Below are 64,570 nucleotides of genomic sequence, written 5' to 3' on the forward strand. Positions count from 1 at the left end.
TGTGACTTTGTTCCTCTAATTTGTGACTATAATCTACCAGTTCTGTGAGCATCCTGATAAATAGTGTCCTGAATTGTGCTTCTGAGAGGCTGGCAATTTCTTGGTCGCTGAGAGTTATTGGCTCTTGGACTTTGAGTTCTTCTTGTGCCATCTTTCGGGTTGTTCGTGCCTGTTCCATAGCAGGATCAGAGCCCTAAAATGTTCACTAGAACAGGGCAACTAAGTCGCTGGGTTGTTTGAACATTTTCTTTGAATTTAACAAAGTATACTTAACATTTTACTTATTCCTTACAACATCTGGTTGAAGTAAGGCTTATTTTTTAATGATATGATAATCATTTTATTTTTAAATACTTTTGATTCTTATTGTTTTTCAAGTAGAGTTTTCTGCCTTTCCCCTGACCCTTCACAACCCCTGCCCCAGCCTTCCCCACCTCCCTCCCCTGTTTCCACTCCCTCTTGTTTCTGTCCATGTGTCCTTTAGAGTCATTCCTGTAAACCCTTCACTTATTTCTCCCATAATCCCTTCCCACCCCCCTTCTGGTTACCGACAGTTTGTTCTTAATTTGAATGTCTTTGGTTATATTTTGCTTGCTGAAAATATATCTGAATTCATGCTCAGATCATAAGTACAGGTAGCTGAGTCACACCAGATGGTGGTGGGAATTATATCTTATAACTAAGAAGAAAGCAAGGTTTCATATATAAACATAGGAACTGTGATGTTAAACTAAGACAATTCATATTCATAAACTATTTTAAATAAACTGTAAGATCAATACACACATATATAAATAGAGTAAACATCATATATTTGTTGAAGAAATAAGTGCAGTACAAATAAACAACACATCATGAAAAAGCTTTAGAAACACAATGTAGTGACTCACATTTAAATGTAGACTCAGGTGAGCCCAGAGATATCAGAAAAACTCCCCACAATACAATCCCATTTGATTATAAAAGTGTTATATTAAAGTATGTGCTTTTAGGATGGCTTGTTATGGAGCTAACTGATACAGTAATAAAAGAAAATACAACTGAGATCAATTATTATATAATAATATGCTCTTTCCCATTATAGACATTTGTACAGACATTTGGAGATAAGTGATTGGAGATAACATGATTATTCTGTTATTGAAGTTTATTTCAGGTAACTGTATTAATATATTGGTTTTTTCTCTGTATTAAAAAGTAACTCCATTGAGGTTCACTTCCAGGTACCCAGGGGAAGCTGAAAGAACATGCCCCTTTTCACAAAAGTTGTTACCTGAATCACTGGAATGAATAGGAATTCAAACTCTAGTAATCCTTTGATGATGAGGATATATATATATACACATACATATATGAATATACATATACTATTCATATATAATATATATTATTCAATATATATCATTCATATATAATATATATTATTCATATATGTTACTCATATAGGTGAACAGTATCAATATTGTTATTCATTGTTCATTTTATACTTATGACAAAATTTAGAAAAGAGGAAACATTTCATTTAGAGCATTGGAATCATATCTATATGCACCACTGTAAGTTTTAAAGCAGAAACATGAAGATAATTCAATGAAGAAACTATAAGCATGCTAACCAATTCTTCGCCCCAGTAGAAAAAAATAACCCTTGTCTTTCTCGGTCTCACATATTTCACTTAGCATTATAATACCCATGTTGTCACAAATTTCATTCTTTTTAAAGCTGAGTAATAATATTTCACTGTAAATATGTACCACCTCTTTATCCCTTCATCTATCAATGGATATATAGGCTGCTTCCATATCTTGGTTGTTGTAAACAATGCTACAAATAACATAAAGATGCACATATCTTTTAGAATAGATGTCTTTTTATTTATTCAGATAAATGCCCAGAAGTGGGATTGGGGAAGTCATATAAATGTCTAGTCATGATATTATATACCTGAAACTAATATTATACTGTATATTGACTATAACTTTTTTTAATATGGTGGGGGCCTTTGTACATGGATACCAGTCTTCCATACTTCAGTGAATACATGTACAGAATAGAAAAGAAAAATCTTCATAGTAATCAAATGTGCAATTAAAAATTTTGCTTCCTCATTTTTGGAGTCCTCTCTGACATGAAGACCATATTAGGTAAATCTTATTATTCAAATCTGCCTTTCATTGTACACTCTACTTGCAATATATGTGTGATAATCAATTTTTGTTAGTGCTCATAGTAGATAGTGAGGACATCAGGCTGAAAAAAATACACTAGCAGACTAGTTATAAAACTCAATAGCATATTAGAGTTGACATTATCAGGAAAAACAGCTAAGGACAGTGATGATGATGGAGGAAAAAATGACAGAATCAAAGTGACAGTTTCATTTTCAAATTTTCTTCTGCGATAAAATTACATAAGTGCCCATAATTGCCAACTGTAGTTTTTTTCCATGTCAGTAATATAACTCATGACCATTCTTTCAGGAATACTATAAAAAATTTACCTGGGAAGTTAACTATTATTTTAGAGAAAAATAGTTTTAATATATCCAATTCATCTTCTAAAATAAATGGAAATGTCCAAATATTTCTTTTTTAAATATATTTTATTGATTATGCCATTACAGTTGTTCTATTCCCCACCCTTCACTCCCCTCCACCCTGCACACCCACCCCTACCATTCCCCCCTTCCTTTAGTTTATGACCACATGTCTCAAGTTCTTTAGATTCTATATTTCCCCTACTATTCTTGCCCTTCCCCCTATCTATTTTCCACCTACCATCGATGCCACTTATTCTCTGTACCTTCTCCCCCCTTCTCCTCCTCCCAGATTCTCTGTTGCTAACCCTCCATGTGATCTTCATTTCTATGGTTCCACTCCTAATCTAGCTGTCCTCATAGTTTGCTTTTGTTTTAGGTGTGGTTGTTGATAACTGTGAGTTTGCTGTCCTTTCACTGTTCATATTTTTCATCTTCTTTTTCTTATATAAGTCCCTTTAACATTTCCTATAATAAGGGCTTGGTGATGATGAACTCCTTGAATTTCATCTCATCTGAGAAGCACTTTATCTGTCCTTCCATTCTGAATGAAAGCTTTGCTGGATAGAGCAATCTTGGCTGTAGGTCTTTGAATTTCCTGACTTGGAATACTTCCTTCCATCCCCTTCTTGCCTGTAAGGTCTCTTTTGAGAAATCCACTGACAGTCTGATGGGAAGTCTTTTGTAGGTGACTGTCCTCTTATCTCTTGCTGCTTCTAGGATTCTCTCCTTCATTTTAATCTTGGCTCATGTAATTATGATGTGCCTTGGTGTGTTCCTTCTTGGGTCCAACTTCTTTGGCACTCTCTGAGCTTACTGGATTTCCTGAAAGTCTATTTCCTCTGCCAGACTGGGGAAGTTCTCCTTTATTATTTGTTCAAATAAGTTTTCCACTCGTGGCTGTTCCTCTTCCCCTTCTGGTACTCCTATAATTTGGATGTTAGAACATTAAAGATGTCCTGGAGGTTCCTAAGCCTCTCCTCATTTTTTTGAATTCCTGTTTCTTATTCTTTTCTGGTTGTTTCTTTCTTCCTTCTGGTCCACTCCATTGATTTGAGTCTTAGTTTCCTTTCCATCACTATTGATTTCCTGTGCATTTCCCTTCATCTCAATTAGTTTAGCCTTCATTTGTGCCTCTAATTTGTGACTAAAATCAACCAGCTCTGTGAGCATCCTGATCACCAGTATTTTGAACTGTGCATCTGAGAGGCTGGGTGTCTCTTGGTCGCTTAGAGTTATTGGCTCTGGGGCTTTGAGTTCTTGAGCCATATTTTGGTCTGTTCCTGCCTGTTACATATGGTCCCCTCTGCTGCTTCCCACTGCTGGGGCCTGCTCAGTCAGTCTCATTGCTCACTCCTTCGCTGGTTTATCTGTGTGCAAATGTGGACCGCGGTCAGCCTGCTGCCTTGCCCCCTCACTGGATCCGTCCGTTGCTACCCCACACCTGGGATCTGTCCACGGCTGCCTATGCACCTAGGTCAGGGGATCTTTCATGACCGACCCAGCTCCACTGCTGGCTTTGCCCCTCTTACTGGTCCAGGTGAACGGTTCATTGTTGTCGGATTTCCATATAGTTCAATTTTCTGTGTTTTGGCTGCTTTTTGTTACTAGAACTTTGTTGTCTTTAAACTTGGTTGTGGGAGAAGGCACAGTGTTTCCACCTACACCTCCATCTTGGCAAAAGTCCCCAAATATTTCTCATCTAACTTTGAGAAAAACTTGGGGAGAGTAGGAAAATTTAAAAATTAAAAACTGTTGATATATCAGAGAGAGCAGAAAGCTCAATCAAGTGAGTTTTTAACGGTATAGGGAATTTCAAATCAAAGAAATGAAAGTTCCAAGCCTTAAATAGGAAGTCTGCTTTTTCCAATCTAATCAAACAATAGCAATTTCTGGCTCTGATGTTTTCAACAATCTGTCCAATCATGGGCACTTTTTCAGCCCCAGGATAATTGGTCTTTTCATAGCTGCCATCCCAAAGAATCTTTTTAGAGCCCCCTTTATGTCTTGGTTTCTGAGGCTGTAGATGAAGGGGTTCAGCATGGATGTCACCACAGTGTACATGACTGAGGCTGTTGCACTTGAGAGTGATCTGTGGGTAGGAGCAGAGCTAAAGTACACTCCTGCACTTGTGCAATAAAATAAAGAGACAACCAAGAGGTGAGACACAAAAATAGAAAATGCTTTATACTTTACGTGAATTGATGACATTCCATGTATGGAGAACAGTATCTTAGAGTAAGAATAAAGGGTCCCAACCAGGGGGCCACCGCCCAGCAGACCATCTCCAATATGCATCACCATGTCATTAAGAAAGGTGTCAGAACATGCAAGTTGGACAACCTGTTTGAGTTCACAAAAAAAGTGGGGGATTTCCACATCTGAACAGAAGGACAGCTGCAACATCATTAAGCTTTCTAACAAGGAATTGAGGATACACATGATCCAGGACATCAGAACCAGCAGTCCACAGAACTGGGGGTTCATGATGACTGTGTAGTGCAGGGGGTGACAGATGGCCACAAATCGGTCATAGGCTATCACAGTCAAGAGACAGACATCCAACCCTGCAAAGAGTAGAAAAAAATACATCTGAGTGATGCAGCCTGCATAGGTGATGGCTTTGCTCTGTGTCTGGATGTTCACCAGCATCTTTGGGACAGTGGTGGAGGTGAAACAGATGTCTACCAAGGACAGGTTGGAGAGGAAGAAGTACATGGGTGTGTGGAGCTGGGAGTCTGAGCTGACATCCAGGATGATGAGCAGGTTTCCCAAGACAGTGATCAGGTATATGGAGAGGAATAGCCCAAATAGGAGGGGCTGCAGTTCTGGTTGCTCTTATAGTCCCAGTAGAAGAAACTTTGAAATTTGTTAATCATTGTCTTGTACCATGTGGTTATACTCACAACTAGGAAGAAAAATAAAATGATTAATTTTTACACATGTAGGTACTACCATAGTGAAATGCTAGAATTTATGTTTTTTAATTAAGAAATTACACATTTATATTTGACAAAGGGGGCAGTAACATAAAATGGAGTTAAAAATAGCCTTTTCAACAAATGGTGTTGTCGATTTCACTCTAAGAATGCAACTAACCCAATTAAAAAATGGGGAGAGGACTTGAACAGAGACTTCTCCAAGGAGGACATTCAGAGGATCCAGAGACACATGAAAAGATGCTCAATATCACTTGCTATCAGAGGGATGCAAAATTGGTCAGAAATTTAAACCACAATGAGATACCACTTTACACCAGTCAGAATGGCTATCATAAACAAAGAAACAAACCACAAGTGCTGGAAAGGTTGTGGGGAAAAGGGGCCCTAGTTCACTGTTGGTGGGATTGCAGACTGGTACAACCATTATGGAAAACAGTATGCAATTTTCTCAGAAAACTAAAAATGAATATGCCTTTTCACCCAGAAATTTCACCATTAGGAGTATATCCTAAGAACCCTGAAACACCAATCCAAAAGAACCTATGCACACCAATGTTCATAGCAGCACAATTTACAATAGCCAAGAGTTGGAAACAACCTAGATGCCCATCAGTAAATGAATGGATCCAAAAATTATGGTACATTTACACAATGGAATTCTATGCAGCAGAAAGAAGGAAGGAGCTCCTGCCCTTTGCAACAGCATGGATGGAACTGGAGGGCATTATGCTGAGTGAATAAGGCAGGTGTTGAAAGACAAATACCATATGATCTCACCTTTAACAGGAGCCTAAACAACAAAACAAACAAGCAAGCAAAATATAACCAAAGACACTGAAATAGAGAACAAGCTGACAGTGGCCAGAGGGGAGAGAGGAGGGAATTCCAGGAGAAAAGGGGAAGAAAGGTTTACAGGAACAAGTATAAAGGACACATGGACAAAAACTAAGGGGGAGTGGAAATGGGAGGGAGGTGGGGAGCCCTTGTGGGGGGTGGGCTGGGATGGGAGTAAAAGACAGAAGACTGTACTTGAACAATAATTACATAAAAAATGCTTAAAAATAAAATGGCAAAAAATGTATACATTTATAAATATTGAACATGTAGTCTTTAAAGAATCTGTGACTAGGAATTCTCATCCCACACTCAGTCTTATTCCTAGAGGTCATGTTATATATAGTCATAATGCAAAAGTCTTTCATGCACCTGAGGAATTTGTGTTGAGTACTGACCATCTTCTAGGGTAAGAGTATAGAATGCTGAGAAACAAAGTTTTTCTACAATCCAATGATGGAGAAAGAATATAAATTAGCAAATATAAAATAGATACTATTTCAGAGGATGATAGATGCTATGAAAGAAAGCAGGTATAAAATAGAGTGCATGGGTCTCTAGCTGATGTGTTCACTGGATTAGGGCCAGCTTGAGAAGCAAAGGGTTGCTGATTCAATTCCCAGTCAGGACACACACCTGAGTTGCAGGCCAGGTCTCCAGTAGGGGGTGCACGAGAATCAACCACACATTGATGATTTTCTCCCTCTCTTCCTCCCTTCCCCTCTGTCTAAAAATAAATAAGTAAAATCTTTTAAAAACTGAAGTTTATGAGGTGTTGTATTTTACAAAGAGTTCAGGAAGCCCTGAAAACCAGGTGACATTTGAACAAAGCCCCAAAGAAACACAGAATGGAAGTATGCAGTTGTCTAGGGGAAATGTGTGCCCTGTTTTAAGAAGGGTCAGGGAAAGACTGAGGATGGTATTTGTTTTGGATTTCCAAGCCTCATTTTTTAATTAACTTTATTGTGGTTACATAGATGAGTAAAATTATATTGACTAATGTCATCCCAATAAATTTAATTTAAAAATAAATCAAAGTATATAGGTTTCAATTATACTTTCATGTATAATTCTATGACATACCATTTGTTTATTGCATGTGAGCCCACCACCCAAAGCCATATCTTCTTCTGTCACCATGTATGTGACTCCCTCTACTCTTTACTACCCCCTCACCCCTCTTCCCTCTGGTAACTGCCATTTCATTGTCTCTGTGCTTGAGTTTCTGTTCTTTTTTCTTGTTTGCTCATTTGTTGCTTCAGTTTTGTATCCCATATATGAGTGAAATCACATGGTTCTTGGGAAATCAGAGTGTGAAGAAGAATGAGCAAGAGGGAGAGTGATGATGGATGGTGTCAGAGGATGTGGAGGAACAAGGGGCCTCGGTGCTGCTGGTGCTGCTGCTGCAGTCAAGACATAGGTAGACCCTCTCCTACATGTTGTTCTTTTTTATTTTACATTATGTTAAAAAAATCCCCATGAATAGAATTGTTGTTTTCTTTATTTTTATCTTTTGGTTAAGATTATAGTGTCTGTTTTTAAAGGGCCACATTTTGGAGTACATGAGCTTAGGTAACACTGCCCACAGTGTTATCTAACACTTGTGCTTCATGAAACATGTGTGTGGGGGCACACACACAACACATGCAACGCACAGCACACTGTGACCTCTTGGGTCCCCATGACTTCCTGCTCTCCTCACTTACAGCTGAAATAATTGGGAAGGGAATGATATAACTAAGTAAGTTTTTAACATAAATTATCTTTATTATAAAGAATGTAGGAATATTTCCCAACAAGCTGGTAAGCCTCCTGAGAACATGTAATCATGGGAATCCACTTTAATGAGATCATTTTTGTGCCCTGTATTAAAAAATTTAAGAGGAATTTGGGGAAATGTGAGAGAGGAGAGAAATAGACACAGAGAAAAATGAGATCCAAGAGCTCAGAGGGCCCCTAAGCAATTGACATGAGGACAAAGCTCCCTGGTTCTGGCAGCATTCCAACCGCAGTTCTATCCCCTTGATGCCCCCAAATAACTGATCAAACAGCAAAAATCAATTTACCCAAAAGAGAAAAGAGCACTATCTTTATGGTGTCAAGACATGTTCCTGATTAAACATCCGCTAGACCAATAAGCTAAGGGAATAAACACACAATTTACAACAGAAAATATATAATGTACAATGATATGAGGAGTAAAAAGATAATTGGTGAGACAACAATATGAGGACTGAAAAGATAAATGATTTTAGATGCAAAACTTCTTGAATCATAAAACCGAATCTCAGTTTCGAATCTTGATCTACCAACCACATGTTAGCTGCTTGAACTTAGAGAGACAACAGAATGATTCTAAATTAATCATTACATGTTAATATTCTCCCTTAAAAGCTTAGCACAGTTCCTCCCTGTTACTAAATGAATGGTTATCACTGGTGATGAGATTTGGCTAATTTTTCTCCTACCTCACAAATATTTCCATTACTTCCCCACCTCTTGGTAATAAAGTATTACAAGGTAATGCTCATTTGCCTATTAAATGCAATTTTTTATGTGGATCCCCAATGTGAATGATGGTACTCTGAAAGGTATGTCTCAGGTCCTCCTATTGCAAGGTAATATCTATGTCCAGGAGTCTGGACCTTTCTAATAAATATAAAACAGGCTCAAATACAACCTATCTTATAAGGTTGTATGAAAAAATGCCTCTCTTACTCTACTTTCCCACTGCCCTTAACTGCAAAATTCCTCTAATATGTTCTAATTTTATTAAAACATTTTATGCCTCCACTTCCTCCATCTCATCCAACAGCACTGCCACTCTTATCTCTTGATTGCCAACAATTACTCTTGTATTGCTAAGTCCAACAGTCACTTCTCTTTGTAACATATTAAAGTAATTAGTTAAAAATTAATTCCTGTAGCACACAAAGATGGCAATGTCTCAGCTGTGAGTTAGGCTGGTTTGGCTCTCGGGTGCTTTAAGTACAAGTTCTCAGGTTCCAATCTCTTGAAATCTTTCCTGAAGTAGCTACTGGGCTTTCAGACTCACCTGGATGGGGTCTCAGAGTGGAAATTCTTTGTGTGGATGTCTGAATTTCTTCCTGGATCATTGATGATGGAGACCAAAGCTCTGTCCCCAGAGAAGACAGAAGGAAAGAGTAGTGTTGGTCCCCAGCCAGACTTAGAAATCCCAAAGCAACAATCATGTTCTGTCCAGTTGAAGGTGCACACCCTAAGGGTCTGCAACCAAGAAGATATTTTCAGCTCCCTCTATCTGCTCATTAGGCACTGTTTTCATTGTTACCCCCACCTCTGAGCACATTATTTCCCTATGGGACCCTGGTCTGGAAAGAAAGGAACATTTCCTGCTGATTCACTGTTCCCTGTAGACCATATTAGAGGTCAGGTGAATCCAGTTTTTGTTATTCCTTCTCTATGAACTCAGCTGCCTCCCAGAGGTCTAATCTCCTTCAACCTTATCCTAACCTTAACTTAATATTTTCTCCAAATCTNTGCTCATTAGGCACTGTTTTCTTTGTTACCCCCACCTCTGAGCACATTATTTCCCCATGGGAACCTGGTCTGGAAAGAAAGGAAAATTTCCTGCTGATTCACTGTTCCCTGTAGACCATATTAGAGGTCAGGTGAATCCAGTTTTTGTTATTCCTTCTCTATGAACTCAGCTGCCTCCCAGAGGTCTAATCTCCTTCAACCTTATCCTAACCTTAACTTAATATTTTCTCCAAATCTACCATGAGGAGTCTGTCTTGACTTGGATTTCCACAGTATTGACTCGTGGTGGGAACAGCTCCTGTTATCTTCAGAAAATTGCTAACCCCTCTTCAACATGAGAGAGAGATGTGTTCCTTTGCCACAAAACAAATGGTACTATAATTCTTGACTTTATCTGACTTCGGACAAATCAGTTAGTAGATACATGCTTATAACTCTAATATAGACCTATCATTTACTCCTATTAAAAATTTTTATATTTCATTTTTTTGCCATTTTTAAATTTAATTCTTGTTCAAGTACGGTTTTCCGTCCCCCACTCCCATCCCAGCCCACCCACCCCGTGCTCCCCACTATATTTCATTTTTAATAATTTTATTGATTATACTATTACAGTTGTCCCATTTCCCCGCCTTCATTCCCCTCCACCTTGCACACCCCCTCCCACCCACATTTCCCTTCTTTATGACATTGGGTTGTACATACAAGTTCTTTGGCTTCTACATTTCTCATACGATTCTTACCCTCCCCATTTCTATTTTCTGCCTACCATCTATGCTACTTATTCTCTGTACCTTTTCCCCCTCCCACTCCCCTGTTGATAACCCTCCATGTGATCTCCATTTCTGTGCTTCTCTTCCTCTTCTAGTTGTTTGCTTAGTTTGTTTTTGTTTTTGTTTTAGGTGTGGTTGCTAGTGATTGTGAGTTTGCTGTCCTTTCACTGTTCATATTTTTTATCTTCTTTTTCTTAGATAAATTCTTTTAACATTTTATATAATAAGGGCTTTGTGATGATGAACTCCTTGATCTTGACCTTATCTGAGAAGCACTTTATCTGCCCTTCCATTTTAAATAAAACCTTTGCTGGGTAGAGCAATCTTGGATGTAGATCCTTGCCTTTCACGACTTGGAATACTTCTTTACAGCACCTTCTTGCCTGCAAGGTCTCTTTTGAGAAATTATAGTGTAGTATAAGCAAGTGACAGTCAATTTGAATACTATTAGAGGCCTATTTGTAAGGACAAAGAGCTACAATTAGGTATGCAAGCAAAAGTGAGTATGGGATCAATTAGTGCATAGACAGTTTGTTAAACACAATAAAAATCATTTCTGTATTTAATCAGAAGACCATATTTGCCATTCACATCTAAGGTCCAGTTTAAGTTAATTTTTGTGTATGGTATGATGTGTGTGTAGGGAGTTCACAGTAATTTAACCAGTCCAAGTTAAAGACAAATTATAAATAATTTTAAGAAAACCTAACTTATGTGTGTTCTCTAAGTGTTAGGAATGAGATATTTCTAGCCAGCAGTAAGGAACTTGGAAATGTCTATAGATTAAAAATAGTTCAGTAAAGTTGAAGGGCCTAACCAAGAAGGAAGTCCAGGTTCAAATGCAGCCTCCTTTTTCCCAATATCTTCTTTTTCTAATCTTTGTTGTATTTTTCCATTACCGTTTCATATCCTTATCCCCCTGTCTTGTATCTCCTTTGCTCTCTGCTCATCCTAACATCGTTTGCACAGCCCTCTCCTTCCTCATCAAGAACTGCCTCTCTCCTCGCTCTCTCCTAGTGACCTGGGGTGACCTTGAACTTCCCTAACATCTTACCCAGGGCCCAGTCTCCTCCTGTTCACTTCACTGGCACTTGCACATCAGAGAAAGCCAACTCCTCATTTATTCACACAGTTAACAAACATTCACAGCCATCTTTGGTTGTCTCTTCAATGGGCACAAATGATAGACTCTCATCCCACCTGTATCTAGGGAGAAAAAATGAGGCCATTCAGGAGAAGGGATGAGCACAGTTCCTGCACTGGGTAAGTGCCAATACTGGTTATTATTTATATCATTTTCTGAGCACTTTAATGAGCCAGATGCTTTTCTGTGTGTGTTACATTTTTGTACAATTTTGAATAGAATTTTTTCCTATTATGTATACGTTTATTGCTGGAAATAGGAAAGAAAGTGATACATGTTTGTTCTTTAGTCTAGCCTGATCAAAATGACTGCTTAGTTCTAATAGCTTCCCAATTCAACTTAGGTAGCCAATTTTATCATCTGAAAATGTGATCAATTTAATTTGACCCAAGACATAAAAAGATTGCTTTTTCTTTTTGGTTGCATTGATTTAAATTTTCAGAAGTGTTGGTTTGTGACAGTAGCAGGCATATTTGTCCTCTGTATGACCTTCATGCGGCTTCCTCAAATATTTTCTTGCCAGGTATGATATTAGCTGGTGATCAAGGAAATCATTTTATGATAATTAAGAAATATCTTCTTTACAATTTCTCAGAACTGTTTTTATACAGTATCATTTGCATCTTTTTAAATGATTCTATTATATTCAGATGATTTTTTTCCACTAACTATTTTTTTAAGATTTTGTTTATTTATTTTCAGGGACATGAGAAGGGAGAGAGATAGAGAGGGAGAGAAACATCAATGTGTGGTTGCCTCTCACACACCCCATACAGGGAACCTGGCCCACAACCCAGGCATGTGTCCTGACTATGAATTGAACCAGAAACATTTTGCTTCACCGGCTGGCACTAATCCAGTGAGCCACATCAGCCAGAGCTCCACTAATTTATTTCAAGATAATAAATAAATTCTTAATATCAGAAGCTCATGGCTTTCTTGAGTTGAATGCTTTCTGTTCATGATTTACATCAGGTAGTCTGCACTCCATACAATGTCCTACAGATTCGAAGGGCACCTGGGTGACAGAATGGCTCATCAGGCCATTGGAACCATCAGCAGAGCACAAGGACAGCTCATGGCTGGGCCTCCATTCAGCTGTTTTCATAGAGCTAAGCTGTGTAGGCTGATTTTAATGGGACATCAGCATAAGGAGCAACTGTGTTGGGAAAAGAGTCATGATAGTGGACAGGTCTGACTGTTAAATCAGCCAAGGTCTGGGGAGACTGAGCAGAGCCTGAGTGATATATATTTCCTGGACCTTCCCACTAGCAGGAAAGAAGCCATATTTAATTTTCATTTTAATTTTATGATTTTGTCTCTGATTTACTTCTTCCTATATCTAAATCTACGCACTTAAACCAGGGATCTGGAAACTACTCCCCAAAGAGCAAATCCCACCCACAGCCTGTTTTTGTAAAAACGCTTTATTGGAACACAGTATAGTAGGTTGAAGAGTACCCCATAAAAGTTATGTGTACATCCTAACTCCTAGTACCTCTAAATACAACCTTATTTGAAGAAAAAAAAGGCTCTTTATAGATATAATTAAGGATCTCAACATGAAATCATCCTGGATTATCCAGGTGGACACTAAAACCAATAACAAGCATCCTTATACAAACTGTAGAGTGAAGAGACACACTCAGACAAGAAGACCACATGGCTATGGAGGCAGAAATTGGAGTGACAGAGCCACAAAGCCCAGGAAAGCTTGGAGTCACTAACAGCAGGAAGAGGCAAGGAACACAATCTCCCCAAGAGCCTTTGCAGGGACTGCAGCCTTTCTGACATCTCAATATTAGTTCTAACATCTGGCCTCAAGAACTCTAATGAAAAACTCCTATTGTTGTAAGCCACCCAGTTTGGGCTTAGTAGTTACAGAATTCACAGAAAATGAATACCTACAGCTATGTCTATCTGCACAGGTATTGCCTACAACTTCTTTCACACTACAATCATCATGGGACACAGGTCCAGCTGCCTGCTGCGATAGAAGCCAGATACGTGAGACATGTGCACCAGCCACCTGGAAGATGAGGAACTCTTGTCTCAAAGTCCATCTTGCTATCTCTGGTCAAGCCAGCAATTCTTTTTTTAAAAGATATTTATTTATTTGCTTGTTTGTTTGTTTGTTTTGAGATGGGGGAAAGAGGGGAAGAAACAGATCAGTTGCCTCTCACTTCCCCCCAATTGGGACCTGGCCCACAACCCAGGCATGTGCCCTGACCAGGAATCAAACCAGCGAATTTTCAGCCCACAGACTGGCTCTCAATCCACTAAGTCACACCAGCCAGGGCAAACTAGCAATTCTTATAGGGGTTTGGTGGGAACTGGAGAGGAGAAAACTTCCCGGGAGGAGTTCAGACCTGCTGTGCTGGTGACAGAGAGCAGTGGGAGTAGGGAGAGTGGCTCTGGACATGCAGTGTTCTTGCTGGTCCCAATATGGATGGCCATAGTAAGTGTCCTCGAGTTGGCCATTTGGTTTTTGTCAGTTGAATTCCTGATACAGGACCTTGAGGTCAGCCTGCTTCTTAGATTCACATAAGAACTGTAACAGCTGAACTGTACAGTATACTCAGAAAAAAACTTTTAACATACCAGATCTAGTTCTGAGAGAAAAATCAGGTTAGAGTAGGAAGCTGCATTTAATATTTACTAGGATTAATATGGGGAGCTTTATGTAAGTATAGTGTATGTATTCCTCATTACACAATGGCAGAGTTAAGTAGTTGCAACAGAGCACTGATGATCCAACAATAACATTTACTATCTACCCCCTTAAAAATATGCTTGGCAGTGCCTGCCCTGAGTCACTATCAGGTACTGATTTTGTATTCAAAATACTCTTTCCTATTGTAAAGGAATGCTCAGAATAGCCTAGCTGGCCAGAGAAAAATATATACACATGTGAGTTTTAGATGTGAATGTTGCTCTGCGTGGTGCTGCTCAGTGCACTGAGCACTTGTTGTGAGCCTGTGGGTTGCCATTTGATTCCCAGTCAGGGTGTGTCCCTGGATTGTGGGCTAGGTTCCAGTGGTGGCAGGCAAGAGGCAACAACACATTGATGTTTCTTTCTCTCTCTTTCTTCCTCCAATCTCCTCTCTCTGAAAATAACTGAATAAAATCTTTTTAAAAAATGAAAATGAAATTGTGAGTGCATCTACTCAAGATGAAAATTTTAAATAACTGGACCTGTGGAACTGGCACAAAGTAAACTTGACCTTGGCAGCCAAAACATGATACCTCCATCAAGTGCAATGACCCCTGAATTGTCTACAGGATCTGTCTCCACTTTTCTTTTCTTTTTTTAATTTATCTTTAGAGGGGAAGGGAAGGAGAGAAGGAGAGAAGTATCAATGTATGGTTGCCTCTTGTGAGTCCCCTGCTGGGAACTGGCCTGCAACCCAGGCATGTGCCCTGACTGGGAATCGAACTGTGATTGTGTGGTTCGCAGGCCCACGCTCAATCCACTGAGCTATGCCAGCCAGAGCCTGTCTCCACTTTTCAAATAGAAGTCAACGTGAAGTTCCTGGGAGTTTTCTATTTGGGATGGATGTGGTCAGGTGACATAGATACATCTCTGAGTTACTCAGGGTCACTCACAGCAGCTCAGAGGCTCATGGTGTTGTCCTTTCAATGTGTCCAGCATGACTGGTTATATAAACTAGGGAGATGTATATACTGCGGGAGATGGGCTCATCAGTAGGAAAGGACTATGTGTTTGGCCTCTAAGGTGAGCCTATGGGGACTGAACTGTCAGAGAGTTTCTTTTTATTTATGGTCCCTTGGCTTCAAGGGAGCTGAATTGCTTAGAGAATTGACTGACAATAAAACCATTTATTCAATAAGGAGCTCTGAGAACTCAGCCTCTGGACTTCCCTTGGCAGACTCACCGGCAGCTCCTCAGCCTCAGGTCAAGAGCGTCCTCTCTGTGCCTCTCTAAGATGCCCAGCTACTCTGGAAATCCAGCACCAGATCCACATTTATTGGCCTTTTCACATCAACTGCCCAAGGAAGGAAGGACCAGTAGAGCCAAATCCATCAAGCGATGCCATTGGGGGATGCCAGAGTGAGTATACAGGAAAGCATCATGGAGCGAAGGTTGGCTTTCAGTAACCATGCCTTTTGGGAGAAGTCAGGTGGATATGAAAGGGGATTGATCCAATATCCTGCACACCAGGCATCCCTAGCCTGAATGGCATTATTGCTCCTTATTCCTCCTCAAACCCTTTCTTCCCATTATTATCTCAGAGCACAATTCCATGACCTCTCTCCTCACACAGTAGAAAATGACTCTTCCTTACATCGACTCAACTCTCAGGACTCTGCTGTATTTCAACTTGAGCAGTGTGTGTGTGTGTGTGTGTGTGTGTGTGTGTGTGTGTGGCATTGACAGAGTGAGATAGCCTTGAAGTGTGAGGAAAGCACTGCCTTGAAGTCAGGGAGGTGTGAGTTTGAACTAGATTCTTCTCCATCTAGTACCTGATGGACGTGGGAAACATTTCTCACATTCTGTGGATCTTTTTCTCATCCACACAGGTATGTGCATAAAGAGACCTCAGAGAGTGCTTATGGGAATACAGCTGCCATGGACCAAATGTCCAGGACACAGTGTCTTTTGAAAAAAACACATTTATTTATTCTTTCACTCATTTACATAACACACCAATATGCAATACATAAAACAAAGCAAAACACCTTAGACGTATAGGTCAAGACAAGTATGGAGGCAGAAGAAACTAAAGAAGACATTAAACTAGAAGAATAATTACATGAGTAAACAAATTATCTACCATGAAATGTTACCTAGTTGCCAACACTGAGCCCCTGATACCACTCAGAATTCTGGTGAAAACAAAAGATTCTCGGCTGTTAGGATCAAATTTGGCTACATAAACAAAAAGCACTAAAAATAAAAGACATTCATATCCTAAAGGTCACTGTGTCTCCGTCATAAGAGAGTGGGACCAGCATGATGTCTCCAGGCTAATGTGAGGAACAAAGGTTCATTTCATCTCTCTGCTCCCCTAGCCATAGTATGTGGTTTTCCAAGACATGCCAACTGCAGGAGCCTTACTGGGATATGTAAATTCCAGACACAAAGGAGATAGGAAAGGGAAGGCTCTGACAAGCATTCCAGGATCCCCACTCACCAACTTAACACACTATCCAACTGTCCATGATTACAAGAGAAGGTGGAAAACAGGGTATCTTAGCTGGGTATAGGACCACTGCAAAGTGTAATCATGTCCTGTTAATAGGAAAGCAGGGAGCAGCTATTTTGTCCAAGAAGTCTCTGGCACAGTACTTAATTATAGGGTCCAGAGTGTCCATAACATCAAAACAACTAACTGCTTGACAGAAACAAGACCCTTCCTGATACTGAGGCAAAAAAATTTTTTAAGACATTGATGTCCTAAATTCTTATAAAACAGGCTCATATTGTGTGAAGAAAGGAGCAATGTTTCCAGCCAATTGCCTTCAAGATCCCAAAACATTTTAAGGTTCTCCAGGTGTTTCTGAACATAGGCTGGAGGCATCACATGTGGTAACAGTCACACTGTCAGAGGGGTGAGGCAAGAATGCTACATCACGGCTCATGTATTAAGTATTCTGGAAAAATATCAGCACTAAACTTGGACCAGAGTTAAAACTGCCACTTATGGGTGAGATCACATGGTATTTTTCTTTCACCACCTGGCTTATTTCACTTAGCATAATGCTATCCAGTTCCATCTATGCTGTCTCAAAGAGTAGGAGCTACTTCTTTCTTTCTGCCATATTGTATTCCATTGTGTAAATGTACCATGGTTTTTGGATCTACTCACTATCCAGAGAGGATGAGGGAGAAAGATAATAGGGGAAAGAAGAAACAGGGTCATCAAAGAACATGAATAAAGGACCCATGGAAAAATCCAAAGGGGGGAAGGATGGAGGGTGGGAGGTGGGGGTGGATGGGGTGGAAGGATAGTTGTGGCAAAATAATGAAGACAACTGTAAACAACAATAGGCAACAATAAACAATTGTCTAACAACAATGAACAAATTATAAATTAAATAGAATGAAATAAAATTAAAAGGGCCTATCCCATCTGGGTGATAAGAGCATTTAGATTTTCAGGCAGCTTATTGTGCCAACTTGGTTAATGTATGAACACTAATTTGATGGCTCCAGTTAACAAGTCACTATCCTAATTTTTGAAATTACCTGTCTCTCTATAATCCCTGAGTTCTTGTAATTTGTATGTGCCAATAATACATGAATATGATAAGAAAAATCTCTTTCCTTCCCACAAAATTCTGTAACCTGAAAACATTATTACCAAATCTCAGATGTGTGGTCTACCTCATGTGACAAAAAAAAATGCCCAAATACAGCATCAGCTTTACATGCAGCATGTACATTACTTTTGAAAACCATTCTTCAAGAAGTTCTACTGAGAGATAAAAGGAAGAAGGCATTATGGTTCACAGACTTTCTAATGACACAGACTAGAGCATCATGAAATGAACATGTAAAGTAACATAATATACTATCATGTGAACACTGAAAATCATTGTGAAAGGTGTAGGTATTTCTAATAAAAAGTAAAACACTGCTTGGAATATGGAGGGCCAATGTATGAAAGTAAGTCCAAACAGATGGCAGCAAATACATGCTTGCTGAGCTCTTATTTTTGGCCACATGTTCAGTAACAAGGTTTGAGAGAAGGTGTAGAGGAAAATAAACGTGAAGAGATAAAAACTGAAGGGTTAGAACCATAGATGTTCTAGACCAATGATACTCAAACATTCATACACATGTAAAACTCTTGCTCATCTTGTCAAAGCACAGATTCTCACGCAGCAGGTCTGACTGGGGCCTGGGACCCTGCATTGAAAGAAGCTCTTGGGTAATGCCAATCCTGTTGGTCCCTGACTAGCCAGACTATAAGGAACACAACCACTTTGGAACTAAAAGTACATTTCCAGAGAGTAGTAGCAGCAAAGGAAAGGATGGGAGCATTTCAAATTCCTCGACTGAAGGCAATTATGAACAGGTTGTACCTTACTAATCCATTAACCTGGAATTCAAGGCAACCACACTTCTACACTGTCAATGTAATGGATGATTGAATGTTGCTTTTGCTCTTACCTGGCAGTTATTTCTTCCTCATGGAATCAGACAATCAAACACGTGCCCCAGAATTTCTCCTTCTGGGCTTTTCAGCAAAGTCAGAGATTCAGTTCCTTCTCTTTGGACTATTTCTGTCCACGTATCTGGTCACATTCACCGGGAACCTGCTTCATCATCCTGGCCATTGTCTCAGACCCCCACCTCCACACACCCATGTACTTCCTGTCCAGCTTGTCCTTGGCTGACATCTGCTTCACCTCCACCACCATCCCAAAGATGCTGCTGAACATCCAGACACAAAAGAAAGTTACAACCTACGCAGAATGCCTCAGCCAGATATTCTTTTTCATTGTGTTTGGATGCTTGGACAATTTACTCCTGACTGTGATGGCCTATGACCGCTTTGTGGCCATCTATCACCCCCTGCACTACACAGTCATCATGAACCCCCAACTCTGTGGGCTGCTGATTCTGGGGTGCATCAGTGTCATGGGCTCCCTGCTGGAAACCCATCTTGAGGCTGTCCTTCTGTGAAAACCTGGAAATCCCACACTTTTTTTGTGATCTTCCTGAAGTCCTCAAACTTGCCTTTTCAGACACCCTCATCAATACATAGTGGTGTGTTTTGCAACTGGCCTTCTGGCTGTGATTCCTTTCAAAGGAATACTTTTATATTATTATCAGATTGTTTCCTCCATCCTGAGGATTTCTTCAGCTGGGCACAAGTACAAAGCGTTCTCCACCTGTGGGTCTCACCTGTTGGTGGTCTCCTTGTTCTATGGCACCGGCCTTGGGGTTTACCTCAGTTCTGCAGCCACTTCATCCTCTAGGACAACTCTGGTGGCCTCAGTGATGTACACTATGGTCACCCCCATGCTGAACCCCTTCATCTACAGTCTCAGGAACAGAGACATTAAGGAGTCCCTGCCCCTGCAGGGGGGGACTCATCAGGGTGGGGATTCTCAGGGGCGGAGCTATTACAGGACTGCTGTGAGGAGCTAGGCACAGGATTCTGAGGACCAGAAATGCTTCCTTCCTTTGTCCAATGTTCTTATTTCTCCTAATTTTAAATGTTTTTAAAGCACAACTTTCCTTGGGTCTTCACTGCTCTCCCCATTTTTCTTTAGGTTGTGTTCTGAGTTCTCTCTTTCACTTCCTAACCAGCCATTTTACCTTCATATGAATAAAACATGATATTTTATAAGTTATCTTTAGCAATCATTTGGGTTATTTAAAAAAAATAAATCTTATGTTTTAAAAAATATTCCCAGAAGTTATGGTATGTGTATCTATTTTGGAAATGCCCTGAAAGTTCTATAACAGAAATTACTTCCGAAGTTATGTGAATTCAGTAAAACTGCAGAGTACAAAATCCACACAAAAAAATTCAGTTGAGTTTCCATTGCTTACAGTGAACTATTGAGAAGAAAAAAATAAGTAACCAATTCCATTTACAGTAGCATCCAATACAATAAAATATTTAGGCATGTTTTTAAAAAATTTTTATTACTGTTCTCCTTCCACCTACCCCCCATCCCACCCATCCTCATACTTAGGGTTAACAAAGGACATAAAATATCTCTACACTGGAAACTCTCAGAGATTGACTAATAAGTTGAAGATACCAATACAGGACCAGATATCTCATGTTCATAGATTGAAACAGTTAATATTGTGTAAATGTTCATACTACCCAAAACAACCTACAGGTTCAAAGCAACCCATATCAAAATTCCTTTAAATTTTTATATTAATAAAACAATTTTAATATGCATGGTACCCTAAATACCCGTAGTGCCCAAAGTAAACTTGAGAAAGAACAAAACTAGAGGCATATAGTTCCATATATCAAGCTACATTACAAGGCTATAATAATCAAACACTACAGTGCTGGCATTGAAACAGACACATAGGTCCATGGAACAGAATTAAGAGCCCAGGGGACTTCCACCAAGATGGAGGCATAGGTGGAAACACTGTGGCTTCTCCCACAACCAAGTTTGAACACAACAAAGGTTTGGAGAACTAGGACACACCCAAAGACCAGAAAACAGAATTATACGGAAGTCCGACAACAACGAACCCATTCAGCGGGGACGGTAAGAGAGGTGGAGCCAGAAGTGGAGCTGGGTCAGGCAGGACAGATCCCCTGACCTAGGCGAGCAGGCAGCCCGGAACCAGTCGGGGTGTGGGGCAGACTCACCGCGGTCACACATTCGCACACAGTGAGATGGACCACACAGGCCCCAGGGGGCGAACCCAGTGGTGGAGGGCTGACAGCGGTGGCACACTCGCGTGCAGTGGAACGAAACGGGTGGGCCTGGTGATGGTGCTGGCTGCGGCGCCAGGCTGCAGCGGCAGGTGGCAGACAGGAAGCCATTGTCCCTCTTTGACCCCGCCCCCACATACAACGTCGCAACCCAGCGACTGAATTGCCCTGTTCTAGTGAACACTTTAGGGCTCTGATCCTGCTATGGAACAGGCACGAACAGCCCAAAAGATGGTGCAAGAAGAACTCAAAGTCCCAGAGCCAATAACTCTAAGCAGCCGAGAAATTGCCAGCCTCTCAGAAGCACAATTCAAGACACTATTTATCAGGATGCTCACAGAACTGGTAGATTATAGTCACAAATTAGAGGAACATAGTCACAAATTAGAGGAACATGTGAAGGCCAAACTAATTGAAATGAAGGGAGATGCACAGGAAACCAATAGTGATGGAAAGGAAACGGGGACTCAAATCAATGGAATGGACCAGAAGGAAGAACAAAACATCCCACCAGAAAGGAAGGAAGAAATGAGAATTCAAAAAAATGAGGAGAGGCTTAGGAACCTCCAGGACATCTTTAAATGTTCCAACATTCGGATTATAGGGGTACCAGAAGGGGGAAAGAAACAGCCACAAGTGGAACACTTATTTGAACAAATAATAAAGGAGAACTTCTCCAGTCTNCAGTTATTAACAACAACACCTAAAACAAAACAAACCAAGAGGACAGCTAGATCAGGAGTGGAACCATAGAAATGAAGATCACATGGAGGGTTAGCAACAGGGGGGTGGGAGGGGGAGAAGTGGGGAGAAGGCACAGAAAATAGCATAGATGGTAGGTAGAAAATAGATAGGGGGGAGGGCAAGAATAGTGGGGGAAATATAGAATCTAAAGAACTTGAGACACATGGTTATAAACTAAGGGGGGAGAATGTTGGGGGAGGGAGTGTGCGGGTGGAGGGGAATGAAGGGGGGAATAGAACAACTGTAATGGTATAATCAATAAAATATATTTTTTAAAAAAGAAATCTCTCTCCTATGTATGTACCCAAGAGAAATGAGAATGTATGTTCACACAATACCTGTAAGTGAATGTTTTTTAATGTATTTCTTATTTACTGACTTTATTTTTAAAAAAAAGAATTAAGAGCCCAGGTATTAACTCATGCATATATCATCAACTAATCTTGAAGAGGGTTCAAAGAACACATGATGGGGAATGGATAGTCTTGTCAAAAAATGGAGTTGGAAAACTGGATATTCATATGAAAAAGGATAAAACTGGAGCTCTATTCCACGCCACTCACAAAGATTATTTTGCAAAACATTAAAAACTTAAATGTGAGACGTCAAATTCAAAAAAATCTAAAAAGGGAGAGGAAGACATTGGTATTGGCAATTATTTGTGGATATAAAAGCACTATCACAGACAACAAAACAAAAAATAAACAAGTGTTATTGCACCAAACTAAAAAGTTTCTACACAGCAAAGGAAACACCAAAATGAAAAGGCAACCTGTATGCATGGGGCAGACTGATGGCTGAGGGGAAGGGGTGCAGGGGACTGGAAGGAAGAAGGTGAAGGGATCATCCAAAGGGTTATATATGGGATCATATAATCCATATGCATATGGGTTATATATGCATAACCCATAGACACAGACAGCAGGGTGGTGATGGCCAGAGGAAAAGGTGATGGGGCTAGGGGGAAGTGGACAAAGGGGAGGGAATGGGGACATCTGTAATAGTGTCAACAATAAAAGTAAAGGTTTTTTTAAGGCAACATATACAATGGGACAAAATATTTGCAAACCGTATATCTGGTAAAAGTTTAATACCCCAAAATTTTTAGAAATGTATGCAACTAAATAGCAAAAGAACAAATAATGTTTGTAGCAGCAAAATTTATGATAGCCAAATGCTGGAAGCAACCTAAGTGCCCACCAGCAAATGAATGGATCAAAAAACTATGGTAAATTTACACAATGCAATTCTATGCAGCAGAGAGAAAGAAGGAGCTCCCATCCTTTCCAACAGCAAGGATGGAACTCGAGAGCATTATGCTAAGTGAAATAAGCCTGGCGGTGAGGGACAGATACCATATGATCTCACCTCTAATGAAACATAATCAACAAAAGAAAAAAGCAAACAAAATATAACCAGAGAAATTGAAATTAAGAACAATCTAACAGTAGCCAGAGGAGAGGGGAGAGAAAACAGTGGGGAGAAAGGTTTGCAGGAACTACTATAAAGGACACAAGGACAAAACAAAGGGGTAAGGTAGAACCAAGGGAGGACAGTGGGCTTAGCTGGGGAGGGGGAGCGGGGGGGGGGGGGCACAGATAAATGCATACAACTGTAATTGAACAACAATAAAGTAATTTTTTTTAAAAAGAACAAATAAAAAAATAAAATAAAAAATAAAAAAAGAACAGATAATCCAATTGAAAATGGATAGAGATCTTGAATGGATATTTTTCCAAAGAACATATACAAATGGGCAACAGGTATTGAATACGTGGAAAGATGCTCAACATCACTAATCGTCAGGGGAAAGCAAATCAAAACCACAATGAGATATCACCTCACACCTGTTAGAACTTCTCTTATCAGCAAGAGATAATTGTTTGAGGGAGTGGGAGGAAAAGAGAATCATTTTTAGTACACTAATTGGTGGGAATAAAAATGGGTATTTCCATTATGGAAAACAGTATGGAGTCTTCTCAAATATAAAAGAATATGATGCTGCAATCTCACTTCTAATTATGCATCCAAAGAAAATAAAAATAACACCCTGAAGAGATACTGGCACTTCCAACTTGATTGCACAATTATTCACAATTGCCAAGAAGATATGCATAAAACATAAATGTCCACCAATGGATAAATAGATAAAGAAGATGTGCCACTTCTCTCTCTCTCTCTCTCTCTCTCTCTCTCTCTATATATATATATATATATATATATGAATATTATTCAATGATAAAAAGAAAATTCTGGTATTTGCAACTACATGGATGGACTATGGAGGCATTATAATAACTGAACCATCAGACAGAATAAGACAAAAGTATACAACTTTCTTATATGTGGATAAAAAATCTAAACTCACAGAAATAAAGAATAAATAGATGGTTGCCCAGGGCTGACATGGGGGAAATGGGGAGGTACAGGTCAAAGCACACAAATTTCAGGTAAAAGATGTTTAAGTTCTGGAAAACAAATGTATAGTAAGGTGACTCCAGTTAACAATATTGTATGGTATGCTTCAGATTGCTAAGGAAGCACATTTTAAAAGTACTCATCACATAAAGTTATCTATATAAGGTGCTTTTTGTATTAACTAACCTTATCTGTTAATAATTTTGCTATATGTACATACATCAAGTCATTATGTTATACACCTTCATATTGCACTTATATTTCAATGAAGATACAAAAACAATTTAATCTGATGCAATGAGTGAGAATGTATAGTCCACCTAAGACATTTGGGGAGTGAAAAATTAATTGTGAAACAATAAATTCTATCTGGGGCAAATAGACACAGAGCATTTCATGTGTCCTTTCACAATAGACATTTATAACTTACACAGGGTGGGGCAAAAGTAGGTTTACAGTTGTTCAAATGTAAAATAATACAATAATTAATATATCATAACACACAAATAAGCTCTGTGTTTTCCACACTCACAACTGTAAACTTTCTTTTGCCCCACCTTCTATGCTTTAGACTTGTAACAGAAAAGATAAGAACTGTTGGTAGAATAATTTGATTCACCAAGAAATGGCAGATTTGCACATATTCCCAAGAGTGGAACACAGGACCTAGTAAAATAGCTTGAAGAGTCCACAAATTCTTACCGGGGCCATCTGGGGCCAATGTGAGGGATTTAGAGGTTGTGTCCAGGAATACAACACACCACAGATGGCAGCCTCTGTTTCACTCTGCTTCCTGTGAAGGGTGCTGGGAAGAGATCCTCCTTCAAGATCACAAGTCTCTGTCTCCCAGGAGTAGAGTTGTCCTGTACTCACTTCCTTTTCTACAGATACTCTGGTGTCACAATGAGCTTAGTAAATGCAGAACTGGGACATAGTCACAAGAGCTGCTATAGACTGAGCAACTGCTCTGTGCCATCTGCTCTGCTCTGTGTAAGTTCCCACAAGTTCTAGAAAATTACTAACTTGTCACACCAAACCCTTAGATGGAATTTCTCTAGTTAATAAGTGAACAAAGGCTTCAGAAAAGAAGCTCATTTTCTGTCAAGAGAGAAATATTCAAAAACACCTGGAAACTTGTATAAATGGAAACTGAACATCTGACCCACTAAGGTCAGACCTGAGATGGGAGGGAGGATTCTTGGAGGAGAAGGCCTCAAAATACCTGCACCTGACTCTGACACTGACGGCAGCCTTCAAAACCCAAAGAATTGTTCACAGACCAAGATGGACTACTACATCAATAGCTGGGAGCTAGTTACAAATGCAGAATCTCTGGGCCACCCTAGACCTGCCTGATCAGAATCTGCACACAAACAAGGGCCCCAAGTGACTCGCGTGCACATTAATGTTGAAGTAGTTCTGGTAGAATGTGAACTACTAGGTAGAACTACTAGTAGTTCTAGTAGTAGAATGTGTCTGAAATCAGTGTTCTCAACCTCCCCACTGCTGATATATTTGCTGAGTCATTTCTTGTGTGGGGGTCATCCTGTGCATGGAAGGATGTTGAACCACGTCCCTGGCCTTAATTCCCTACGTGCCAGCAGCACTCCCCCAGATACGACAATCAAAAATTTCTCAACATATTTGCAAGTTTTCTCTGGATGCCAAGTCATTTGTGATTGAGAGCCACTCGCTAGCCTAGAGCATAAGAACTAGAAATATCTTCTTGCATCCTCATCAAAGCACATCCCTCACTCAGTTCATAATTTGAGGTCAATCACATAACCCTTAAGGGTCACATTTATGCTCTGGCTGGTATGGTTCAGTGGGCTGGGCATTGCTCCACAAACAAAAAGGTGACTGGTTCCATTTCCAGTCAGGACAATTGTCTGCGTTGGGGGCCAGGTCCCCAGTAGGAGGTGGGCCAGAGGCAACCATACATTGTTATTTCTCTCCCTTTCTTTCACCCTCTGTTCCCCCTCTCTAAAACATAAATAAGTAAAAAAAAATTTAAACAGTCACATTTATGCAAATGTAGAATGAGGCTTCTAATCACATGGTTATCATAGCATGGGCTTTTACAAAATTGGTGAGATGATTTGCATAAGATTCTAAGCTCAGCCCATGGTGCATCAGAACATCTAAATATATCTCTTATAATTATTAAATGTTTTAGAGATGAAGGAAAATGACAATTTTGAACTTGTGTTAAAAGCATAACATTCCTAATTGATTTATAAAAAGCAGTATGAAGCCAAAAATTATGATACCCACGGTTTTATAGTAAGGGAATGCTGCTCTCTTTATGGTAGAAAAGGGAATCAAATTTTCTAGAGACATCAGAGGCTGTCCCCTCCAAATCAATGCTTCCAAGACCCAAGGAAACAAAAGAAGACAAGTTCTCAGTCAGAGATTTGGAGAAGACTTTAACTCAGGGCTGTGAAAAGTTTCAATGTTCAACTCTGGAAGCCAGGAGAGTTCATGGAGGAATAATAAAAATTGGGTGCACCTGACTTCTAAACTGGTCTCTTGGGAACTGTGAATCAGCAGAGAAATCTCCATTCTCTCCAGACAAGTGCTCATGGGGAAAATGTATTCAGGGCTTGGAGCAACCATGGGGAATGTGTCTGATAATTGGACACAGAGAGCGGATACGGCAAATATACAAAGCTGTATGTGTCTCTTCTGCCACAGTTCCTGAGTTTGTTCAACCTTGAGCTAGTTGGGTGGGGAGGAATGATTTCTGCATTTGAAGACCTCAGCTTGGCTCAGAGACCACTGCTTTACTCCTTCCTGCTGTCTTGTCTGGAGACAGAGCTCCAGACTCCATCATCAGCCATCCACAGAGCAATTCAGACTTTCACCCAGAGACCTTCTTCTCAGAGCCTCATCCAGGTGAGTCTCTGAGCCCAGTGGGTACTTAAGGAAAGGGTCAGAGAGACTGGAAGCTGAGTACTTCCACTTGAGGTCACCTGAGAGCCTAACCAATTTATCCCAGAGCTGAGGGATCACTGTGTTTGTTTGCTCGGTTAACTAATTAATTGATAAGCACTTTATTTCCTTTGTTAAAAAAGAGAAGTGTTTGTTGAACTCAGTTACACAAGGATCATTGTTGACAATTAACTGATGGAATAAAAGCCCAGTTGGCCCTGACTAGTGTGGCTCAGTTGGTTGGGCATTGTTCTGTAAAGCCAGTGTGATTCCAGTCAGGGCACTTGCCTGGGGTGCAGTCCGGGTCCAGTCAGGGTGCGTGCAAGAGGCAACTTTTGGATATTTCTCTCTCACGTCAATGTTTCTCTCCCTTCTCATCTCTCTAAAACCAAAACTTGAAAAAATTGAGCTCTATATCAGATAAATAAATCACTTGCTTCCATTTCATTTAGTTCTTTTTCTGGAGATTTCCCCTGTTTTTCTTTTTTTTTTTTTTTTCATTTGTGCCTGGTTTCATTTTCTCCCCATTTTGGCTCCCTCTCTGTGTTAGTTTCCGCATATTAAGTTGACCTCCTATGACTGCCAGTCTTGGCAGGGTGGTCTTATGTAGTAGGTGTCATGTGGAACCCCATAGTTCAGTCTCCTTGATCACCAGAGCTGGGGGCACCAGAAATGTACTTTGTATGAGTTATGTGTGCCCTCCTGTAGTAATCAATTGATTGATATTGGCCCATTCATCCATGAGTTTGACTAACAAGCTGGCTGACTGTGAGGATCAACCCTGACCACAGGGCATGAGCTGCTGTGCAGGTGCTGACCACATCAAGGAGAATTCACCTCAGCAAGGTCTGGTGACTGTCGAGGTCTCCCTTTGATGTGCTCCTTCTGAAGTTCACTTAATCTTGCACTGCTGTTGTTTGAAGCTGGCCACTTGGTGTGTTGGTTTTGGGCCTCTTGGAGGGACTCTGATGTGAATCAATGTCACCTGCTGCCCATGACACGCCCCGGGCAATGTGTTTGGAGGTACAAAGCAATCCCTAATTTGTGGGTGCTTCTACTGGGCCTGAGTGTGTACCAAGGCTGGTTTTTACCTCTACCAGGTTCACGGCAGTGATGCTTAAAATCCTAAGGCATCGCAAGATCTGCCTTTGCCTGCCAAGTGCCTATTAGGCTCACTTACTGAAAGAACCTCTGGTGTTATTGAGTTGCACAAGGTCAATTTTCATTGACTCACGAGACAGAGACAAGTGGTGTTCACCAGATAACACAGGTTAAAACTCGGTGCCAGTGCTGGGTTTGTAGCCACTCAGCAAATGTCCAGGGTGTAGCAAGTCTAGCTGCCAGCCACTGGGCATTCTCACACACCTTTGTGGTGGGGTGGGATCTCAGGGACTCATCAAAGTGAGACCAGAAGCGTTTATCAGGCCCAAACAGGTCAAGAGTGACCGTGTGAAGGGAGGTTGCTGCACCAGTCAGGCATGTGAAGGAAAAATGGCCCCTGTCCTTGACCTCAACAGTTTGGAGCTATGGGGAGCACGGAAAGTGGGGATAATGAAGTTCACAGGAAAGCGAGGAGACTGGGCCCATCCTAAGGCCACACAACTCAGTCACTGACAACCCCAAGTCTGTCCATACCTCCACACCCTGACTGAGACAGCTGATTCCTCAGCAGGTGCAAGCTCCACAGGGTCGGGCAACAGGGAGTCAAAAGGGTGGGGCTATTGCCTTCACCCAAGCTGAGCCCATGGAAGCACCTGCTCCACCTGACAAAGATGGCATCTGCAGTGCAGGAGAGTGACTCAGGACAGGGGCTCCAGGTGCCATCCCCTCAGCTCTCTCCACAGAGCCCCAAACCCATCTCTTTTCATGTGACTCTCATCTTCTCCTTTCCTCCTCTACCAGTGCCCCAGGTGAGTGGCTGCAAATGAGATTTTGTGTGTTGACACTTTAAAGAGGGCACCTGGGTCTCTAGCAGACTCCCATCTCTCCCTGGCAGACAGAATCCCCACAGATTTTCATAGCCAGGCTTTATGTTGGCATCTCTTCCCAGCTCTGGTGCTCTGGGCTCAGTGGCCCAGATTGGGGTTGGGACCCCATTCTTCTCAGGGGGAACCTTTGCAGCTGAGATATCCCTCTGGAATCTCGCCATGGCCCATGGGAACAGGGACCACCCTTTTCCTGTCTTTGCCCTATTACCTGTCTCAATGTGGCTTCCCCTATGAATCCTTAGTATAAGACTCCTGCTAAGTTAGCCTTCAATTGGTTATTCAGTCAGATTGCCCTCTTTTAGTTGTAATTCCAGTTGTTCCTGGGAGGAGGTGAGGATAGCTTCTACCTACTCTGCTACCACCCTCTGAATTCACTATCTTTGATCAGGGTGTATTTTTCTTGTGTTCTTTTTATATCCCATTTAAAATTCCATTTTCTAAGAATTGGTTTTGATATAAATGCACACTTTTGTGAAAACACAGAAGTGGACAAAGCAAATGAGGATTCTTCTCATTTGATGTCACATTAAATGAGGAGTAAGTGTGTGTATGACACAAGGCCTTTGGAGGAAGAGCATGTGAAGAAAGGGGACAGATTACCTGGCCTGAGGAGGACTGTATAGCAAATGGTCTGGGGACCTGGGGTCTTTGCATGTTTCTCAAGGAATGAAACCAGAACTGGAGTGTGCCCATTGAATGTGCCAAAAAAGAGATCAAATCCCAAAGCCCAAGAATAACAACAACAAAAAAATGCCACAAAGTCCTGCCTCATCTACTGTTGGGCCATAGAAAATTAAGGGTGACCGAATAAACAGGGCATAGGTGTAGAAATGGCAATTGGGTCAAGAGCTGAGGGGAGGCTCTAATGAGGGGGTAGAGCAGAAAGGGAGTCAGATTTCTTTAATGGTTGTTTAAATACACAACAGAACATGGCCATCCCGATATAGGGCCCAAACTTTTTTGTACATGGAAGGGATAAGGACAGGAATTGCTGGAAATGATTTCTACAGTGTACCGGGCAATGATCTGGCCAACGTAGGTTGTAGCCACTCCTAGCTGAGTCAGTATGGCCAGGGCTGAGAAAGACATGCAAATAATACAATGGTCATAGTGCATGTGTGTATGTGTGTGTGACTTCTGCATGTGACAGTCCTCAAAACAGGGAGAGGAGGGAGCATGTATGGCAAGGTAACTCTTACAAACAGGGGCAAGAACTCAATCAAGAAGAGGCACTGAGGATGGGATCTGTGTCCTTCATGGGACACATTTGCAACAAGATTAATCAAGGGCAAGAGGAGTGTGGACAAGAAAGTCCCTGTGTCTGAGGTTTGAGCAGCAGCAGCAGCAGCGAGGCCACATCACTCCAATGTGTCTGACACCTTCTCTCCTCCTCTTCCTCATGCTCATTCACTGCCAACACCGGCTGCCTTTCTCAAGCTGAACATTAAAACACATGCACAGATCAATCCCCCTGCTGGGCACACATATTCCCATGTAACCTTAAATCTCCTTCCTGGCTTACTGGAGCTCTCATGCTAATGCCATTTTGCTTGGGATCTTGCATAGAAACCCACAAAAAATTAAATACCCAATTTATTTCTTTATACCTGCTTTTCTTTCATCATACCACCTGTCACCATCCGAAATGTTATATATTTTTATTATTTACTTCTATATTGTTTCTCCATCATTACCTTGTAGCAAATTTTGTTCTTCAGCACACAATACTCACAGCCTGGACAATGCAGAAAACATACTCAGCACTCAATTTGCATTACTAACATATGAGGGGAGACCCCAAAATGGGGAATTATCTTTTTTAGAGTAGGCACCTTGTAGTGCAGACTTCCCTGGATAAGTAAGTGTTCTAGGAACCCATCTGTATCAGTGCATCTGCTGGTGTTGTGAGAGTCTGTATTTGGCTTCTGTGAGTCATTTTTGAATACTCTTCCAATGCATTTGACAAGTGCATCTGCCCACACTGCACTGAGTGTTCAGCAGTTTTTGACCAAAAACAGCATGACTGCCTTGCCCCACACTCCCTATTCACCCAATCTCAGCCTGCAGGACTTTTTTTTGTTTGTCTCCCCAGATAAAAAAGGCCCTCCAGGGGAAATGTTTTGGCAATCTGAAAGAAATGAAAAAAAAATTGCAGAAGCACTAAAAGGCATAAAAATGCATGAGCTCAAATACTGCTTTGAGCAATGGGAAAACATCTTGGTAGGTATATTGCACCTAATGGAGAGCACTTTGAAGATGATTGGAATTTAAATATGTAAAAATAAATGCACAATATTTTATAAATAAACCTATAGGCTTAGTGGGTCCGACTTCACACATGAAAAACTTCTCATTAAAACTGTAGAATATGCCCTGGCTGGTGTAGCTCAGTAGACTGAGCATGGGCTTTGAACCAAAGGGTCACTGGTTTGATTGCCAGTCAGGGCACATGCCTGGCTTGCAGGCCAGGTCCCCAGTGGGGGGTTGTGAGAGGAAACCACATATTAATATTTCTCTCCCTCTCTTTCTCCCTCCCTTCCCCCTCTCTAAAAATAAATAAATAAATAAAATCATTTTAAAAAACCCTGTAGAATATGTGATGCCTTAGGGAAAAGATGGTTGATATAAAAGTTTCATATCACAGGTATCATAGGGGATTTCCCAAAAGGGGGTCATACCTATAGACAATATGTTAAAATTAATTTTTGATTGACAATATAAATTGTAGCATTTCAACTTTTTTGAATTACTCACATTATTTTCCTCTTTCCTAGTAGTCACCTCCACTGCATGGAACCAAGCAATGGTACACAAATTTCAGACTTTCTTCTCCTGGGACTATCGGAGGCACCAGAACTGCAGCCCGTCCTATTTGGGCTGTTCCTCTCCATATACCTGATCACTGTCTTGGGAAACCTGCTCATCATCCTGGCTGTCTGTTCAGACTCCCACCTCCACACACCCATGTACTTCTTCCTCTCCAACCTGTCCTTGGCTGACATCTGTTTCACCTCCACCACCATCCCAAAGATGCTGGTGAACATCCAGACACAGAGCAAAGTCATCACCTATGCAGGCTGCATCACCCAAATGTATTTTTTCCTATTCTTCGCAGGGTTGGATGACTTCATCCTCACCCTCATGGCCTATGACAGGTATGTGGCCATCTGTCACCCCTTGCAGTACATGGTCATCATGAACTCCAGGCTCTGTGGACTGCTGGTCCTGGTATCCTATGTCACGAGTCCCCTTTATTCCTTGTTGCAGACCCTCATGGTATTACAACTATCCTTCTGTGAAGACTTGGAAATTCCTCACTTTTTCTGTGAATTCCATCACATGGTCCAACTTGCCTGTTCTGACAACTTTGTTGAAAACATCATGATGTATTTTGGACTTGGGATGATGTGTGGTGGTCCCTTCGTTGGGATCCTTTACTCCTACTCTAAAATAGTGTCCTCCATACGAGCAATCCCATCAGCTCAGGGGAAGTATAAAGCATTTTCCACCTGTGCATCTCACCTCTCAGTTGTCTCCTTGTTTTACGGTACAAGCATAGGAGTGTATCTCAGCTCTGCTGGTACCCATAGCTCACAGTCAAGTGCAACAGCCTCAGTAATGTACACTGTGGTCACACCCATGCTGAACCCCTTCATCTACAGTCTCAGGAACAGAGACATAAAGGGGGCTCTGAGAAGATCAGTTGGAATGGCAGGTATAAAAGGACCAATTGTCCTTGGGCTAAAGAAATGCCCATGAGTGCAGGGCTCAAAGCCTCAGAGCCAGATATTGTGACTCTTCAATCAGGTTGTGGTTTTAAAAGTTCTCCTTTTATTTATTTGCTGGAATTCCCATTTGTTTGTTTCAACTTCTCTATGCAGTTTAAGTGACCACTTAACTTGAGCTTTCTGCTCTGTCATACAGACAGCTTCTCCCTCTGCTTTGTTTCTACCTTTACAGTTTTCCAACCTTAATCAGAAACATTTAAAATCCCAGTTTATTTCACAGACAGCAGGAATTTAAGAATAACTTCTCCAACATCATACATCACTGCATGTAACTTGTTCTTATTTTATAGACCAAATAGTCACAAGTGGTATTACTCAGGTGGACAAAACTGCTTGGCTACACACACCACTTACAAAACTTCATTCCAGAAAATCTAAAACCACTGTTTGCACTTTTGTGTCTCTCTTTCTTTGTACATCACTACCTTAATTGCTCTTCCTAAGGATGCTGACTTGAGCACTGTTTTGTTTTAAGTCTCAGCCTATTGATAGTGGTGCTACAGGCTAGGAAGGCCTGGGGCACTGGCTGGGTCGTACTGCTCATTGTCCAGACTACAGTAGTGGCTGGACTGGCCCTTGTGGTCCTGATAATAATTGCTACAACCATCAGGAAACTAGGCAAACACAAGGGTCATTACTCACACAGCTCTCAGGGACCGCACAGTAAGTCATGGGGAGAGAGAGAGAATGGACTGGAGCTATGCCTTTGCCACAGCTGTGGCAGAGGAATTATTATAGAGGGAGAACCACGCGGCTTTGGCACAGTGGGGACCCTGTGGCTGTGGGATATTCCCTTTTGCCATATGGCATAGGAAGCAGGAGAAACTTTGCCTGGAAGAAAAGGGCTGAAAGGTCTCTTGCTGGTGGGCATTCCCTTTTGCCACATGGCTTTGGATTAACTGGAGATTGTGGCAGCGACACAGTTGATGGTGCCGGGAGCCTGAATCATGGACTTCTATTCTTTTCCTGAGATATGGTACCCCAGACTAGGGCAGAGGCAGAAGGAAGGACTGTGTGCATCTGTGGGTAATCTAAAGGACTTTAGTATTTTAATGAAGACATTAAGTCACTACCCTAAGTCTGTATAGCTTTTAAATAAATAATTCCTTTACTTTTCACAAATCTCTGGCATTGACAGTCATCTTTCCTCTGGTGGTGGGCATAGCAAACCTAGTGTGGGGAGGGGCGTCTGGAGAAAAAGGGGAGGTCCTTCTCAGTAGTAGTATATTGTACACCATGCCCCAGTCTTTTCTGTAACAGGAATGTGGTGATTACATTAGTCCCAATGCTCATTTATTGTCCAACTTTTTATCTAAAAGTCAACTGAACAGCAAAAGTAGCTCATCTACTACTTTAATGACCCCCCCCACCCTTGGTATAAAGATAACATGTTTAAACGTTCTGGGGATTAGGATGTAGACCTCTTTTGGAGGATCATTCTTATCTACTATAAAGGTTTTATTTTAATACATTATTTGATGTCATTTTAAGGTCTTTATTTTCAAAATGGACAAAGTCTTTTTCAGAAGCTTTTTATTCAGTGTTGTTCAAGAGCCTTCTTTATACCAAAGAGCCCAACTCAGAATGTATAACAGCTGCTGGAGTAAGTGAATACACTATTCATTCAAATTACATGCAAATGAAATGTTGGTTCAGCAGAACTAAAACAGCCTACGCTAGACTCTGACACTGAGCCACAACCTTGGTGGTCAAAGAGTAGTCCTCAGGCCAGGACCTGCAGCATCAACACCACCTGGGAGATTGTTGGATTTTCAGAATCTGTGGCTCACCAGGATCTGCAAAAGAACTAGAATCCTGGGTGATTTGTATGCACACTGAAGCTGGAGAAGTGCTGGTCTAGGCTAGGCTTTCTCAGCTTCTCATGTTGACAGTGGAGGCAGGAAAATTATTTGTGATGGGAATTACAGGTGTTTAGCAGCCTCCCTCCAGATATCACCAAACATTCCCCAAGGGCAAAATCACCTCAGGCTGCGAATCACTGGCCCAGGCTTTGAACACTGGAAAAACCTGACAAATTCCAATCGAGGCCCCTCTGTGGCCTTGGCCTGCACCGCATTGGTTGTAGTGTGGTCCCAATGCTCCCAGGTTACAGGTTCAATCTCCAGGCAGGGTACCTGCAAGAAAACCCAATGGGTGTATGAGTAAGTGGAATAACAAGTCTATGTTCAATCTCTCTCTCTCTCTCTCTCCCCCCCCTCCCCCCCCTCTCTCTCTCTCCCTCTCCCTCTCTCTCTCTCTCTCTCTCTCTCTCTCTCTCCTTCTCTCTCAAACTTTATTTGAGAGACAGAGAATCTCACACAAATAAAATTTTTTAGAAAACAAGCCCTGGCTAGTGTAGCTCAGTGGATTGAGCGCGGGCCTACAAACCACACAATCGCAGTTCGATTCCCAGTCAGGGCACATGCCTGGATTGCAGGCCAGTTTCCAGCAGGGGACTCATGAGAGGCAACCATACACTGATATTTCTCTCTCTCTCTCTCCTTCCCTTCCCCTCAAAATATAAATAAAATCTTTAAAAAAAAGAAGTGTGAGTGGTGGGGTTGGGGGGAGTGGAGGTGGAAAGGAGTATAAGGGGGATATGTGGTTGTAAAAATACCATAAAAATACACAATTTTTTAAGTTTGTAAAATCTACAATGAAAAAAAGAATAAAATGAAAGAAGCCCATCTCTTACTCTGTCCATCCCTTAATCAGTAGGTAGATCACTAAACCCCTTCTGTCCCATTCTGCAAAGGGGAATAGACTTCATAACAATGCTATCTTGTGTAATGGACTTTTTTAACATTTTAATTAGGTTGTGCTTATAAGATGTTTAGCTCATCCCTGGCTGGTGTGGCTCAGGCGATTGAGTGCCAGCCTGTGACCCAAGGGTTGTTGGTTCCATTCCCAGACTAGGGTACATGCCTAGGTTGTAGGCCATGTCCCCAGTAAGGGGCACGCAAGAGGCAGCTACACACTGACGTTTCTTTCCTTCTCTCCTTACCTTCCACTCTCTCTAAAAATAAATAAAATCTTTAAAATAAAATAAAAAGATGCTAAGCTCAGGTTATGTGGCATGAGAATATCTGAGTCTATCTCTCATAATTAACATATTTTATAATGGGGCACTAAATGACAGCTCTTAAGTTATGAAAGAAGTCAAAATCCCTATTATTTTCACAAATGTGTCAGGAAGGAAAAGAGTGTGGTGCCCAGGACTGTATGTAGAGGGGATAGCAATGCTCTGGAGAAGGGTCAGTGGGACCTGGTCCTGAGAGACTTCTTAGTCTCAAACGTTGGAGAAAATGTTAACTCAGAGTTGGAATAAAGTGGATGAAGTCAGGCCTCCAGAAGACAGGAAGGTCAAGGACAAGGAGAAATAACAACTGACTTTACTTAACTTCTATTCTGGTCACTTGGGATCAGAAAATCATCAGGGAAAGTTTCCTTTGTGAATTCCAGAGGCCCAGGGAGAAAGCACGTACTTAGAGGTGGAATACCATGAGGGAAATGTGCCTAATGAGCAGTTATAGAGAGACTACAAATATCTCCCTGTGCAGCCCCTCAGCTCCTATGTTGCTAGGCAGAATGATTCTTGTTGTTAATTCCCAAATCTGGCTCAGGAACTGATGCTTCAGTCCTTCCTGCTGTCTTGTGTGGGACAGAGCTTCAGTCTCCATCACTCACCATCCAGGGACCAATTCTGACTGGCACATGGAGACCTGCCTTTCAGAAAACCCATCCAGGGGAGTCTGAGAGCATGGTACGTATATCAGGAAAGGGTCAGAGAGGCTGGAACCTGAGAACTTTCACCTGAGACTGTGACCCTAATCAGCCCAGCGCCAAGACCAGATATCTCTGTTTGTATTCTTGGTTAAGGAAATAATTTATACTTAATTTACTTAACATGTTAATAAGGATGCAGCTGTTTGAATATGCACTCCCGGGCCATAGCTGACAATTAGGTGATGGGACTGGGAGTCCAGTGGGAAGACGCTGCAGTGAGTGAGGTGCGGGAAATGGCTGCAGGAAAGTGAAAACACTTCTCAGTGAGCTCTGCTGTTTTCAGAGATGAAATGGAGCCTTAGGTGTGGAGAGCAGGTCAGTGAAGTGAAAGCATTTGTACTAAATTTCTAAGATAGGGTGTATTTCAGCCTGTTTTCTATTCATTGAAAAGATCCAACCAGTGAGGCAGACAGCATCTTGGAGCCACAGTCAGTGAGACAGGCATTGCAGTATCTTCTCTCATACTGAGTATTCACATGAAAAGTTATTTAATAAATCTAAAGTACAATAACACATATTAAATTGAATTACTACCTTGTCATGTGGCAAATGTCCACATATATTGACATCTAGTTCTGGAATCATTGAATGAATAATAACTGTATCTGCTATGTTCCAGAACACTCAAGGAACAGTGTATATTAATTTATTTTATGTCTTGCCCTGGCTGGTGTGGCTCAGTGGACTGACCACTAGCCTGTGAACCAAAATGTCACCAGTTTGGTTCCCTGTCAGGGCACATGCCTGAGTTGAGGACCAGACCCTCATTTGGGGGCAAACAAGAGACAACCAATTGATGTTCCTCTCCCTGTATTTCTCCCTCTCTTCTCTCTCTGAGAATAAATGAATGAAATCTTTTTTAAAAAATAAATAAATGAATTCTTTTGGTCTAAGTCTTGAACAATTTAACTGTAAGTCATGTTCATATCATTAAATTATTGCTATTTTATGTCTTGTTTCAGTTAGTATTTGATTTTTCCCTTAAATTTTGCTTACATTTTAATCTGGTCTCATTTAATCTTCTTTCTTCATATTCTTAGTTATGTTCCTGTATGAGTTCATGTCTATTAACAAACCTTTGTGAAAAACCCAAAATGAACAAAGTGGATGAACAAAGTTCATCCACTCTTTGGATCAATCAGTACAACTCTAGCACAGAGAACAATGAAATTAATGTGTGTTGCAATAATGTCCTTAGGCAGAATCATACAAAGAAGGCTCTTTCGTCTAAATAGATAGAGTTGTGTCAGTCGGTGTGGGCCGGGTTTACAAAGCGTGGTCTGGGGAGAGTTTGTGTGTTGGATGAAGACCAGAAGCAGGACCAGGGTGTGCCAGCTGGGTTTGTCACAAAAGAGGTCAAAACCCACAGCCCAAGAAGTCATACAAAAGATGCGACATGAGAATAGGGAAAAAGGACATAACATCATCCCCTATCGGACCATAAAAAATGAGCTGCTCAAATAATCATGAAATAGGTACAGAGAAAACAAGTCTTCCTCTGCTTGGTTTTAAAAACCTTCAACTTTGTTACACTTTACATGTTTTCTTTTGTGAAGTGTTGGTTCATCCCTGTGCTCTGGGTGTGCAATATGAAAAGATAACCATTGTGGTGTCACCTCTTTTATCTTCTAGACAACTTTGCTTTTGTTCTTTTATTATTTTTGCTGGGTGTTAGGGGAATGTGTTCAGGGTTCAAGTGTAGCCAAAACCAAGGAAGACTTTTCTTCCTCAAACCTGAGCTCATTAGATCATTGTTTCCTCAACCATTTCATTTCATTCCTCTCTCTTTCTCTCTTTTATTCCTTGCTCTCTTTCTCTCAGATTTTTATAGAATTACAACTATTATTTATTTTTATTCATATTTGAGGTACAGTTATGCTCCCTTAATTTCAGGTGTACAACATAGTGATTTGACATTTATACACCTTACAATGTGATCACCACCACGAGTCTCATAACCACCCGTCACCAAGCAAAGTTATTAAGATATCACTGACTGCATTACCCATGCTGTCACACTACACTACATGTCCATGACATTTATTTTGTAATTGAAAGTTGTACCTCTTATTCCTCTTCACCCTTTTCACCCATTCCCTCACTGTCTCATCTCTGGCAACCCTCCGTTTGTTATGGGTATCTATCAGTTTGTGTTCATTTTGCCTTGGTTGTTCATTTGTTTTGTTCTGTTTTGTTTCATTTTAGATTCTATGTGTAAGGGGAATCATATGGTATTTGTCTTTCTCTGTCTGACTTCACTTAGCATAATGCCCTCTAGGCCCATCCATGGTGCTGCAAATGGCAAAATGTCATCCTTTTTTATTGTCTCTGTTTCTATGTTGTGAGTATGTGAAACACAGAGATTATTCTTTTCTTATTATTTATTAATTATTATATTACTTCCCATATGAGCAACTGCATACCTATTTTGCTCCACCCTGTATGTATGTCATTCATTATATATATTCATGTATATATCACTCATTATCTCTTCATCCATTGATGGGTACCCAGCAAGTCTACTTCTGAGTACTTATCTGAGGAAAACAAAGAAGCTAATTCTAAAAGGTACGGGCATCCCTATGTTCATTGCACATTATTTACAATAGTCAAGATATGTACATATTTTTTTAATGTTTGTTTAACTACAGAGCAGAACATGGCCATCCCAATATGGAGCCCAGGTTTTTTTATCTGCGGGAAGTATAGGACAGGAATTGCTGGGAACCATTTCTACAGTGTGCAGGGGAAGGATCTGGCCGTCTTGGTGGTAGCCACTCGCAGCTGAATCAGTATGGCCGAGGCTGAGAAAGACATGCAAATAACCCAACAATGCTCATAGCATGTGTGTGTGCATGTGGGTGAGAGTGACTTGTGCATGTGACAGTCCACCAAACAGGGGGACTAGGAATCACATACTCCAAAGTAACTCTTAGAAACAGCGGCCAGAACTCAATCAAGAGGAAGCACTGAGGAGGGGATCTGTCTCCCTCATGGGACACATTTGCAACAAGATTAATCAAGGGCAAGAGGAGTGTGGACAAGAAAGTCCCTGTGTCTGAGGTTTGAGCAGCAGCAGCAGCAGCGAGGCCACATCACTCCAATGTGTCTGACACCTTCTCTCCTCCTCTTCCTCATGCTCATTCACTGCCAACGCCGACTGCCTTTCTCAAGCTGAAAATTAAAACACCTTCCTCAAGGCCTTTGTACAGTCCAATTCTTTTGCTGAACACACACTTTCCCACATAAACTTGAATAATCCCCTTCCCTTTCTTACTTAAGTTCTCTGCACTAATGCCATCTTATTTGCAGGTCTTGCCTAAAAGCCCATAAAAATTTAAACATCCTCTTCATTTCTTTATACCTGATTTCCTTTCCTTCTGTACCATCTGTCACCATCTGAAGTGTTACAGATTTTTATTATTTGCTTCTACCCTTTTTCCATCATTGCCTTATAGGAAATTTTGTTCTTCAGCACGCTATCATCATGGCCTAGACAATGTGGGAAATATTGTCTGCATTCAATTCACATTCCTGAAATACATGAAAAACTTCTCATTAAAACTGTAGAATACATGATACCTTAGGGGAAAAGGTGATCAATATAAATGACAGGTGGCACCATGGATTTCCTGAAAGGGGGCCATATTTATACACAATATATTAAAATTAATTTTTGTAGCAAAATTAATATATTGTAGCATTTTCAACTTTGGGGAATTGGTTATATTATTTTTCTCTTTCCTAGTATCACCTCCACTGCATGGAACCAAGCAATGGTACACAAATTTCAGAATTTCTTCTCCTGGGACTATCAGAGGCACCAGAACTGCAGCCTCTCCTATTTGGACTTTTCCTCTCCATGTACCTGATCACTGTGTTGGGAAACCTGCTCATCATCCTGGCCGTCAGCTCAGACTCCCACCTCCACACCCCCATGTACTTCTTCCTCTCCAACCTGTCCTTGGCTGACATCTGTTTCACCTCCACCACCATCCCAAAAATGCTGGTGAACATCCAGACACAGAGCAAACACATCACCTATGAAGGCTACATCACACAGATTTATTTTCTTGTACTCTTTGCAGTGTTGGACATACTTCTCCTGACCGTGATGGCCTATGACCGATTTGTGGCCATCTGTCACCCCCTGCACTACACCATCATCATGAACCCCCAGCTCTGTGGACTGCTGGTTCTGGTGTCCTGGATCATGAGTGCCCTGGATTCCTTGTTACAGAGTTTAATGGCATTGAGGCTCTCCTTCTTCACAGTCTTGGAAATCCCCCACTTTTTCTGTGAGCTCAATCAGATGATCCAACTCACCTATTCTGACACCTTTCTTAATAACATGGTGATGTATTTCTCAGCTCTCCTGCTGGGTGGTTGCCCCTTTGCTGGGATCCTTTACTCTTACTCTAAGATCATATCCTCCATATGTGCAATCCCATCAGCTCAGGGGAAGTATAAAGCATTTTCCACCTGTGCATCTCACCTCTCAGTTGTCTCCTTATTTTATTGTACAGTCCTAGGTGTGTATCTCAGCTCTGCCAGTACCCACAGCTCACAGTCAAGTGCAACAGCCTCAGTGATGTACACTGTGGTCACACCCATGCTGAACCCCTTCATCTACAGTCTCAGGAACAAAGACATCAAACAAGCTCTGACAGCATTTTTTGTGAAGGAAACAACCAATGGGCAAACCATCCTAAGACTGAAGTAGTGCCCGTGATTGTCAAGGTCAAAGGCTCAGAGTCGACTATTGTGGTTATTTTCAGACTAAGGAAGTAGAACCTTCTCTTTCTATTTATTTCCTGGAATTTCCATTTCTTTGACCCTAACTTCTCTTTTCAATTCAGAAACTCACTTTATTAAGCTTTCTTCTCTCTTATGTCCCACAGCTTTTCCCTTTGTTGTTTTTCTACTTTCCCAAATTTATTTCCATCATGGGTCAGAAGTATTTGGAAAATCCCTTATACCTAATGAGACAACATAGTTTTTTAAAATAATTTTTCCCAAATGACATATGTCATATGAAATAATTTTTTTTAATTTTTTATTTATTTATCTTTAGAGGGGAAGGAGAGAGGGAGAGAAACATCAATGTATGGTTGCCTTTAGTGCGTCCCCTGCTGGGAGTTGGCCTGCAGGGAACTGGACTACAACCCAGGCATGTGCCCTGACTGGGAATCGAACCGCGATCCTCTGGTTCACAGGCCCGCGCTCAATCCACTGAGCTACACCAGCCAGGGCCTGAAATAATTTTTTTTACTAAAAGAATCATCCTGAATTGTACTATTCTTATGGGGAAAACTCAACTTAATTAGCAAGGAAATATATACAATTTTATAAGTGAGGAAATGTGAAACCACTGTTTTTCACTCTTACATCTGACATTCCTTTATATACCTCTTTATGTCTTAACTGCTCTTCTTGACAAGGCAGACTCTAACATACAGTGTGTTTAATACCCTCTCTCTGAATTTTATTCTACTCATTAGGATCTTGTTCTCCCTCAGCCCAGTGTTCATAATCCCTCCTAAGCCCTTTGCAAAACAGTTATCAAATATATGTCTCCAACAGGTCTTGAGTGAAAGACAGATTTTTTAAGGATTTTAATCATTTTTTAATTTTTTTTAAATTTAATTATTGTTCAAGTACAGTTTTCTGTCTGTTACTCCCATTCCAGCCCACCCAACCCCCAGTGCTCCCACCTCCATCCCATTTCCACCCCCCTTAATTGTTGTCCATGTGTCCTTTATACTAGTTCCTGCAAATCCTTCCCCTTTTTCCCCTGAAATTCCCTCCCTTCTCCCCTCTGGTAACTGTCCCCCTATTCTCTATTTCAGTGTCTTTCTTTTTATTTTGCTTCCTTGTTTATTTTGTTGTTTATCTTCCTGTTAAAGGTGAGATCATATACCATTTGTCTTTCAATACCTGGCTTATTTCACTCAGCAAAGGGTAGGAGCTCCTTCTTTCTTTCTGCTGCATAGAATTCCATTGTGTATATGTACCATGATTTTTTGATCCATTCATTTACTGATGGGCACCTAGGTTGCTTCCAGCTCTTGGCTATTGTAAATTGTGCTCCTATGAACATTGGGGTGCATAGGTTCTTTAGGATTTGTGTTTTAGAGTTCTTAGGATATAATCCCAGCAGTGGAATTGCTGGGTCAAAAGGCAGGCAGAAGACAGATTTTAATAAAATTGACCTCACATGACCTTTGAATCACAGATAACCTCTAATACAGTAAAGCCAAATTGTGTAATTACTGTGCAAAATATTTTTCCTCATGATGTGCATCTAGGAGCATTGGCATCCATGAGTAATCAAGGGTGGGAGGTGGGGATGTCTGCAATGGGGAGAGTGGTGGGAGGAAATGGAGACAACTGTACTTGAACAACAATAAAAAAAGTAAAGTTAGAAAAGGCAGGGGAGAAAGATTGGTGTCCATGTGTAAAGGGGTTTTTAATAGATATGGGTAAAGAACTCATTAGCATTGTTCTATTTTTTTATTGAATTATCTTTGTGTTTCTTCTTAAAAACTCCCAGTGCTCCCTATAATATGACTACTTTCATTGCTATAAAGACAATATACTCCCCCTTCTAAATTTCCCATAACCACAGAAGGGATGGTGAGTGATCACTGCCAGTGTTATCCATCATTATCTCCATGAGGCTCAGGACTCCATCCATCCTCTCTGATCAAAGTGTGACTGAAGAGAGAGTTTTGGGTCCTGTCATTCATGTGAACCAGAACCACCAGTTTTCCCATGCAAACATGCATGTCCTTTAAATCTCTCCTGGTTTCAGGGAAATGGACCCCCAACAAGAGATCTTAGATATGGTTATCTCTCTTAGAAACAAAGAACAGACTGACAGTTGCCAGAGGGGAGCAGGCTGGAGGGCTGGCTGAAAAAAAGTGAAGGGATTAAGCAGTACAAACCGGTAGTTACAAAATAGTCACAGAGCTGTAAAGCACAGCATATGGGATATAGTCAGTAATATTGTAATAACTTAGTTACTAAGTATGATGCCAAGTGGATACTGAAAATATTGGGGGGATCTTTTGTAAATTATATGATTGTGTAACCACTATTCTGTACAGCTGAAACTAATAAAATATTGAATGTCAGCTGTAATTGAAAAATAAAATTAAAAAAAGAAAGTGCAGTAATCATATGTCAGAATGCTTAAAAGAGCCCTGGGCGATGTGGCTCAGTGGACTGAGCACTGGCCTGCAAACAAAAGGGTCATGGGTTCAATTCCCAGTCAGGGCACATGCCTGGGTTGCAGGCTAGGTCCTCAGTAGGGAACACAAGAGAGGCAACCACACATTGCTGTTTCTCTTCCTTTCTTTCTCCCTCCCATCCCCTGTCTAAAACAAAATAAGTAAAATCTTTTTTTAAAGAAGAACACTTAAAAGACAAATTAAAAATTAATACTATTTTCAACATTTAAAAAACAAATTGCTCCAGAGCATTGAAAATGAAGTCAATAAATACATACAAGTTGTCTGAAACAAGCTAAAATGACAGAGTAACCAGGAATGCTGTCTTCAAATAGGAGAACAAATGCCAGAATGTTCTTCTTATACTTAGTGCTAACAAATCATCTTTTATACATATTTCTAACTTGTTTTTGTGTCTATTATCTCTTATTGTTCCTTTTGGCCTTCTCTTATTAGATCTATTTCTAACCCTTGCATCCTCTTCAACCATTATATCCACATTTGACTAAAGATCACCTTTCCTTCCATAAGTGTCCCATTTAAATCCATGTACCTTTTTTCTTTGGGGAGAGCACAAACACAGTCCCCCACTACCACAAATCATGCAGTCGAGTTTCCCACATTTGGGGAAATCCCAGGGGTCAGCACACCCAGAGTGCAATGGGTGAGCCTCACCCTGGGAAAACCACCTTTGTGACATGGTATATCTCCTGCCAGGTAAGTATAAAATACATCTCTCTTAACATAAAAAATTATAACTGAGAAACTGCTTCCTCCGCATCTTTAAAAACCCATCTATTATACTTTTTCATTTCCAAGTCCTTGGAAATCTAGTGGGTCCCATGTTAATACCCTTAAAATATTACTGTGTCTTTCAATAAGTTAATTTTAGATTCTCACTCCATTTTGTTCACAAAATTATTTTGAAACCTATTTTTACCCTAATTTTACTCCTACTGATGATCTGAATACCGTAAATTGTTAGTTTTCTAAAAACTTCTCTTCCTATGTTATGCTCACATACACACTCATGTACTTTTGTACATATGCATGAGCAGCATCCTGCCCATCAGAAATGCTCTTTATGTGTTGCACAGTCTTATTTTTTCTATGTGTCTACTCTTCCTATCTACTCAACAATATCTATGATCTTTCCTTCAATCAACTAGTGCTATGCTCACTCATTATCACCATGTCTGTGTAATATTCCACAGTTTAGCTGGGCTAGTCACACTTGAAAGCCTAATGCATACTTTCTCAATACATTGCTACTAAAATAATATATGAAAATATTTTGAAATTCTAACTTTAAAACTCTGGTTATCCACCAGAGACAATATTGTTCCCCCAGGGGACACTGAGCAATGTTTGTAGACATTTTTGGCTGTCACATGTGACATGTCAGTAAAGTCCAGGAATGCTCTCAACATTCTGCAATGGCCAGGAGAGACCACCCCTCAGACAAAGACCTGGTCCAGGATGTCAGTCCTGCAGAGACTGAGGAGCCCTGTGTTAGAGACACAGGTCCTCGTAGTGTGTGTAGCTGCCTTCACACTCTTCTCCCAATGTTGTAATACCTCACACAGTTCTGCCAGGAAAACACACACACACACAGACAGCACCCTTTTGCTATCTGTTTAAAGTCCAGCCCCAGCTCTTTAAGTTTCCTCGAGGCTGATGGGTGTGACAGAGATGTGTTTTTTTTAATTTTCTAAACTATTAATGACTTTGATCCATAATTCATATATCTGATGGCCATTTTGAGTATTAGTATTATATGCTCATATATGCCTATTATTCCACCATTATTAGCCTTTCAAATTATTTTTCACAATTATTATTTTTCAGCTAACTTTTGGGAGACATTTTAGCAATAAAATTTTTTTATATTTTCTTTAGTCAAATATGTCTGTCTTTTTACTTTTGAGTTTCTTCACTTGATTACAATGGTTTGCTCCACCCATAAAAATTAATATGTAGTTTTTTATCTGTTCACCAAAAAGTCTTGGTTAGCCTTCCAGTGAATAGGCAATTCCTCTGATTTTCTGTGATATAAGTGATAAACTTCACTTGCTTCCAGTTCAATACTTATTTTGCCAGCTCTTGCTCAACATCCAATCTTTCCAAACATATTGAGATGAAAACTTTCCATGTGTTAAATGTACTTATATACTGAGACTTAATGCCTCATTCATTCAACAACTAATTGCTGAGCATCTGCTGTTTGCCACAATGCCTAGGAACATTTAACATCACCTTCTATGTCTATGCCTTTGCCAACTTAATTGCTAATCCATGTTCATATCATTAAATTATTACTACTTCATGTCTTGTTTCTGTTAGTTTTGATGTTTCACTCATTTTTTTAATACAGTTGCTTGAGAATCATTCTGATTACTCTAGTTTCATTTTCCCTGACATTCCTGTCATTCTGTAACCTCACATTTCTTTAAATGTGTTCTATGTAAGTGCACATACATTCCCATACATTTGTGAAAATAGAAAGGTGAACAAAACAGGGGATGCCCTCCTTGTTCAGATCTTTTATTGTGATGGTGAAGGCAAAGTACAATGAAATACATGTTTGCATGATAACATGCTCAGGCTTAGATCATATGAAGAAAGTTATCCAGCATAAAAGGATGGAATTCTCACAACATGTGCATAATTTTCTAGAGTACTCTCTGGGAGAACTTTGCATGTTGGATGAAGACCAGAACCAGAATCAGTGTGCGCTGGTTTGTCAAAAATAAGATCAAAACATAAAGTCCAAAAAAAACCAGAAAGGATGCCACATTAGAGAAGTCAGAAAGGGACCTACCTCATCTGCATTTCAACTTGATAAAAACCCCTTCCTGGAAAAAATAATTCATGCACACAATCATCATCATCATTATCATCATCATCCCTCCCCACACCTATCTAAACATGGAGGCACTGACAAGAATAAAACTGACTTCACATATAAATCAACCACTGCAAATTGTGGATTTTATAAAGATTCTGAATCAAATCAGATGTGAAACCAGGAAACAAAACAAGCAAGACAGTTGGACAAATTGGAAAACTGACTAGATATTTGATTATGCAAAAAACTTGCTTTAATCATAGTTTTTGATAATGATGTATTCCTATTCTAAAGATCCCTGTCTTTAACAGAAACCAACATGTTTACAGATAAAATTGTGCACTCTCGGACAGGTATGGCCAGCTCATTCCATGGGATGAGAATACAACTCATTTAGGAGTTGATCACTTTTGAGTTAAGATGATGAACACATGGGAGTTGGCTTTTCTCTCTTTCCTGCCTTTGTAAATCTTTTACATTTTTCATTAAAATGGTTTTTTTAGTTCTATAATTTCCTTTTCTGTTATTTTAGATTTTTTTTATTTAATTATTGCTCAAGTGCAGTTTTCTGTCTTTTACTCCCAGCCCAGCCCACCCCCATCCAGTGCTCCCCACCTACCTCCCAATTCCACCCCACGTAGTTGCTGTCCATGTGTCCTTTATACGAGTTCCTGTAAATCCTTCCCCCTTTTTCACTGAAATTCCCTCCCCTCTCCCCTGTGGTCACTATCCCCCTGTTCTCTATTTCAGTGTCTTTGTTTTTATATTGCTTGCTTGTTTGTTTTGTTGTTTAGATTCCTGTTAACGGTGAGATCATATACCGTTTGCCTTTCAACACCTGGCTTATTTCACTCAGCATAATGCCCTCCAGTTCCATCCATGCTGTTGCAAACTGTAGGAGCTCCTTCTTTCTTTCTGTTGCATAGAATTCCATTGTGTATATTTACTACAATTGTTTGATCCATTCATTTACTGACAGACACCTAGGTTGCTTCCAGCCCTTGGCTATTGTAAATTGTGCTCCTATGAACATTGGGGTGCATAGGTTCTTTTGGATTGGTGATTTAGGGTTCTTAGGATATAATCCCATCCGTGGAATTCCTGGGTCAAAAGGCAGGTCCAATTTTAGTTTTCTGAGAAAATTCCATACTGTTTTCCATAATGGTTGTACCAGTCTGCAAACCCACTAACAATGAACTAGGGTACCCATTCCCCACAATCTCTCCAACACTTGTTGTTTGTTGCTTTGTTTGTGATGACCATTCTCACTGGTGTAAAGTGGTATCTCATTGTGCTGTTAATTTGCATCAATCTGAAAGCTAACGATATTGAGCATCTTTTCATGTGTCTCTGGATCCTCTATATGTCCTTTTTGGAGAAGGGTTTGTTCAAGTCCCTTTCCCATTTTTAATTGGGTTAGCTGTCTTCTTAAAGTGAAGTCGTATGAGTTCTTTGTATATTTTGGAGATTAAACCTTTGTCTGAGGTATAATTAGCAAATATGTTTTCCCATACAGTCGGTTGTCTTTTTATCTTAATGCTATTTTCTTTAGCTGTGCAGAAGCTTTTTATTTTGATGAGATCTCATTTGTTTACTCTTTCCTTTATATTCCTTGCTCTAGGGGACATATCAGTAAAAATGTTGCTGTGTGAAATATCTGATATTTTCCTGCCAATGTTCTCCTCTAGGACTTTAATGGTGTCACAGCTTATATTTAAGTCTTTTGTCCACCTTGAATTTATTTTGGTGTATGGTGTAAGTTGGTGCTCGAGTTTCATTTTTTTGCATGTAGCTGTCCAATTCTCCCAACACCATTTGTTGAAGAGGCTATCTTTACCCGACTTTATGTTACTGCCCCCCTTTGTCAAATATTAACTGACTGTAAAGGGTCGGGTTTCTTTCTGGACTCTCTGTTCTGTTCCATTGGTCTATGTGCTTGTTTTTATATCAGTACCAGGCTGTTTTTATTACAATGCCTTATACTACAGTTTAATATCAGGTATTGTGATCCCTCCTACTTTGTTCTTCTTTCTCAAATTGCAGCTACTATTCAGGGTCATCTATGGTTCGATATAAATTTTTCAAATGTTTATTCTATGTCTGTGAAATATGCCATTGGTACTTTGATGGGTATTGCATTGACTCTGTAAATTGCTTTGTGTAATATGGACATTTTGATTATGTTAATTCTTCCAATCCATGAACATGATATATATTTCCACTTGTTTATGTCTTCCTTGATTTCTTTTTTCAGTGTTGTGTAGTTTTCTGCATACAGGTCATTTACCTTCTTGGTTAGGTTTATTCCCAGATATTTTATTTTTGTGTTTGCTATATCAAATGGGATTTTTTCCTTGATTTCTGCTTTTGCTGATTCATTGTTAGTATATAAAAATGCCTTTGGCACATTTAAATGCCTTTGGCACATTCAAATGTTTTCCTTTGGCACATTTCCCACATTTCTATATCCCAATTCAGACAGATCACACAGAGTCTGTCATATGATTGTTGCTGTAACATTATTGTAAATAATAGTTGTTCTATACAACAGTAAAAACTTCACAACATATCTCTCAGATCTTAGACCACTTTACAGGTTCCTGAATTCTATTACTCTGGTGATTAACTCTATTTGTTCACATGCTACACATAGTTATTATTTTTTACTCTCACCTTACCTCAAAATCTGACCACCCGAAACCTCACTGGTTTCTAGACCCAACTCACAACCCTTCCCTTCCCAACACGAGACTTATCTTCTGTCCATCCTTTCCTAAAGTGGCTAGTTGGGTTGAAGATTATGCTTAACACTATGTATAGCCTAAAGATTTTCTATTTCTTCTCTACTGGCTGTGACTGAAAATAACATAAAATACTCTTCTGCTGTCATAAACCATTTTGCCTCCCCCTCCAACTGATCACACACACACACAAAAAGGAGTAGGTGGAAGCGGAGAACACCAAGATATCTGCAGGAGACTATACCACTGAATTTCACAGGTATTCTACCACAGAAGTTCACACCATAAACCCACGGAGTCAGAACAGATCAATTTAAGAAGCTGAGGCTAACAAGAAGAGTCTCACAAAAAATGAAAAGACAAAGAACCAATCCCCAAATGAAAGAAAAGGTGGAAGTCTCAGAAAGAATGCCAGATGAAATAGAGGCAAGTCAGCTATCAGATATTGAATTCAAAGCACTGGTTATCAGGAAGTTCAAAGAGCTCACAATGAGATACCAGAAACTACAGGGGAGCTACATTGAACTCACCGCAAACTATATCAACATGAAAAAGAAAATAGAAACTATCACCAAGGGACAAGAGGGAATGAAGAATACAATTTCCAAATTGAAGAATACAGTAGAAGGAATGATAAGCAGGATCGATGAGCCAGAAAATCAAATCGGTGAGTTGGAACACAAAGTAGAAAAAACTCACAGGAAGAGCAAGAAAAGGAAAAGAGGCTCAGAAAGAATGAGGAAGAATTAAAAGAAATGCGGGACAATTTAAAACGCAATGATATCCAAATAATAGGGATGCCAGAAGGAGAAGAACAACAAAAAATAGAAAAGCAATTTGAAAGAGTACTGATGGAAAATTTTATAAATTTCATGACAGAAAAAAATCACATGAATCCAGGAATCACAGAGAGTCCTAATCAAGATGAACACAAAGAGGCCCACTTCAAGACACATTGTCAATAAATGGCAAAATTCCAAGACAAACAGAGAATCTTAAAGACACAAAGAGATAAAAAGGAAGTAACATACAAGGGAGCCCCTATTAGGTTAGCTACTGACTTCTCAATACAAACACTCCAAGAAAGAAGAGAATGGCAAGAAATATTTCAAGTAATGAGAACCAGGGGCTACAACCAAAGGTACTTTACCCACCAAGGCTCTCAATCAAGATAGAAGGCCAAATAAAGAGCTTCCAAGATAAAAGAAGTGTAAAAGATTATGCCTCCACCAAACCAGCTCTACAAGAAATACTAAAAGGACTGCTTTATGAAAAGGAAGGAAAAGACACAGACAGAGAGGAACACGGGTACAAAAATGGCAATGAATAAGTACCTATCGATGATAACCTTAAATGTAAATGGATTAAATGCTCCAATCAAAAGACATAGAATACCTGAATGGATGAGAAAAGAATGACCCACACATATGCTGCCTACAGGAGACCAATCTCAGGACAAAAGACAATCACAGACTAAAAGTGAAAGGCTGGAAACAAATTTCCAAGCAAACGGACAAGAAACAAAAGCCAGGGTAGCAATTCTCATATCAGACAAAAAAGACTTAAAAAAAATGGCCATAACGACAGACTTAGAAGGTCACTGCATAATACTCAAGGGAAGAATCCACCAAAAAGACATAAATATCGTGAATATATATGCACCCAACATAGGAGCACCCAAATATATAAAGAAAATCTTACAGGACCTCAAGAAAGATATTGACAGTAACACAATTATAGTAGGAGATTTTAACACCTCAGTGTCAAATATGGAAAGATCTTGCAAACAAAATATCAACAAAGATATTGCAGCATTAAACAACACCCTAGATGAAATGGACTTAACTGATATATAGAGAGCCCGCTATCCCAAAGAAGTTAATACACATTATTTTCAGATGCACATGGAACAGTTACAAATGTAGACCACATGATAGGACACAAAATGAACCTCAACAAATTTTTAAAAATTAAAATTATACCAAGCATTTTCTCTCACCACAAGGGACTGAAATTGGAAACCAACCACAAAGGAAAAAACCCAAAACACTCAAAAGCATGGAGACTGAATGGTATGCTATTAAAGAACAAATGGGACAAGAATGAAACTAGGGAACAAATCAAAAAGTTTTTGGAAACAAATGAAAATGAACTCACAACAACCCAAAACTTATGGGACACAGCGAAGGCAGTCCTGAGAGGGAAATTCATAGCAATACAGGCTTACCTAAAGAAGATAAAAACATTTCAAACAACCAATATAACCCTACTCCTGCAAGAAGTCGAGGAACAACAAGAAAGACAGCCCAGAGCAAGTAGAAGGAACGAAATAACCAAAATCAGAACAGAATTAAATGACATAGAGACTAAAAGCACAATTCTAAGGATCAATTAATCCAAGAGCTGGTTTTTGAAAAGATAAACAAAGTAGACAAGCCTTTAAGTATGCTCATCAAGAAAAGAAGAGAGAGGATACAAATAAACACAATCAGAAATGAAAGAGGAGAGATTACAACTGATACCACAGAAATAGAAGGGATTGTAAGAAATTACTATGCAGAACTGTATACCAAGAAATTTGAAAACCTAGGTGAAATGGACAGATTTCTAGAAAAATATAATCTTCCAAAACTCAACGAAAAAGAAACAGAAAACCTGAACAGACCAACAACAGCAGATGAAATTGAAGCAGTAATCAAAAAACTCCCGTCACACAAAAGCCCTGGACCAGGTAGTTTCACAGGAGAATTCTACAAAGCATTTAAGGAAAAGCTCACCCTTATTCTTCACAGACTATTCCAAAAAATCTAAACTGATGGAAGACTCCTAAACTCTTTTTGTGAAGCCAGCATCATTTTAATTCCAAAACCAGATAGAGACACAACAAAGAAAGTAATCTTCAGGCCAATATCCCCAATGAACACAGATGCTAAAATCCTCAATAAAATATTGGCAAATCATATCCAACAATACATCAAAAAGATTATACACCATGACCAGGTGAAATTCATCCCAGGGATGCAAGGATGGTTCAATATTCTCAAATCAGGAAGTGTAATACATCACATAAACAAAAGCAAAGACAAAAACCACATGATCATATCAATAGATTTGGAAAACGCTTTTGATAAGGTACAACAACCATTTATGATTAAGGCACTCAGAAAAATGGGAATAGAGGGAGTATTCCTCAACATAATAAAGGACATATATGAGAGACCTACAGCCAACATCATACTCAATGGGCAAAAACTAAAATCTTTTCCACTAAGATCAGGAACAAGACAAGGTTGTCCACTTTCACCACATCTATTCAGTATTGGAAGTTTTAACCACAGTGATCAGAGAAGAAAATGAAATAAAGGGCATCTAATTGAGAAAGGAAGGAACAAAACTGTCACTGTTTGCAGATGACATGATAGTGTACCTGAAAAATCCTATAGACTCTACAAAAAAACTGCTCGAACTAATAAATGAATTTCACAAAACAGTGGGTTACAAAGTCAATATCCAGAAATCAAAGGCATTTTTATATACTAACTATGAATCAGCAGAAGAAGAAATCAAGAAAAAAATCCCATTTGATATAGCAAACACAAAAATAAAATATCTGGGAATAAACCTAACCGAGGAGGTAAATGACCTCTATGCAGAAAGCTACACAACACTGAAGAAAGAAATCAAGGAAGACACAAACAAATGGAAGCATATACCGTGTTCATGGATTGGAAGAATTTTTTCCAATTTTTTTTATTTAATTATTTTTCAAGTACAGTTTTCTGTCTATTACTCCCATCCCATCCCACCCCGGTGCTCCTCCCTCCCTCCCATTTCCACCCTTCTCAGTTGTTGTCCCTGTATCCTTTATATATGTTCCTCTAAATCCCTTCTCTATTTCCCCTGAAATTCCCTCCCCTCTCCCCTCTGGTCACTGTCAACCTGCTCTCTATTTCAGTGTCTTTTGTTATATTTTGCTTGCTTGTTTGTTTTGTTGTTTAGCTTCCTGTTAAAGGTGAGATCATATGGTATTTGTCCTTCAACACCTGGCTTATTTCGCTCAGCATAATGCTTTCCAGTTCCATCCATGATGTGGCAAAAGGTAGGAGCTCCTTCTGTCTTTCTGCAGCATAAAATTCCATTGTTATGTACCATAGTTTTTTGATCCATTCATTTACTGATGGGAACCTAGGTTGCTTCCAACTCTTGGCTATTGTAAATTGTGCTGCTATGAACATTGGGGTGCATATTTTCTTTGGGATTGGCATTTTAGGGTTCTTAGGATACAATCCTAGCAGTGGAATTGCTGGGTCAAAAGGCAAGTACAATTTTACTTTTCTGAGAAAATCCCATACAGTTTTCCATAATGATTGTACCAGTCTGCAATCTCACCAACAGTGGACCAGAGTCCCCTTTTCCTCACACCCTCTCCAACATTTGTTGTTTATTGCTTTGTTTATGATAGCCATTCTCACCGGTGTAAAGTGGTATCTCATTGTAGTTTTAATTTGCATCTCTCTGATAGCAAGCGATATTGAGCATCTCTTAATGTGTCTCTGGATCCTCTGTATGTCCTCCTTGGAGAAGTGTCTGTTCAAGTCCTTTCCCCATTTTTTAATTGGGTTAGTTGTCTTCTTAGAGTGAAGTCGTGTGAGTTCTTTGTATGTTTTGGAGATTAAACCTTTGTCTGAGGTATCATTGGCAAATATGTTTTCTCATACAGTTCGTTGTCTCTTTATTTTAATGCTGTTTTCTTTACACGCAGAAGCTTTTAATTTTGATGAGATCCCATTTGTTTATTCTTTCTTTTATATTCCTTGCTCTAGGGGACATATCAGTAAAAATGTTGCTGCATGAAATATCTGATATTTTCCTGCCAATGTTCTCCTCTAGGTCTTTAATAGTGCCACGGCTTATATTTAAGTCTTTTAACCACCTTGAATTTATTTTGGTGTATGGTGTAAGTTGGTGCTTTAGTTTCATTTTTTTGCACGTAGCTGTCCAGTTCTCCCAACACCCTTTGTTGAAGAGGCTATCTTTACCCCATTTTATATTACTGGCCCCTTTGTGAAATATTAATTGAATGTAGAGAGTTGGCTTGGATTGGAAGAATTAACATCATCAAAATGTCCATACTACCCCAAAGCAATTTGCAGATTCAATGCAATACCTATTAAAGTACCAATGGCATATTTCACAGACATAGAACAAACACTTCAAAAATTTATATGGAACCATAACCGCCCCCAAATAGCAGCTGCAATTTTGAGAAAGAAGAACAAAGTAGGAGGGATCACAATACCTGATATCTAACTGTATTACAAGGCCACTATATCAAAATTTTTATGCATGGTACTGGCATAAAAACAGGAACATAGACCAATGTAGTAGAACAGAGATCCCAGAAATAAACCCAAATCTCTACAGTAAATTAATATTTGACAAAGAAGGCTGTAACATAAAATGGAGTAAAGATAGCCTTTTCAACAAATGGTGTTGGGAGAACTGGACAGCTACATGCAAAAAAATGAAACTCAAGCACCAACTTACACCATACACCAAAATAAATTCAAGGTGAATAAAAGACTTAAATATAAGCCAGGGCAGCATTAAAGTTCTAGAGGAGAACATTGGCAGGAAAATCTCAGATATTTCACTCAGCAACAATTTTATTGATACATCCCCTAGAGCAAGAGTCATAAAGGAAAGAATAAACAAATGGGATCTCATCAAAATTAAAAGCTTCTGCATGGCTAAGGAAAACAGTATCAAGATAAAAAGAGAAGCAATAGCTTGGGAAAACATATTTGCGAATGATACCTCAGACAAAGATTTCATCTCCAAAATATACAAAGAATTCACTCGACTCCACACAAAGAAGACATGCAACCCAATTAAAAAATGGGCAAAGGACTTGAACAGACATTTCTCCAAGGAGGACATAGATGGAGGAGGATCCTCCAAGGAGGATCCAGAGTCACATGAAAAGATGCTCGATATCGCTAGCTATCAGAGAGATGCAAATTAAAACCACAATGAGATACCACTTTACACCAGTCAGAATGGCTATCATAAAAAAAGAAACAAACAACAAGTGCTGGAGAGGCTGTGAGGAAAAGGGTACCCTAGTTCACTGTTAGTGGGTTTGCAGACTGGTACAACCACTATGGAAAATAGTATGGAATTTTCTAAGAAAACTAAAAATGAATATGCCTTTTGACCCAGCAATTCCACTATTAGGAATATATCCTAAAAATCCTGAAACACCAATCCAAAAGAACCTATGCACCCTGATGTTCATAGCAGCACAATTTATGATAGGCAAGAGTTGAAAGCAACCTAGATGCCCATTGGTAAATGACTGGATCAGAAAGCTATGGTACATCTACACAATGGAATTCTATGCTGCAGAAAGGAAGAAGGAACTACTACCCTTTGCAACATCATGGATGGAACTGGAGAGCATTATGCTGAGCAAAATAAGCCAGGTGTTGAAGGACAAATACCATATGATCTCACCTTTAAGAGGAATCTAAACAACAAAACAAACAAGCAAGCAAAATATCACGAAAAACACTGAAATACAGAACAGGCTGACAGGGACCAGAGGGGAGAGGGGAGAGCATCACAGGGGAAAAGGGGAAAGATTCACAGGAACAACTATAAAAGACACATGGACAATAACTAAGGTGGGGAGTGGAATGGGAGGTAGGTGGGGAGCACTGGAGGGAGCAGCACTAGGATATAAGACATAAAACTGTACTTGAAAAATAATTAAATAAAAAAATACAAATGAGTCACTCTGTTTCTGATCCTTTTTCAATCTCAATGCATGCAAAGATAACCACTACTCAGAATTTAGCAATTCTTACTCTATTTTTTAAACTGTCTTACTTTAAAACACAACCACTCATCCCACATTTTTCTTTGTTGGTGCTATTACAGATGTCCTCATTTCCCCTGCCTTTGCCCACCTCCACTTACCCCTCACCCTCCTTGCCCTCTGGCCATCACCACACTGTTGTCTGTGTCCAGATGTTATGCATGTATGTTCTTTTGTGAATCCCTTTACCTTCTTTCATCCTGTCCTTTCCACCCCTCCCCTCTGACAGCTGTAAGTCTACTCCATGTATAACCACACCTCTATGCTGTTTCTCAGTTTAGTTTGTTCACTAAATTCTCTATATAAGTGAGATCATATGGTATTTGTCTTTCTCTGACTGGCTCATTTCACTTAGCATAATGATCTCCAGGTCCGTCCATGCTGCAAAGGGTAAGAGTTCCTTCCTTTTTACTGCCACATAGTCTTCCATTGTGTAAGTGTACCACAGCTTTTTTATCCACTCCACTAATGGATGTTTGGGCTGCTTGCATATCTTGGCTATTGCAAATAATGCTACAATGAACACAGAGGTTCATATATTCTTTCAAATTAGTGTTTTAGAATTCTTAGGATATATTCCCAGAAGTGGGATCACTGGGTAAAAAGTGAGTTTCATTTTTAATTTGAGGAAACTTTATACTGTTTCTCACAGTGGCTGCATTAATCTGCATTCACACCAACAGTGCACAGAAGTTCCCTTTTCTCCACATCCTTGCCAGCACTTGTTGCTTGTTTGATTAGTGATGTTGAGCATTTTTTCATATGTCTATGGACTATCTGTATGTCCTCTTTAGAGAAGAGTCTATTCCAGTCCTTTGCCCATTTTTTAATTGGATTGTTTGTCTTCCTGGTGTTGAGTTGCATAAGTTCTTTATAAATTTTGGAAATTAACCCCTTATCAGATGTATCATTGGCAAATATGTTCTCCCACTCAGTGGATTCCCTTTTCCCCTTGTTGATGGTTACTTTTGCTATGCAAACACTTTATTATGGACCTGGACACTATTATGCTAAGTGAATTAAGCCAGTCAGAGAAAAAGAAATACCATATGGTCTCACTTATACTTGGAATCTAATTAACAAAATAAACTGACAAAATAGAAAGAGGCATGAATACAATGAACAGAATGACAGCTGTCACAGGGGAGGTGGTAGGGCAGATTGGATGAAACAAGGTGAAGAAATTAGCCAAAAAACTTATATGCATGACCCATGGATGTGAACAACAGTGTGGTGATGGCCAGAGGGAAAGTGGGGTGGGGACTGGCTGGAGGTGGGCAAAGGTGGGAGGGAATTCAGACTGAAGAGACTGCTTGGGGAGATGGGCACATGATGCCATTTGTAGATGATGTTTTATTGAGTTGTACATTTGAAACCTACATAGTTTTGCAAACCAATATCCCCCCAAAATTCTATTTTTAAAAACAGTACAATATTTAGTTTTAAAAATTCTGCTTATACGTTACCCCCTTGCAACTAAAACCATGTCAGTCAAAGGTCAACTGCATATAGCAACAAGGAGCATATTCATAAAAACATTGAGAATGAAGTCATAGCCATTTAATAGATCCACAAGAAACATTTCTCAAAGCAAGCTGTCAGTAAATCAGTTCATTGGGTAAACTGGGAAATCAATCTCTTACTGAGTGGGCTTTGAGAAACTGGCCACTGTACAAATAAACTCAGTCTTGAGTGTTGGGGGGATGAACTGGTGGTCAGGCCGCCTGTGGGTTTCAGAAACAGGTTAGAGACATGGTTTAGGACTCTGAGTGCTGGGGCAGGACTGGTCTTCAAGGAATCTGCAGGGACCTGGGTAGCCATGTTGTAAACTCAGGACTCAGCCTCAGTCTCCCTGCACTGGTGCCATCTTCCCCACCTCTCCTCTGAGCTCTCACAATTAAAATCCAGGAGGAGAGATGGTGACCATCGTCAAAGGAGAGAGTGCCTACCAGTAGGAATGAAAAGAGAAGTCAGGGTTCCTACAGAATCTATGGCCACCATAGATGAGGGTGAGACATAACAAAGAAACAACAACAAAAAAGGAAAATCATGGGCTTAGTGTGGGGAATTATCACTTCACCTTGGAGATACCACAGGGGACGTGGCCATGCCTACAAATTTCTTAAGTGTTGGTTCCTGTCCATTGGAGCCTGGGGGGGAGGGGGCGGTGGGATGGGAAGTGGAGGCAGAGGACTCCTGGGTTGTTCACTTACATTAGCTGGAACTTACAAGGTCCTAGACTTTTCTAAAGCTTTAGAATATTCACAGCTGGGGCCCAGGGCTTGTGGGTGTAACCTGCACAGGTATACAGAGATAGGATGAGGAAGGGAGAGATGAGCAAATGTGAGGAATGAAGGAGAATGTGGGACTTGCGGAGGTGCAAGAGGATAGCAGCCCCTCACAGCAGATGCAGAGAGTGTCCTGGTCCAGGGCATAGGGACCAGCTGGACGATGCCACAGGGTAGTTTACTGTACTTTATTGTAAATAATTATGCTCATACCTACATCAGAGACAAAGGAACTGAAGTTTGGAAATATTCAAACTTTAATAATCAGTAGTCAAAGCATGTGTCCCATGATCCTCCTCCACTATGCACATGTCCTAGTTCCTCCACCCATCCCTCGGAGACCTGGGTGCAAACCTAGTTTGCACATTTCTTGGGATGTTCACTTCACTGAGCCTTTGTTGTCCCATCTGAACAAGGGGGAAATTATTGAATACACCTCACAAAGCTGTTTTGAGAATTATATCAGAGGATCAAGCCAAGCCATGGTAAATCTTATTATTGGACTGATATTGGTAGAAGTGTCCAAAAGGTGGTGGATGCTGAGAACTTATGGCCCCATGAGGTTAAGCTTTTTCCACCACCCAGAGACCTGTGGAAGGAGATGGTAGGATTAGCTGACAGGGATGTGGGGACAATGGGCACCATGTCAGTGACTTCCAGCTCAAAGCTGTGGCACAGGATCTCAGAGTCACAAGCCACCAGCTCAGCCAATTGCCACATCCAGCTCTGGCAACCATGCTGTCTGACAAAGTCCGAGCATGGGGAGGACGACTTCAAAGAAGCGTGTTCCAGCCTGGCAGACATGGCATGAATGGATATGTGGTGTTGATCTTAACCTTGCTGTCTCTTGTTTTTCTAACCTTTATTTTTCTGATAATTTGGAATCTCCTAGAAATGCTGACCATTCTCAGAGCTGAACAGCAACTAAGTCAGGCTGAGAACAATATCACCTTAGCCTTTCCCAAAAATAACACCTCCTTCCCTGACCTGATTAAGCAATTGTAAGATAAAATAATATTAGCTAGTAGGGGGCCTGGAATATCCAAAGCAGCCCCCTTAAGTAAGTCCCGAGGCAAATCCCCTCTGAGAAAATAGCCCCTGAATGTCTAAAGTTGTTAGAATAACAGCACCGCCTTTACCTTGAATAGGGATATATATATATCTATTATAATTAGGCAGAAAAATAGAGAAACTAGTTAGCTATTAAGCATGTAAAAAATAATTACTAAGAAGATAGAGTTCTTAGTACACAGAGAGATATTTTAGACAGAAAGATAGATAGCTAAAATAGACATCACAAAGACTTATACTGAGTTCCTAACCTCTGCTCAGTCTAGCGTATCGTTTTGCCCCATAACTAACTCTAAGAACTTTGATAAATGATAGGACATTTGAACTTTGTACATAGAGCTATTTTAAGTTGTCTGATTAATGGTTCTCCTGGTCAAAACAATTTTTGTTCAACATAATTAAAAATTATGAGAACTTTTGTACTTTTCCTAATTAGCTTTGTATGAATTTTTTCTGCTTAACTGATCATGCTTGCACCTGTAAATGATAAATTACTATTAGAAAAGAAAATATAAAAACCTGCTTGTACTTGCAATAAATGGAACAGTGCTTCACCTGCCATTGAGCTGTGTAGTTGCCTGTTACCCAGCGCCGACACCTATCCTCACCTTGAGGGACCCCTGGACCCTGCTGTGGCTGGACTGTGGCAGCCAATGCTTCAAATCTCCTTAACTTATTTCAAGTCAGCCACCAGGCAGGATCAAAGTGTATCTCGTAACTGGCTGCCTCCACAGTTTGGTGGAAAATTGAGAACAGAAAAAGTGGGTGAGATGGGAGCCTCTAGAAGCTGGAGGCAGCCCCTAGAGCCAGCAAAAGAACGTAGGCCTTGGAGCAAGAGAGACCTGAGTTCAAATCCTGCCTGGCTCGGCCCCCAACTCACTCTGAAATCTCAGGTATGCCACTCTCCTTTCTGAGCCTCAATTTGCTCATCCAGAATGTGGGGAAGGCAGCTAACACATGGTCCCTGGAAAGTGAGAGAACCCAGGACATGTAGGTAAAATGAAGGGTTGAAACAGGGTTGAAATATGTGTGAGTCAGATGGGAATGAGAGGGGCACCCAGGGCAAGGAGAGATGGGAGGGGTGACAGAAACCCTACCTTGTCCTAGGTATCCATAAGCAGGACCGAGTATTCCAGGATGTATGGTTGGGGTTACTAAGGTTTTACTGCTGATGCAGAAATTTAGCTGGTTCTCTTCCTGACTAAGCTCTAGGAAACCTGGCCTGGGGCCACAGAGAGAAAGACAGGAGGAGGCTCTCAGCACAGAGAGGGTCACTGCCTGATGTCAGCATCAACCAAAACCAGGCTCACATGCTAGGGGGTGTGGGGGCTTCCTCCATGGAAAGTAAACCAGTGAGGAGAAAAGCTGGACTTTTACAAGGAATCTTCTGAACTGAGCTTTTCTATCTGTGCTTATATTGTTCCCACCTCCTTCAATGCTCTTTCACCATCTCATCACTTTGGAAAACTCCTAATCACACTTCAGGAGCCCAATAAGATGGAACTTCAGCAGAGCAGGGGCACAGCTCTCTTTTTATTCTCATGTCCCAGTGGCTACCACAGTGCCAGGCAGCACACACTGACTCCAACAATGGCCCGCAGTGTCCGCAACATTATGAATGAGTAGAGATACATTCACATGAACTACTGAGTCCTGTGGAGAAAAAGGAACAGCACAACCACTCTCTCTAGGGGGGAGTGCCCATAAGTGCCTCAGCCACTCTCTCAAGAAGAGAGCACCACAACCCTTACTGTGACAGGCTTTTATTGGGTTCAATTTGCACAGGAAGAAAGCTCATCAATTATTGTCAGGCAGAAATGGTTACACAATACATAACATTCAAAGAACTCTGAGGGCTTATTCTGTGTCAGGGTCAGAGAGCCAAAGGGCCATAAAGCTTTGGGGAACAAACTCACTTCCTGCTTGGTCCCTTATTATTTAAATGGAGGGTATTAGCAAAGTAGGCTTCACAGAATTTTATGCATTTTTTCTTAGGCCTGATCACCCTAGTTAACTGGCCCTTTCCAGCACAGGGCAGCACCCACCACCAGCATTGTTTCAGGCTTAAGGCAGGTTTCAGGCTTAAGTCAGGCAGGGGAAGTAAGGCAGCCAGGAGATTAGGAGACCTCTTGAAGACAGAATGAGGACTCAGGCTATGTCAAAGCCAAGGGCCTAGAGTCCAGCACTCCCTTTTTCTGTAGTCCCAAAGTCCTTCTCTGGGGACCCCCATGATAGTGCCTTTCTTAGGTCCTCCCTCCCTTGAGAAATCTTACCTTTCATTGGCTAACCAATCAAGCATTGCAGGTCAGGCAGGGTGAAGTAAAAGGAGCAGAAGCAATGCCCCTGGCAGAGAGATAAGCTTTCCCTCCTTAGTGGTTTGTGGTCCGATGGTTGCTCACTGAGCCTTAGCCATGGGGGTGTTACAGCTCCTAAAACCAAGCACAGCAGTTCCCAACCTACAGTATCCCTTTCCAGGAAGCCCTCCTTTACATTCCCCACCTCTGTACACCATTGACACTCCTCTAACATCAGTGTCTCCGCTGTGTTGTGTCTCTGAGTAGTCTGTGGTTCGATTGACTGAGTTTTTCAGAGACCGAACCTGTCCTCTATCTCCATGCCCAGCACGTGGCTTGGGACAGAATGGCCATGTGTATGTGCTTGTTGAATGAATGAATGGAATCTGCCCCAAATCCCCAAACATGAGAAGCTGAGACACCCATCTTTCATTTGTTAATTCCTTTACTTCTTCGTTGGATACCACAATGTTCCAACATACTACAAGTGGACAATGCCACACTGGAAAACCCTAATTGTGTAGAGCTGGATAAGTAAAAACTTGCAGTAAAGTGTCTCTAAGTGTTGATCTGTTGTCCATCTAGAAGCTCTGGGCGTGTGGTGTAGGGTTTCCCCTCTTCAGACCCACTAACATGTGGGGCCGTATCGTTTTTGGTGGTGGAGTCTGTTGTGCATTGGAAGATCAGCAGTGTCTCTGGTTTCTACTTACTAGATGCCAGGAGTAACCTCCTCACTGTTGCGGCAATTAAAGACGTTTCCTGCTCTGTAGCTCAGTTGGTTCGGGTGTCTGCCCCTAACTAAAGGGTTGCAGGTTCATTTTCCAATCAGGACACATACCTAGGTTGCAGGTTCGATCCCCAGTCCAAGCATGGGCATGTGTGGCCCTCAATCTGAATGCCTACAATCCCCAGTATGGGCACCGATCCTCAGTCTGGGTGCACACTGGAAGCAACCAATCAATCCATGCTTATCTCTCACATGGATGTTTCTCTCTCTCCCTTCTTCTCTCTCTAAAAGCAATGCGGAAAAAATGTCCTTGGGGGAGGATAAAAGAATAATTTTAAATAAATAAACAAATAAATAAGTCTTCAGATATTGCCAAGTGCCTTCTGGGGGCAGGGTGGAATTGTCCTTGGGTAAAACTCACTGGTATAGAGAAACCTCACATAGACGAACCCCTATCCCAAGAGATCCCATGTGTTTGTAATTTTGGGTTTGAATTAAATAAAATTCATTACAATAATTTGGCCAAAGTAGTTCATACTACTTAACTGAAATAACAGAAGAGACCCTCCCCACAGAGGTTTAGGGAAGATGTCTTGCAACCAGAACCAGGAATGGCTTCTTCGAAAGAAAATAAAATAGAACAAAGACAAGTAATAATTGCTATACATCTAAGTTCAGCATGAACACCCACAAAAATGATGTCACTGACAATAATTCACGGGTCCAGGGGTGAAAGGCAGAAACTAGAGTGGCAGCACTCACTGTTCCCCTGTGACCCCTACTGACCCACTGGTAACTTCCTGGCTGCACGTCCGGGTGAATTTCTGCTCTGCTGCTCTAGTGGCCTGAATTCCTGATGGATTCGGGCTTTGAAAGTCACTGAACTAAAAGTTAAGACTGCCCCCGGCCACTTTAGTTCCCTCGTGTTTTTAAATCATCTGCCAAAAAATAAAATTTGTGAACTGGCTAAGATGATGGAGGTAGAGAAGCCTACATTTCAAGTTCAGAAGATTTCTCAGTGTACATTGCAATCACCATGTCCTATGACTGAAGTCGATGGGAAACTACAAGAAACCAATCCAGGAAAGACAGCTAACAAACCAAGCCTGTTACCGAACAAAGGGTCCGAGGGGGGGGGCAATACTTGGCCCACCGAGGGATGCCAAAAACTGCTGCAGAAAACAGGGACCCCTCCCAAGTACGATACACTAAAATCTTAAGGTCCTTCTGTCCGCCGCCAATTGGAAACACATCTCTCAATGCCAGAGATTTGTGAAACGGAAACAAAATGTTTACTTAATGCTATTTAGGCCTAATGCCTTCCTTAAAATATTAAAGTCTTTAAGGATATACACCTACACACACACACACAGCGCTCCCTTCTCCCACTGTCCCAACTCCGGGTACCGTAAATCAGGAAAAGAGCACACGTCCGTTTTTCTCCCAGGCCGCTGGCACGTGAGCTGTGTCGCCTGCCTGTCCAGGCAGGATCTCCAATTAATCCAAAGTCATGCGGCACCTTCCACTGGCAAGAGTTCTTTGTACCAAGTTCTAGTCAAAGTCTCTCCTGCTTTCCAGGCTACTCAGCCAAAGGGAGCACGCCAAAGCCGTGTGGGCCTCTTCTACCAAAGCCGCGTCTTTCTTCTTCACCTGGCCGCAGGGATCTCCATTCTGGCAAAGTTGCGTGGTTTTCTCTT

The 64,570-nt window shown here is 40.6% G+C and overlaps 3 protein-coding genes, 1 non-coding gene and 1 pseudogene across 4 annotated transcripts; 3 read left to right on the forward strand and 2 right to left on the reverse strand.

Moving 5' to 3' along the window:
* Nucleotides 1-4,459: 4,459 nt before the first annotated feature.
* LOC118984815 (olfactory receptor 7A10-like) lies at nt 4,460-9,428 on the reverse strand. Its single transcript, XM_037042958.1, has 2 exons — nt 9,368-9,428; nt 4,460-5,373 (listed from the first exon to the last, which is right to left on the reverse strand). Exons 1-2 carry the CDS (start codon nt 9,426-9,428, stop codon nt 4,460-4,462), a joined length of 975 nt encoding a protein of 324 aa, XP_036898853.1.
* A 9,241-nt stretch (nt 9,429-18,669) lies between these two features.
* On the forward strand, nt 18,670-19,870 carry LOC118984809 (olfactory receptor 7C1-like; annotated as a pseudogene).
* A 12,125-nt stretch (nt 19,871-31,995) lies between these two features.
* LOC118984810 (olfactory receptor 7A17-like) lies at nt 31,996-32,977 on the forward strand. Its single transcript, XM_037042955.1, has one exon. The coding sequence runs from the start codon at nt 32,009-32,011 to the stop codon at nt 32,975-32,977; it is 969 nt and encodes a 322-aa protein (XP_036898850.1). The 5' UTR covers nt 31,996-32,008.
* A 7,677-nt stretch (nt 32,978-40,654) lies between these two features.
* On the forward strand, nt 40,655-41,515 carry LOC118984811 (olfactory receptor 7A17-like). Its single transcript, XM_037042956.1, has 2 exons — nt 40,655-41,009; nt 41,295-41,515. Exons 1-2 carry the CDS (start codon nt 40,655-40,657, stop codon nt 41,513-41,515), a joined length of 576 nt encoding a protein of 191 aa, XP_036898851.1.
* A 3,071-nt stretch (nt 41,516-44,586) lies between these two features.
* On the reverse strand, nt 44,587-44,749 carry LOC118984816 (U1 spliceosomal RNA). The gene has a single exon (XR_005065992.1). It is a non-coding gene; the product is annotated as a U1 spliceosomal RNA (small nuclear RNA).
* Between the last annotated feature and the right edge of the window lie 19,821 nt (nt 44,750-64,570).

Source organism: Sturnira hondurensis, unplaced genomic scaffold (assembly GCF_014824575.4).
Source record: "Sturnira hondurensis isolate 20B ecotype Veracruz unplaced genomic scaffold, ASM1482457v3 Scaffold0003822, whole genome shotgun sequence".
In the NCBI taxonomy this organism is placed as follows: Eukaryota; Metazoa; Chordata; class Mammalia; order Chiroptera; family Phyllostomidae; genus Sturnira; species Sturnira hondurensis.

Excerpts from the sequence above, each read along its gene's own strand:
- LOC118984815 (XM_037042958.1), bottom strand. The coding sequence starts at position 9,428 with ATGATCCAGGAAGAAATTCAGACATCCACACAAAGAATTTCCACTCTG. Across the intron at positions 5,374-9,367 it reads CACTCTGAGACCCCATCCAG|AGCAACCAGAACTGCAGCCC; the intron begins GTGAGTCTGAAA and ends TGGGACTATAAG.
- LOC118984810 (XM_037042955.1), top strand. The coding sequence starts at position 32,009 with ATGGAACCAAGCAATGGTACACAAATTTCAGACTTTCTTCTCCTGGGA.
- LOC118984811 (XM_037042956.1), top strand. The coding sequence starts at position 40,655 with ATGTACCTGATCACTGTGTTGGGAAACCTGCTCATCATCCTGGCCGTC. Across the intron at positions 41,010-41,294 it reads TCTGGTGTCCTGGATCATGA|TTGTCTCCTTATTTTATTGT; the intron begins GTGCCCTGGATT and ends CTCACCTCTCAG.